Genomic DNA, 57,096 nt, shown 5'->3' on the forward strand with positions numbered 1-57,096 from the left:
CACTAACAAAACCCCAGATCCACTCAACCCCAAAGGCCCTGCCCATCTCCCTGACCCCAGTCCTACCAGTAGCAGCCTCCTCTGGGGTAAGCTGGGGCCAGGCAGTGCTGTGCTGTGGTCTGCCCCTCTGCCCTCTTCAGGGCCCATTTATCTCCCTCAGCCCCTGAGCTGAGAGGGGGGCCTGTCTCCTGGTGGAGGCAGCCCCCTCCTATGATTCATTCCCCCCGGGGACAAGAAGGGCATATCCTCAGTTCCTGCCCTGTCTACTTTCTGGGGACAAGTTGGGGACTGAGGGTCACAGGACAGGGACCAGAGCTGGACAGAGGGACTCTGTACCCACACAAGATGGTGGTGACCTTCCAGGGAAAACCCGCCCCCCCCGCCCCAACACCCCCACCTCCCCAAACAGTCACAACAGCACCCTTTAAAAACAGCAGCTTTAATACCCCCAAGAATCAGCACCATGTCATCACAGGCTTGGGTCAAGGGGCGAGTCAGACGCAGTCATATCCGCTCACTACCCAGCCACCCCCACACTGAGTCATCTGCCAGGGAGGCAGGAGCCACAATGGGGGTTTGTCCAGAGGGGGGAAGGCTAGACCCACGGAACAAGTCACTGAAATAACGGACACACTCATGCACGCTCACGGGCACACAGGCCTCTAGCACCAAGGGGAGGGACAGCAGGGCCCAGTGGAGACACCGATTCCTTCAGCACATCATCTGGCCTCAACTCCGGGCAGCACCTGGTGGGGCAGGTGGGCTTCAGCCATCTGACCTTTCCCAACACGTGGGCCACAGAGAAGCACAGGGCAAGGGGTCGCTGTGAGAGCTGGGGGCAACACAGGTGTGGGGCTCTGCCCACACAGAGGGATCCCTACGTGAGTCTTTAAGGGAGGGGGACCATACTGGGGACTCCACACAGAGCTGGGCTTCTCCATTCATCTCCTTGGTTTGGAGGACTGTCGCAGGTCCCCCAGTCTGAGGCAACTGCTGACCCAGGATTCTATCCTGTCCGTGATCTGGGTAAGCCCCTAATGGGGTGGGGGGTAGACCCATACCTGTCCCCTGGCTCTGGGCCATCCGGGGTGGGCAGCGGCGCTCACAGGCCTCACGGGTCTCAAAACGGTTGGCATTCCCTCCACAGCCACCATAGACAAAGGGATGACAGGCCACCGTGCCACCTGCCACAGCCCGATGATACCAGCGCAGGGTGTAGGCAGTACAGGAGCCCTCATCCAGTGGAAGTGAGCAGGGATCTGGGGCTAATAGGGGTCAGAGAGGTCAGCAGGGATAGGCTCTGCCTGCCCCTCCCCAAATCCCTCTTGGTCCAGCCCCCTGTCTCACCATCGCCATCCCAGGGAGCCTCAGGGTCCTGGTATTCCTCCACGGAGTACTCTGAGTATTCATACTCGTCGTCCTCGGGGGGCACCTGGCCTGCACGCACAGTGGGGTGTGTCGTGAGTGGGGCCACTGCAGGGTTGGGGTCGTGCTGCCCAACCATGGCCCTTGGGGTGGGTGGGCAGCATGGTTTCCTATGTGTGTGCACAACAGTGTCCTCTGCACGTGGACCCCACAGGCATGGCAGGGGCCCCGCACGCATGAGCAGCCCCACATATGTCTTTCCTCCCCCACATGTGCCCCATGGCTCCAGCTGCCCTCACCTTCCTCCTCTGCATGAGAGACACGCAGCACAGGCACGCGGTGGAGCTGGGGGCCAGCAGTGTCTGCAGCGTAACTCGGAAGGGGTCCTGGAGCCAGGAGCAGGGGCACAGGGCCCTGGGGTCAGCATGGTTGCCGCCCCAGCCAAGCCCCTGCTGAGAGGACCCAAGTGATGGGCACAGCAGGGCCTGGGCTGAGGAAAGTCCCAGGAGCAGAAAATATGGGAAAACTACTCACGTGATCCAGATGCAATAAACTGACCCTGGCAGGCTGGAAGGGGCAGAGGCAGCAGGGAGAGAGACAGGGACAGAAAGCAGAGGACAAAGATGGAAAGAGGCAGGGATAGAGACACGCACATGGGGCAGAGCCATAAGGAGGACAGCAGGAGAGATTGACAGACAGGGGAGAGAGGAAGGGAAGCAGAAGCAGAGAAAGAGAAAGAAAGAGAAAGAAAGGAAGGGGAGAAGCAGAGGGGAAGAGAGAGAGGGAGAGACAGGAAGTCAAGAGCGGCCGGGCAGGGAGATGAGCGAAAGCAGCCACAGACAGAGAGGGAAGGAGAAGGAACTTCACTTTGATGCCCCTCAGGGCCATCAGAGACCCCCACCCCCACCCTGGCTCCAGGTCAGGCCCTGAGAACCAGCTCTGCTCACACCTCCACCCCCTCCACACACAGCATACTGGGCACCCAGGAATATTACGTGTCCCTCCACCTCTGCGTGTGGCTCCACTTGGAGAGGTCCTGGCAGCATGTCTGCCCTGAAGCACCTGGGTCCTTTGTGTAGCCATCTGTCTCTACCCATCTCCTTGACAGCTTGCCCCCCACCCCCACCCCGGAAGTTCTGCAGATGTTGCCTGCCCCTGTCTAGGGGTGCGGGGATGGAGGAGGGATGGGACCCAAGACACTCTGAATTGGGCCCCACTCACCGCAATGCTGACTCATCTCCTGACGCACAAGTCCCCGGATGTCATCCTCCTAAGAGCCCAAGACCACAGGGGTCAGGAAGAAGCCATGGATCACAGAAGGACAAAGGGTACATGATGCAGGGTTAGTGGAGAGACAGTGCTGAGTCAGGGTCCAGGGCCCAGGGGGTCATGGTGTTGGGTACAGGAGACAGGGCCCCCACCCAATCCTCCACCCCACACTCACAGTCAGCGCAGCTTCTCCTTTCTCACCACGGGGCCCTGCAGGGCCTGGCCGCCCCTATGGGGTAAAGGATGAGGCCAGGCTGTACCTTTGATCTCAGGGAACCAGAGGTCACCCCAACCTTTGACCCCAAGCCCAGGAATCCCAACTCACCTGCTCCCCTCTTTCTCCAGGGGTTCCAGGGGCCCCAGGGGCCCCCACCACACTCTCTCCAGGGGGACCTCGCTCACCCTGTCAAACATAAGGACCACAGCAGCAAGGTCAGAGGCAGTGGGGGTCAGAAGTAGGACAAGTTGGGATCATAGGTTCAAAAGTTGGGGCAAGGAGGAGTTCCCATCGTGGCTCAGGAGCTAACGAACCCAACTAGCATCCATGAGGACATGGGTTCAATCCCTGGCCTCGCCTAGTAGGTTAAGGATCTGGCGTTGCCGTGAGCTGTGGTGTAGGTCACAGACGTGGCTTGGATCCTGTGTTGCTGTGGCTGTGGTGTAGGCTGGTAGCCACAACTCCAATTGGACCCCTAGCCTGAGAACCTCCACATGCCAGGGTGCATCCCCAAAAAGACAAAAAAAAAAAAAAAAGAAGTTGGGGCAAGGCTATTGAGGGATGGGTTGCAGAGGTGAATGAGGTTAGAAGGATTAGGGTGGTTCAGGCATCAGGATTCAACGTCAGGGCCTCTTACCTTCTGGCCCTGAAGTCCTTCAGGGCCTTTGGGACCAACACTGCCAGGTGGCCCAGGGGGCCCGCTAGAGCCATCACTGCCCCTGGGACCTGGGAAGCCCCCAGTTCCTGGGGGCCCCTGGGAAGAGATAGGACAGGGTCAGTGATCAGAGCATCCAAAGATGGACCTACTTCCAGACAGTACAATCCCCTCAGTTGATCTGGGTCTCAACTTACCCGTTCCCCCTTCTCACCCTGGTCACCCTTGGGTCCTGGCTGCCCATCAAAGCCTCGGTCACCCTGGGAACAGAAAGAAGCGTGAGAAACCCTCTAGCCTGGCCTCCTTCAGCTCAACCCCCTTGAGCCTCCAGGCCCAATGGCTATAACCTCAAGCACCTGTGACTCTACCAGCCCAGAACCCTCGATCTGCCATGATCCCTGTGACCCTGACCCCACTGTGACACCCTTACCCTGACTACCTATTTCCCCTGCACTGACACTCCAACCTCCCCAACTGAGTTCCATCCACCATAAGCGCTTAGCTCTGAGGGCTGTGCTGCTCCACCTCCCACCCCTTAATCCTAAATCCCCACTGTGTCCCCAACCCCCTGGAAACCCCAAGAGCAGGCCCACTTCACCCTTCAATGTCCCAACCTTTCACAAACTTCCCTGACCCAACCCTCCATGACTCTACTGTGCCCTTTCCTGCCCAACCCCAAACTCCCGATATCCACTGTGGGGAGACCCTATACCTTGGGGCCGATCAGGCCCTCCTTTCCAGGGGCTCCTGACGGGCCTGGAACACCTGGCTCCCCCTGGAGAAGAAAAGGCATTAGCTGGGTCCAGGATCACCCATCTGCTCCTCATTCTGGGGGTGCCCCACACTCACCAACTCTCCTTTGCGTCCTGCTAGCCCTGGGCGGCCCGGGGGACCAGCTTCTCCCTGCAGGCATCAAGTAGAGGGGTCAGCCTTAGGCTCCAGGACCCGTAGCCCCCTGCATCCCCACCCAACCCCTCATCACCCCTGTACCTTATCTCCCTTCTCTCCATCGAGGCCACAAGCTCCCTTAACCCCCCGTTCGCCCTGAGGGAAAAAATAAGTGAAAAAGTGACTTCTGGATACCTCACTCTATAACATCTTGACCCTGAAACCACTCTCCAAACTGGCCTTAGGTACTCCAGCTTCTGACACTCCAACCTTAGACCTAACACCTCAAATTCAACCTTGGCTACCCCAGTGTCTGGCCCCAGACACCTCACCCTCCAACATCAGGTCCTCCTGATTAGGGGGAAAAAAACAGGCCCTTGCCCACCTTGAGGCCCCGGGGACCCATGAAGCCAACATCTCCTTTGTCTCCTCGGACACCAGGGACTCCATCCTTTCCTGGGGATCCCTGGGGGGAGGGAAGGGGTCAATGTGAGGTTAGTGAGGGATCAAAGGAAATCACTCTGGATGTAATGGACAAGGAACACCATGGGGGTGAGAATCATCATTGGGGGTCAGAGTCACTGGAAGGACAGGGACAAGGGTCACCATGGGCAGGGTGCGCCATGTGGGTAGAACCATCATAGGGGTTAATGTGAAGGTAGGGGTCTCTGAGCAACATGAGAGCACTGGTTCACTATAAGGTCAAAGGTCACTACATTGAGATGGGGTCCCTGGGGGAGTGGGGGGTCCCTGGGGGAGTGGGGGTCCCTGTGAGAGCAGGGGCATCTTACCGGGTCACCAGGGATCCCTGCAGCACCAGGCTCGCCCTGTGGGAACACAAATGAGGGAGGGCAGCCCTTCAATGTGACTGTCCCCCAGCTGACCTGTCTGCTGCATGTGCACACACACTGGACCAACAGCAAAGGAGGTGGGAGACCCTCCAAACCTCAGAGGACACCCCTGGGACAGGTATGTGTGATGTGCCCATGCCTGGAGCCAGACTTGCCTTGGGTCCCGTAAGTCCTCGTGGTCCCAGCAACCCAGCTGAGCCCTTGTCACCAGGCTCTCCCTTGGTGCCCTGCAGGAGTAACCAAGAGAGGGATACAATCAGGACCAAACCAGGCAGGAAGCTGGGAGAATGATGGGAACCTGCCAGCTGGAGCAGAGTTGCCAGTGCTGCTTCCCACAGCACACCCAGTGGTGCTCCTTCCAGCCCATGCCCCGGCAAGGTGGAGCTGGGGACTGGGGCCCGTGGAGTGGCTCATTTCTCACTGCAGGACCCCCAGATTCCTGCCACTTCCTCTTACCACTGGGCCCCTAACCCTACCTGGAGTAGCCCTAACACTCAAGGCACCCCCTTCCCATCCCCGCAGGCTTCTCATTGAGCCACAGGCCACAGACTCCCCTTTCTGACCTCACTGCAAGCCCTGGAGGCCCCCCCAGAGGCCCCATCCTCTCAGCCACCCCGACAGAGTTGCTGCAGCCGATGGAACCCCTTCTCCTCTGAGCCACAGAAAGCCCCCCTCCCACCCGCCCTTCCTGTCCTCAGAGACCCTCTATAAAGCCCCATAGCCTGAGGGACAGCCCCTCCTGAACCTGTATAGAACACCCCACCCTCTTCCCCATACCTTCTCTCCAGGATCCCCACTGTCCCCCCGAGGTCCTTTGTCACCGTCCAAGCCCCGAGGCCCTCGTTCGCCCTGTGTCAGGGTCAGAAATACAGGGTCAGGGGCTGGAAGTCCCTTACCCTCTGAGGGCTGGAGCTCCCAGATCCCCTGGCCCAGCCCATACAGGAGCCCCTTCCACACTCAAGGGAGACACTGTCTGCACACATGGACCAGACCTACTTACCATGTCCCCCTTGGCACCCCGTGGCCCCGGAGGCCCCACAGTCACAGCTGAGTCACCCTGAGTGGACAGTGGGCGGTCAGAAGAGTCAGGAGCACCCTTAGTCCCCTGCCCTCCCCCATGCCCACACTCACCTTGTCACCTTTTAGCCCTGAGCTTCCAGCATCACCCTATCGGGTGAAAGAATGTGTCATCCACAAAGAGAAACCCCAAATCCTGAATTACAGGATCCATCCCACCAACACTCACCCCAGGGGCTGCTTCCCCACGTCCTTACCTTCTCCCCACGTTCCCCCCGGCCGCCTGGGGGGCCCTGCATGAGAGAAGAAGATGGTGAGCTAAAAGCATTTGGGGGAACTAGTGGGGTGACCGCTCAGGGGGCAGGGGAGGAGTTGGGGAGACAAAGGACCAGAGAGTAGACAAGGAGAACCAGAGGGCTGCAGAAGGCTGCAGAGGGCACAGTCTGGGGACTGTCACCACAGGGGCATTGTCCCCAGGGAGACCCACCATGAGTCCTCGGGGTCCCTCTGGGCCGGGGCGGCCATCTTCACCCTGGATGGTGACATTAGATTCAGTGACTCAGAAGTTAGAAATCAGAGGCAAGAGTTGTGATGAAGGGGGTTCTGGCGTGGCTCCTGCGATGGCCATGGCCACAGAGCAGGACATACGCACCCGGACACCTGGCTCCCCACGCTCTCCTCGGGCCCCAGGTGGCCCTGCTCCCGGGTCTCCCTGGAGATCAACAGGACAGTGGGGATTAGTGAGGGGCATTGATGGGGGACGGAGGGTCACAGTAGGTCAGGGGAGGTTGGAGGGGGTGCAGGGATCAAGGGAGGTTGGTGGGAGGAACAGAGGTCAGTGGAGGTTAGAAGGGGTGACAGGTACAGGAGAGAGTGGGCAGCACTGTCCCATCTAACCTTGTCTCCTTTGAGTCCAGGGGCCCCAGGTGCTCCCTGTGGGCAGAGTGAGGTGAGGGTGCTGTGCTCCTTAAAGGCACGCGCGTACCCAGCCCCGCAGGGTGCAGGTATGCTAGTCCCCAGCACAAGTCCTCACAGGGACAGACTTGAACACACAGAAGTCAGAGACATGCGGCATTGGGTCCTTCTACTCACCACTGACCCAGCTGGTCCAGGTGGCCCCAAGGGACCTGGGGCTCCTTCTCTCCCTGGGAGCCCTGCCAGACCCTATGGGAAAATTAAGCGAGAAGCAAAGGGTGACTTGGGAACCTTCCTCATCCACTGTTGCCCCCAAGACCAGGAGCCCCCATGACTGGCATGGGCCCTGTTCTTCTCCCGACCTGCTACCAGATCAGGAAGGAAGTCACCAAGTGCCCACATGCTGCCCCCAGCAACCTTACCCGCTCTCCACTGGGGCCTGGCTGACCCATCTCTCCTCGAAGGCCTGTCTGACCAGGGAATCCGACAATACCAGGAGCACCAGGGGGGCCAGGGGGGCCCAAGTCTCCCTGAAACAGAAAGAACAAAGGGAAGAGTGGCCTCAACAGGACCCTTTCCCAGGTCTAGCCTCAGAATACCCTCTTTCTCCCACCTCCAGGACCCCCTACCCCACCTGCTGCTGCCCCACCACTAGTGATGGGGCATTGACTTACCTTCAGACCTGGAGGACCAAGTGGTCCAGGGGGCCCCTGGGCCCCAACTCCTGGGTCACCCTTCAAGGGAAAGAGGGACCCAATGAGTATCAGGGAGTCTCAGGACCATGACCCTCAGCAGGGATGCTTTAGGGTACACATACCTTGTTACCCTTGAGTCCTGGAGCGCCTTTCTGACCCTAAAAAAAAAACAAAGTAAACAGTACTTGAGAGAGTAGGGACGGACATGAAGTCAGAGCTCAGGCATGGCCCCAGAACATTCCCTGGGAAGCTCAGAGGTGACCACAGACGCCTGAGGGCATAGTCAGAGGGAAGTTCCGAGGTGACCACAGATTTGCAGCAGTTCAGGTGCGACCATAGACACTTGGGACTGAGGATATGAGGTCCATGGGAGTGTGGACAGGAGCAGGAACACAGATACATCCCATCCTGGGGAGCTTAGATGTGACCGCAGACATGAGTTTGGATACAGGAGAACAGAGAGGGTGGACAAGGGGGCAGCATGAACACATGGCTAAGGAGAGGCCCACAAGAACTCCCATGTGGCTCAGCAGGTTAAGAACCCGGCTAGTATCCATGAGGATGCAGGTTCAATCCCTGGCCCCACTCAGTGAGTTGACGATCCAGTGTTGCCACAAGCTGCAGCATAGGTCACAGATGCGCCTCAGATCTGGTGTTGCTGTGGCTGAGGGGTGGGCCATCAGTTGAAGCTCCAATTTGACCCCTGGCCTGGGAACTTTCATATGCCTCATGTGTGGCCCTAAAACGAAAAAAAAAAAAAAAAAAAAAGGACTCCCACGGGTCCAGACACCTAGGAGATCAAACAGGAGCATGTGCCCTCAGACAGTGAGGAACAGAAGACTGAAGACAGGAACGTGGAAGCCAGGAGGCGCGACCCCCAAGTGCTCCCAGAACAGGATCCTGAACACAGGAACTCGGGTTCAGACGTGCCCAGCCCCAGGAATGGTCTCTCACATCCACAGCTGTACTCCTCAATCCAGACTCAGACTCGCCCATACCCCACACTCACATCTTCTCCAGGGTCTCCAGGCTCCCCCGCATGGCCAGCTTCGCCCTACACAGAAAGGGTGGTGAGGGTGTCTGGCCACCCAACTGGACCTGTCTGCCCAGTGCTCAAGCCCAGGGGCCAGGCCCACCTCACCTTCTCACCCCGGGGCCCTGGTAGTCCTCGGTCACCTTTGGCTCCCTGTGAAGAGAGGGGTTAGCGGCAACCTGGGTGTCAGGGTCATTGACAGCTGAGACTCACAGCAAGAGACCCGGGCCATGTGGGGTGGATTACAGAAGGTGAGGGTCACAGGGACGGGTGAACTGTGCTGTGGAGGTTCCACACTCACCGGCTCTCCCACCAGGTCTCCAGCAAGGCCTCCAGGGGTACCCTGATGAGGGGGAGGGCTCATTGAGATTCCCTGGCTCCCACCACTTAGCCCCCATCCCGAGCCTCCTACACACTCACCTTCTCTCCCTTTGCTCCAGGGGGCCCGATCACAGCCTGCAGGGTGTGAGGGGATTGGGAGAACACTGGGTGAGTTACCTGGCCTCCTGCCACCTCCCTACTCCCACATTGCCATCCTGATAGGAGGTGCAAACTAGGGTTGGGGATAGGGCAGAGAAGCTGATGCAGATGGTGGAGGTCAGGAAATCACCTGTCCAGGGGTCCCCATGGGTCCAGGCTCTCCTTTAGGTCCAACAGGGCCAGGCAGACCTGGAGACCCCTATGGCAGAACAGCGGGCAGAATTCAGTGCCTTTCCAGCCCCCAGCCCTGCTACCCAGCCCTCCTCTCCCTCCAGGGACAAGCTGGGCACAGGATCCCCATCACACGCCCACAGAGAGCTCCCCCGAGAACACACACCGGCACCCCAGGCACTCCTCTATCTCCATCTTTTCCGCTGGCACCATCACGACCTGGTGCTCCCGGCTTCCCTGTCTCCCCCTGAGAAGGAGAGAGCTCTGTCAGGGGTCTTCCCACTGACTCCTGACCCTAGAGCCCAGCCCTGACCCCCAAAACTCACCACTTGTCCAGGCAAACCTGGTGCCCCCTGAGGACCCTGAGGGAAACAAGTCAGATGTGAGAAAGACGTGGAGAGCATGGGGCCTAGGGGGCAAGGACAGGCTGCCCCTGCAGGGACCTCAGGGGCTTCACTCACCACAAGGCCTGAAGGGCCAGGGGGGCCAGGAAGTCCCACAGCTCCAGTAGGTCCAGGCAGGCCCTGGGGGATGAAAAAGGTCAGGGCACTGCCAACCCCATCCAGCTCCCTGTGACTCACCCATGGGCTGGGCCACTCACCCGTCCTGGTGGTCCTGTATCTCCAGGCTCCCCCTGCAAAAATCCAGAGACCACATGACCCCACAGATTGACGAGAGGCTCTTCAGCCCTGGTTCTCAAGCAGAGCCCACATGGACGGGGCCCCTTGGTGCTCGGCTGTGTTGCAGGGCAATGGCATCCCAGGAGGTTGGCAGATGCTATCCTGGTGCAGACAGGCTGCTCTGAGACGCCCCCTCCTTCCAGTCACACACCCACACTCGCCTATACTCACCTTCAGGCCAGAAGGTCCCTGGGGTCCCGAGGGGCCAGCAAGACCCTAGAGAAAAGTGTCAAGGGCAGGAAACAGGGGTCTGAATTATCCATCTGGACTCGTGGACTAACTCAAACAAGTTATCCACCTGATTCATCAGTGGGGACCGACACCTGTCCCACCCCCACCAGGCAATGCTTCCCCATCACTCACCGGGGCACCAGGCGGTCCAGGGTCTCCATGGCCACCCTGTTGAAGAAAGAGCCAGATGAGTGGGAACCACCCCACCAAGAAAACTGTGACATTAGTGCCCTTGTAGGGGTTGGGCACAGGATGGGAGTTCGAGGGGTAAGGGTTCTGGGGTACTCACCACTGGGCCAGGGGCCCCCCTCGGACCTTGTGGACCCTGGATAGAGAAGCGGGATGCTAAGCCTCAGTCTGGCTTACTTTAGGCCTGTTCCTGCCCTCTGGAGGCCTTGTCTGGGGGTCCCACCTCTGCACCCCTCTCACTCCCAGGCACAAATCACCCTGTATCCATGGGCTGCCCACATGGATGGTACTCATGGGCCTATGTGCACTCACACCAGGTACCCAAGCACAACATCCCTGTCACTGGTAACTGGTGACATGTGCATACAGCAGCCAGCACACAGCAGAGCGCTCCTGTTCCCCAGAACCTGGGCCGGCTGTTCTTGCTGCTACTCACCGGCTTCCCTTCAAGCCCAGCCACACCACGCTCTCCTGGTAGACCCTAGAGAGAACACGTTGAAGGCAACACTGACCTTGTTCCCCCAACCCAGCTTTCCCCTAGACAGTCCCAAGCAAAGCAGACTCCAGTCCAGACAATACAAGGGAGAGCCGTGTGCATGCACACATGTGCCTCATGGGGCAAGGACTCACCGGGCTGCCATCGTGACCCCTTTGTCCAGGCTCTCCTCGGTCACCCTTAATGCCTGGCATGCCCTGCAAGCATATTGTTGTGCCCTGAGCCCCCATCCCTGCAATGTGCCCAAGGATACACCACCCTGGCAAGCCCCCACAGAGGAGGGGAAACTCATGGTGGGGTGGGAGGCCTCACCCTGTCTCCTTTGGGGCCTCGGTCGCCGTCACTGCCTGGCTCCCCCTGTAGGGATGACATGTCAAGCCAAGCTGTGGTGCCATGGCAGGGGTGGCCTCGGGTTGATCCCATACACTGACCTTAGCGCCCTTGAGTCCAGGAGGTCCTTGGTCTCTAGAGAGCCCAGAACCTATCTCATCCACAGCCACCTACAAATATAAGGTCACAGGAGAGAGATGTGTCTGTCACAGAAGCACGGAGGGTCATCCCCAGATCACAGGGTCCTGGAGGGTTATGGGGTCAGCGTCACCACACAGAGTTTCTGGGGCCCAAGCCAATGGCAGCCTTCTGGTGACAGCAGTCATGGCCTAGGGCAGGGCTGGGGTGATCACCTTGGGGCCAGGGGGCCCAGGGGGTCCAGGGAGGCCAGGAGAGCCATCTCTGCCCTGTGGAAAAGAAGGAAATGTATGGTCGTCCCAGCACAGCCCGTAGGTAGCCTGGCCCCGTGAAGTCCCACCCAGCTCACCTGTTCTCCACGTTCTCCTTTCTCTCCACGCACTCCCTGAAATGCAAATAGCAGGGTGGGGGCTGTGCCCGTGGGGAATTTAGCTCCTCCTGACCCTTCTTCCCCAGGTATCCCTGCCCGCCACCAGGCTTACCCTCTCTCCTGGTCTTCCTGCCTCCCCCACACTCCCAGCCCGGCCTGGAAGCCCAGGGATACCAGGCTTCCCAGGCTCCCCAGCAAGGCCGGGAGGTCCAGGGGGGCCTCTCTCCCCAAGGGCCAGGCCAGGGGGCCCCTGAGGGCCGGGGTCTCCACGATCTCCCTTTGGCCCACGATCTCCTGAAAAGCCAATGGGGCCCTGAAGGAGCAGAAGAGTAAATGCTGGTGGCTGTTCAACCACACCTTCCACAGGACACCCCAACTGAGCAGCCAACATATACCTCCTTGCCTGGGGGGCCCCGCTCGCCTGGGTTGCCCTTGGGGCCACGAAGCCGTTCAGGCACAGGCAGGAAGCTGCCAGAGCTTTCATCCCAGGTCTCCACGATCTCCCGCAGGGCAGACGTCTGAGTGACAGTGAGGGGTCAGAAGAGCAGCGTCACTACTGCAGCCACCCATGCCCTGGCCCGCCCTGGGGTTCCCACCAGCCCCCACGCCCGGCCCCCAAACAACCTACCTTGAGGCCAATGTTTTCCAGCAACCGCTCCACATTCTGGGGACACAAACTGGGTAAGGGGCTGCTCTCACAGGAGAAGTCCCTACACCATCCCCCAAAACAACCTCCATGCCCTCTTCCTCAGGCCTTTTGCCCAGAGGACCCTTTAGCCCTTTGATGAGGCAGCTCGAGGCCAGTGGAAGCCCCTCCCTGGCATGACCCCATTGCCCAGGGTCCCCTCAATGCAAGGGCTATAGGAATCCAAACAGAGCAGGAGGCAGAGCACACAGGACATAACCTGTGGGGCCTCATGGCAAGTAGAGGGGACAGAGGTAGCCCCTACAGGCATGCATGTAGCAGTCAAGGACCAGGCCCCAGGCTTCACTCACCTGCACGCTCCCAGGCTCTCCTCTCAGGCCACGCTCTCCTGGGAGGCCCTACAGACACCAAGAGACAAGCTGCTGGACCCGGGATGGGGGGGGGGCGGGGGGTGTGTCAGGGGGTGCATATGTGGGTGCTATAGCTACGGGTGGCCGGTAGAAAATGTGGGGGCCTCACCTGTTCCCCTTTGGGTCCAATCTCCCCACGGTCACCCTGAGAACAGAGAATGAACAGTGGGGATATTGCTCTCACCCTGGGCAGGCCCCCATCGTACCCCTATCCCCCAGCATTTTCACACTCACCTTGGGGCCAGAACTTCCTGGCATGCCAGGAAAACCCTGAGACAGGACAGAACACAAAGAGGTAACACAGGATGGTGGCCTCCCAGGGTGGCAACATAATGGCCCCTATTGCTCCCAAGTCCTGGAACTACCCTGGACACTCACCTGGCCAGGGGGGCCGACCTGCCCCGGAAGGCCTGGGGGGCCCTGGAGTCCAGGGCTTCCAGGAGCTCCACGCTCACCCTTGGGGCCATCATGACCCTGTAGAGGATGCAGCCAGAATGAGGACCCCAAGTCTCCAGAAAGGAGTAGAGCCACATATCACAGGGTCGGGGTCAGGGGTCAGAGGTTGCAGAAGACTCCAGCACTCACTTCTCTCCCAGGGGCGCCTGAATCTCCCTTCTCTCCCTAAGGAAGACAAAGGCGCTTCAGACACGGCCCCAGCCTGAGCCCCAGCAGACTCCAGGTGAGGGGCCTCACCGTCCTCCCATCTTCTCCAGGGTCTCCAGGTTCTCCCTGCAGGCAGAGAACTCACATCAGACCAAACAGAATGAAGCATTGTGTGTGTCTTGGTATCTGTCTGCAATCCTGTGTTTACCTCACTAGGTGTGGCCATATGTATGTAAGTGGCTGTGGATGTGAGTGCATGTGTTGGTATGTCCCTCCAAGCATCACACGCTGGGGCCTTCGATATGTGTCTTTATAGAGGTCCACGTGTGGCCTGGGGCCATGTCATAGCAAGCATCTGAGTGTGGACACAGGTGTCTGTATGTCAGCATGCCTCCAATATCCCTGGGTAGGGCTTCCCACCTGGATCTGCAGCTCTTCACCTGTGCTCGAGGCTCTGGTTATGTTGGCCTGGATTGGCCCATCCAGATACAGGTCGGCATGGCCACCTAGCTCACCGCGTCCATGAGGCTGCTATGTGCACACGTGGACATGTGTTTCAGGATGTATCTGCGTGTGGGTGTGGTACACAGGTGTAGCACACATCTAGGCTGTGTCCACATGTGAGCATTTTTTGGGGGTTTCACCATGTCTACCCTAGACACTCACGTTTTTCCCATTCAGGCCAGGCCTGCCGTCCTCGCCTGGCTTTCCCTGTGGGAACAGATCATTGGTCAGAAGTCAAGGTTGGGGTAAAGGCAATAAGGAGGCAAAGGGTACCATGAAAGTGGGACTCACCAGTGCTCCAGGAGGACCAGGGGGACCAGGGGGGCCCTGTTCTCCTCGAAGGCCTGGAAGTCCCTGGGAAAAGTCTTTGCTAAGATTGAGAGGGCCACTGAGATATCCCCTGTGGGCACATCTATGGACTCAGAGGACCCCTCGAAGAAACTCTTCCAGTGCAGCGACCCCTCAGAACTGAGAAGTGCCACTGAGGTCCCATGGCTGAGACCCCATAGGGTAGGGAGATCCTGCTGAAACTCCCAAGGGAAGAACACTCAAGATTTTACTACAGCCTCCAAGGAAGAGAAGCTCAGAAAGTGGGATTCAGAGTTCCCGTCGTGGCTCAGCAGAAACAAATCTGACTAGGAAGCATGAGGTTGCAGGTTCGATCCCTGGCCTCGTTCAGTGGGTTAAGGATCTGGCATCACTGTGAGCTGTGGTGTAGGTCCCAGACGAGGCTTGGATCTGGCATTGCTGTGGCTGTGGTGTAGGCTGGCAGCTGCAGCTCCAATTGGACCCCTAGCCTGGGAACCTCCATATGCTGCAGGTGTGGCCCTAAAAAGAAAAAAAAAAAAGAAAAGAAAGAAAGAAAGAAAAAAAAAAAGAACACCTAGCAGTACCTGGCATATTAAAAGTACTGAATAAATATTAGTTTAAAAAATAAATAAATAAATAAATAAAAAGAAAGTGGTATTCTGCTGAAACTTGCCTGCCAGGGACTGGGATCCAAGGACAGGGCTTGACCAATTCCTGCTACTCCCACTGATGCTGTGACTATGATGGCTGGGCTACAGTTCATGCTTCACCCCTGAGCCACCCTCCACCCTAACATCTCCCCGTACTTACATCTCTCCCAGGGTCCCCGGCCTTGCCTGCAGTTCCCTGAGGAGAAACTCAAGTCAAGGAGTCTACAGTGGTCCTGGGGTCAGGGGCACTGCCCGCTGACAGGGCCACTAGTAACTGTAAACCTAAGGCCTGCCGGGCAGTAACATCCCCACCACCACTGCCACCCAAGGCAGGGTACTAGGAAGAGACACAGGTGCCCCATCTGGCCTCAGAGCTCACTGAGACCCAGAAGACTCAGGTGAGACTGGAGCCAGGCAAAGGGGGTAGGGAGGGGGCACGAGCCAGCAGCAACCACCTCGACTCACCTGCAGCCCAGGGGGACCGGCGGCTCCTGGTTTCCCATCCAACCCACTGCGGCCATCCAGGCCGGGGGGCCCCCGGTCACCCTGAGGGAAATAGAACAGTAAGAGTCCTCAAAGGAGGAGATGGATCTGAGCACCTGGGCTCACGGCTGGAAAACCTACAGACCCTCTCACCTTTTCTCCTGCTGGGCCTCGGACACCTGGGTCCCCCTGCAGGGAGCAAAGTCAGTGAGAGATGAGGGCAGGAGGGGGACTTAGGCTGAAGGGGCAAAGCGCATCACTCACCTGTGGACCTGGGGGCCCCCGAAGTCCACTGATGCCCTGAGCACAGGGGGAAGAAGAAATCAGAGCAGGCTTTCCCAGGCCCACACATCCCCATGGGACCAGGCACACTCACCCTCTCCCCAGAAGCTCCAGGGGGACCAGGGTCACCCTTGGGTCCTCGAGGACCCTCCTGTCCACGATCCCCAGGCTCCCCCTGCAGCAAAGACAGGCATGTTGAGGGACCAGCACTAGGGCCACCAGCATGCCTGAGGCAGAACCTGTCATGGGCATGCCGGGATGCCATCCTGTGCTCACAGCTTCTCTCCACCCACGGAACCTAATACCTTCTCTCCAGCTCCAAGTCCCGTGTCCACCTGTGGGGGGAATGGCCAGGGAGAAGAATAATTCAACTGGTGGAAGAGGGGTTGGTGAGGGGAAATGAGGCTACAGGATCAGTGAAAACCTCAGGGGGCAGTGGGGAAGTGAGAGTCAGTGGAAGGGAAGAGGGGACACTACGTCAGGGCAACAGGGGAAGGTGATGGAGATGACAGAATCAGACCCAGTTATCCCTTACCAGCCGTCCAGGGGGTCCTGGGGGACCCTGGGGAGGGAAATAATTATGGTCAGCAGAAGCCCTGAGGCCCCAGGGTATGGCTCAGGTTTGCCCCAATATTAACTCTGCCCCCAGATACCCTGCTGCACCCCAATGCCAAAACCCAGAAGGCAGGTCAGGCCTGGAGGTGGCCATCAGGGCTCCCCACCTTAACCTCCAGGCCCTTAGTGGAAGTGTTGGCAAGATTGAGCACTGGAACCCTCTATCCCTCCCGAGTCCGGAACGCTAGCACTACTCACTGGCTCCCCACGGTCACCCTTGGATCCAGATGGTCCAGGGCTTCCCTGCAGAAAGTCAGAAGGTCAGGATCAGGGAGAAAAGGCAGCCATTTAGGGGGACTTTGGAGACACCCTGAGGACTTGTGGGAATCCTGGTGGCCTTTGGGGGTTGTGATGAAGGGGTCACAGGAAATGAGGACTGTGAGGGTTTTGCACGGCAGGATTGAGCTGGCAGGGTCAGAGGCTGGGAGTTGGATGGTTGGGGAATGAAGCAGAGGTTAGAGGTCAGAGGTCAGGACTCACATTTCGTCCATCCTCTCCAGGATCTCCCTGGTCTCCCTTCTCACCCACAGGCCCCCGAGCTCCAGGTGCCCCCTGAAAAAGAGCAGCTGGTCTAAGAAGACCCTCCCAGCATTTTGCAGATGCCATGATGACCCATACTGCCCAAGGTTCTCCATCACCTCAAAAACCATGTCAGACTTTCCCATCACCTTCATGCTCACCTCCTAGAAGTTCTCCCATCACCCTCCTTACTTTTCCCTTCAAAGTCTCACCCGAAGGCCACGCTCGCCAGCTTTTCCAGGCAATCCTGGGTCACCCTGGTGGTAGAGAGAACACCGCACCAAGCAGGTGAGTTAGGCTCAAACTAAATCAGGGAGTAATGGCAGAGAAGAGCCTGGGCACCAGCTGGACAGGAGGCAGGGGGATGGACTGGATAACCTGGTGGAGTTCCCAGCCCCTTGGGATCACAATTTAAGGGTAAAGGATCAGAAACCACAGTGGGAAGGAATCTTACCGGGGGGCCCTCGTCACCTTTCTCTCCAACTTCACCCTGTAGACATGAGAGTCAGTCCTGGTCCCCAAACCGCCAGTGATACCAGAAACACTCTCCTCCCCATCCCCCTGCACCACCAGCCCAGCCCTCTTACATCTCGTCCTCGGGGGCCGACGAGTCCTGGGGTACCAGGCCGCCCAGGGTCTCCCTTCTCTCCAGGAGGCCCTGAGTCACCCTATAGAGGAGGCAACAGTGATGCAGAGGTGACCTTGGGGAGGAGGTGACCCCAGAAACACTGGTGTTCCCAAGGTCACAGGTACTCACCGGAGGTCCTGCTCTGCCAGTGAGGCCAATGGGACCCTGAGGGACATGAGGAAAGGGGAGAGGACTTAGTTGGGGCTCCCAGGCACTACCTCATCTCCTTCTGTCACACTCCCCATTCCCATATCTACTCACCCGCTCTCCAGGGTCTCCCTTGGGGCCAGGGTCTCCAGGAAGAGCCAAGCCAGGTGGGCCCTGTGGGGAATGATCAGAGGTCAGGGAACACAACCTTCACCTTCCCTACTCCCCCTAAACACTTCCACATACTCACCCGCTCCCCTTTGGTTCCTGTAGCTCCTTTAGGCCCAGTGGGCCCCATGTCTCCCTGGAGGTGACAGAAACCATCAGCGCCAACCCTGGGCTCCATGACCCTCACCCACCCAGCAATCATGCCAAAACCCTCATGACCTCCAGGGGGCCCCGGGAAGGTCCATGACCTTGATCTCAACCCCATAATAGTCTCCCTTCCCTCTCACCAGACTTACCTTCTCTCCTTTGGCTCCAGTACCTCCAGGTCCCTGAAAACAAATAGGACAGACATGGCTTGGCCTCGCCTGGGGATCAAACTACTACAGACTTGATTGGGTTTGGGGTTATACAGAACCAGAAGTCACAAGGTCACTAGTGGAAACAGGTCAGGGGTCACATAGGGCTTGTGACCTGTCCAGCGGTCAAGGGGTCACAGGCTCACAGCCAGGAGTTGGAAGGGATGTAATGGCCTAAGGAGAGTCCGAGCTCTGAGCCTGCCCAGGGTCCCAAGGTTATAGGGTCACAGCCTGGAACACTGGTTTCCAGGCATGTCACTGCTTGAGGGGCTGCGCTGTGCTTGGAGACCCACCCTCCCTTCACTCACCACTGCGGGGTCCCCGGGACGACCAGGCTCCCCCTATGGAGAAAAGACAGGGACAGGGAAGGGTCAGGGACCCACCGAGGAACCCAAGGTCCTAGTATCCCACCTTCCACAATCCCTGGTACCTGAAGGATGGACCCCAGCCCATGACCCACCTTCTCCCCTCGGCGGCCAGTGGGTCCTGGTGGCCCCTGCACGTGGAGATAGCGTGAGCCCAGGATGGGGAGGAACACATGAAAGCCCCGCTCCTGGTCCCACCACAGTCACAGACTCACTTCAGGACCCTCAGCTCCAGGACGTCCAGGAACTCCCGGCGGCCCCTGGGGAAGACGAACAGAAATGCTGACCCAGGAGGGTAGGAGCAGGGGGATTATGGCAGATAAGGGCTAGCGGTTCAGAACAAGGGTCCCAGAAGATCAGAATTTAGGTTGGCAGGGAGTTCCTGTTGTGGTGCAGCAGAAACGAATCTGACTGGCATCCATGAGGACGCAGGTTTGATCCCTGGCCTCGCTCAGTGGGTTAAGGATCCAGCGTTGCCGTGAGCTGTGGTGTAGGTCGCAGACATGGCTTGGATCTGGCGTTGCTGTGGCTGTGGTGTAGGCCAGCAGCTACAGCTCTGATTCGACCCCTATAGCCTGGGAACCTCCATATGCTGCAGGTGTGTCCCTAAGAAGCGGGGAAAAAATAAAAAAGAATTGAGGTTGGCAGGGGTCAAACTCATCAGGAGGACAGAGATAACTAGGTGAGTGGAAGTCAAGGTCAGTTCAGCAGGTCAGCAAGCTAAAAGTGGGTCCCCGGGTTGAGGGTTAGAGCCTGCTGCATAAGCACAGATCAGGAGTCATGTGAGAAGGGGTGGAGGGACAGGGGCGGTGGAGTTCAAGGGTGAGAAGTCAGACCCAGGAGAGTGCACAGGGTCCAGGCCGGCTGGTGCTGGCACTGGGGTCAGTAGGCTCACCTGCGGTCCCACTGGTCCAGGGGATCCACGTTCACCCTGATGGAAAAGAATGGGTCAGAGCTGAGCCTGGCCCCAGACCCTCCAGGGCCCTGAGAGTCCCTCAGGCTGCACTTACCTTTTCTCCAGGCTCACCCACAGCCCCTGTTAGTCCTTGGTCACCCTAAGGAGAGAGAGGTAGGGTGGGGAGTTCACCGTGAAATGCAGATAAAATGTCTCCAACTCCAATCACCTACCTCTGAAACCATAGGCCCTGACCTGGATAGAACCCTTATCTCCTGATCCTCTGGCCTCCTCTAATCCTATAGGGCTCAAGGTGTCCCATCTCATACCTCGCCCCTCCCAAAATGGCACTTACTTTGGGGCCAGTGTCTCCAGGAAATCCCCGTAGGCCCTGAAACGGGTTCAGATATTTGGGTTTAGGCATAAGGATAAAGTAGAGGGTTGGTGGCTGAGGGTCAAGGCTGGAGCTATGCCCACCACACTGAGAATGCCCAGCCCTCACACACTCACCCGCTCACCCGGGACCCCAGGTTGTCCCGGAAGGCCTGGGGATCCATCCTCAGAGTCCCCCTGAAGGAGAAACAAATGAGTAGAAGACCCTGCCCCCAGCACCCACAGGCCCCCACCTCAGAACTGGGACACTAAGAGGCCAGGTCTCCCACCTTTTCTCCTTTTTCTCCAGGGGGGCCAACTGGGCCTTGGGGTCCAGGGCTTCCAGGAAGACCCTAGGAGGAAGTGAGTAAAAATGTGAGCCACATACTGAGGTCCAGTACCCAACGAACTGCCCCAGAAGAGCCCCCAGTTCCTCTATCCGCATCCCCGAGCATGGCACCCAAGGTCCCCAGCAAAGCCTCCATGCTCCCTCACCGGCAGCCCAGGGTCTCCTGGAGCAGCAGTGCCATCACCTGGTCCAGGGGGGCCCTGGGAAAGAAGAGCAGGTCAGGGGCTGACTAGGGGGCACGGGACTCCAAGCCACGCCCAGCATACCTTGTCCCTCACTTACCCGTTCCCCACGATCGCCTTTCTCACCCTAGAAAACAGATCATGACTCATGACCCTGGACCACACCGCCACTCCCCAAGATACCAGAAAGAATGAGGGCCTTGAGATCAAATTGGATTACAAAGGTCATGGAGGAACTGAGGAATCATGGGTAAGGGTGGTCAAGAGGTCACATAGGCTCAGAGTAACCAGTAGGGGGGGTGTGGGTTTAAATGGGATCACCAGGTCACTGGATCACATGGAGGTGATGAGAACATGTGGTGATCGTGCTGTCACCTTCACAGCTGTTCCAGGAAATCCTGGGGGACCACGGGGTCCTGGGTCCCCCGATGGGCCACGAGATCCAGGGGGACCCTGTTGGAAGAGGCAAAGTATAAAGTACAAGCCCATAGGAAGTTTCCTCAATCTGTGGTGCAACAGATTGAGGATCCGGCATTGCCGCAGCTGTGGCACAGGTTGTGATTGCAGCATGGGTTTGATCCCTGGCCCAGGAACTTTCACATGTCATGGGCACAGCCAACAATAAAATAAAAAAGTGCAACCCCATAGATGCCCTACTCTTGCCACCCCCTATTGATTCCCCCATCACACATCTCTTGCCCCTCCCATACTCTAGAACTTACTGGAAGTCCCGGGTCGCCTTTCTGCCCAGGAAGCCCTGGGCCTTCGCCTCCAATGACTCGTCCAGGTTCTCCCTGCAGAACAGAGGACAGCAAGCAGGATTCAGGGTATGGGAGCCTTGAGGTGGGAGAAGCCCCTAGAGGTCCCCAGCTAGTCCTCATCATGCCTTAGGCCCTGCACAGTGTCTGGCCTAGGGCGACCCTGCTCCTCCCTGGGACATCCTGGCTTGGCTCCATCCCTCCTTCCTTCACCTACCGGCTCTCCCTTTGGGCCTCGAGGCCCTCGCTCCCCCTGAGGACAAAACAGAATAAAGGTTGATGCTTGGTCTAGTGCATTCCAGGGTAGGCCCCCCCTAGGCTGACCCCGCCCCCCCATCCCAGGTCCCCACCCTGCAGAAAGAGCTCTGAAAAGATGCCGGGAGGGAAGGCAACTTACTGGTTCTCCACGAGGGCCAGGCCACCCTGGGGAGCCCTGTAAATGGAGGCCAAGTTCAGACCCGTCAGGTCACCCCACCCACTCAAGCCAAGTGTCTCACCATGTGACCTGTGAGGGCAAGTCTTGCTCACCTTTGGGCCAGACGTTCCAGGAGTCCCAGGGCGGCCAGGGCTGCCTGGTGACCCATCTGCCCCAGGGAAGCCCTAAGGAGGCAAAGAGGTCAGGGCAGGCCCGGGCACTCCCTCAGTGCCCCTGGTCTGCTGGAGGAGCCCTGACTGACTACTCTTCACCTGGACCCTCACCCTATAGGCCCCTGAGTGTTGTTGGGGATGGAGCAATGGGGCAGAGAAGCTGCCCCTCTGAGCTGAGGAGCCTAACCCTGGGCACAAGGGCAGGGATGAGGCCAGGGCCCCTGCTTTGAGGACCTGGAGCATCATCTTCCCAGGCTCTCCAGCGGAGCTCACTGGCCCTTCTCCAACATCCCTGCTGTGGTTTAGAACATCCCACTTAGCCTTCTAGGAATTCTCTGTTGTTCTCACTCCATTTTTTCCTTCTCTTTTCTAAAAATCCTGAGGAAACTTCAAGGAGTGTCTTGGGGAACCTCAATGCTCTGCACTCACCCTCTCACCCTTTGCAATGGCACTTCCAGGAGGCCCCGGGGGGCCAGGAGCACCGATCCTGCCCTGAGAGGAGAGAGCAGGTGAGGAGCAGTGTGCTGGTCAGGGTGCAAAGGACAAATGTGGGGAGGGGCACTTACCGGGAGGCCAGGGGGGCCAGGAGGCCCAGCTTGTCCTCTCAGGCCCTAGGAAGGATGATCAGTGAGCCCTGTGCTGCCAACCTCCCTCTGCCTCACTGATCCCCAGCCCATTCTCTCCCCACCACCAGAGCCACTCACCATCTCTCCAGGTTCCCCCTTCTGGCCCTGGGGAGAGACATGTCAGACAAGGGTCAGAGTGGCAAGCCCCAAGAATGAGCCCTCAGCCACCCTCTCAACCCTGGACACTGACCTTTGGACAGTGCACCAGGCACGGCTCTGGCTGTGGCTGTGGACACAGGGTCTCCTTGAGGTCAGGCAGTTCTATCAAGAGCCCCCAGGCACCCTCTTTTCCACCACCTCATCCCCCAGAGGCCCCTTCCAAACCTGGCTGGTCAAAGCTGTCTGACACAGGGCTGTTGCCAGGCCACTGACTGCCCGGTCCAAGCTGGGACCATCATCTATAGCAAAGAAGTTCTGGACAGGGTCCATGCCTGGCACCAAGCGACGCAGCTGCTCTGGGTCAGCTCCCGCCAGGCCCAGTATCATCACTTTGAGCCCTAAGGAGAGGTTCAGCAGCCTGCATGACAACCCTGCTGGGGCCAACCCTATTCTCAGGCCCCAGGCCCACCAGCCCTGCTCCTTACCAGCTGCCTGGGCCTCACGGATAGGGCTAAAGAAGTCACCTCTCAAGGGCTCATCCACTAGCAGAACCATCACCCCCGGCACCTGCCGGCGGCGTCCAGGAGCATCCAGTGCCAAGAGGTACCTGTGAGCTGTAACCACTGCTACACCTGGGAGAAAGGGTATGTCAGAACCCCAGGGGCACCAAGATCCAGAGGGAAGCCCCAAGAGTCCATGTCCACTGTGGCCTTTACCCAGGTTGTTCCCACTCGGGTCCATGTAGGGGATGTTGCGGATATTCTGCAGGATGATGCCAGGATCATAGGAGCTGTTCAGCGACAACAGTGGGGAGGGCCGGTGACTGTAGGACAGGAGGCCAACCTGGGGCAGGGAGAACACAGGGCCTGGGGAGAATGACAGAGCAGAGATGGGAGACACAGGGCCTGGGGGGAGACACAGGGCCCAAGGTGTGTAACTAAACCCGAACTGTTAGGGGGTCAGCAGTGATGGTGGGACAGGGAGCTAACGAGCAAGTGAGGAGATCTGGGGCCTGGAGAAGGGCTGGGAGAAAGCCAGGACCAGTGATGGAGCAGAAAAATGGTAGCTGGTGTGGGGCTGGGGGAGGGCTGGGACAGGTAGGGGTCTGGCTGCCTCTGGGGCCAAACCTGGACTCCTTGTGGCCCAAGAGGCCCAACTGAAGACACCAGACGCTCCAGGGCTCGTTTCACAGCCTCTGAACGATGAGCATTGTCTCGAGTGGTATGCAGCAGGAACACCACGTCCATCAAGCCACGGGGACACACTGCAGGGAGGGGGCTGAGTTGTTGAAGCAGTTGGACCGTCTAGCTCCCCTCCTAGGCCCTTCCCACTGTGCCCACCATACCTGGGTTCTGTGTGACTGAGGCCACAGGACCCTGTACACCCTCCCGAACAGGTGTCAGGGAGAAGATGTAGGAGATGCCAGGCTCTAGCGCTGTTACCCGCTGGGAGTTTGAGGTCCCTGAAAGTGTCTGTGAGGCCCCAGGCAATTCTGCAGCAGAAAGAACTCAGTTGAACAGGAGGCCTTCTTGGAGTTCCCACCGTGGTGCAGCAGAAACCAATCCAACTAGGAACCATGAGGTTGCAGGTTCGAACCCTGGCCTCACTCAGTGGGTTAAGGATCCGGTGTTGCCATGAGCTGTGGTGTAGGAAGGATCTGGCATTGCTGTGGCTGTGGCTGGAAGCTGCAGGTCTGATTAGACCCCTAGCCTGGGAACTTCCATATGCCACAGGTGCAGCCCTAAAAGAACAAAAGACCAAAAAAAAAAAGCAAAAAAACAAAAGATAGGAGGCCTTCCATGGAGCCCCCACTGCCAGCCCACCCCAACCCTGGGCTCCTCTTCACCTTGGCCAGGGCCTCTGAGTGGCCTCCAGGATAGGATGTAGCTGGATACACCAGACACTGGGGTCCAGGCCAGAGTCACAGAGTCAAGTGAGGTATCTACTACACGCAGTTCAGTGCTTGGGAAACGAGATGACTCTGAAGGAGGAATCAAAGACCAGGGATCAGAGTCTGTGTGCCGAGAAACCCAAGGGGAGAGAGATCTAAGGAGATCCTGGGGTAGATTCATCTTGGTGAAGGAAGTGTTACTGGAGGTCATGCTCAGATCACCCCAGGTCAGGCATGGTGAGGGGTGCTATGGGAAAAATCACTTAGGGTCATGGGTGGCAGGAAATCTGGGTGGATCATCAGGAGGGGGAAGAGCACACCAGTGTACGCAGTCACTTCCGAGGGGGGCCCTTCTCCAGCTGGCCCCAGGACGCTCAGCCATATGCGGTATTGGGTCGCTGGCTCCAGCCCGTCCAGTTCGTAGCTGCTGAGCTCTGGGCCCAGGACCCGGGACTGTTCCTGGCCACCTAGGGCAGGAGTGAGGGTCGGGGCTGGAGGCACGTGGGAGGATGTGCTGCGGACTGGCGTTGACTCCCTCACCCACCTTACTCATGATCACCCCACCAGCCTCCCTGACTGACCCTGCTGGTGGGGTCCACACTCCTGACTGATCTTCCCCATCCTCATTGCTCCCACCCATATAGGTGACTGATCCCAGGGACCTTCATTGATCCCGGAGACCCCCCCCAGACAGACCCTGCCCACTTTCACTGACCTCGCCCACCTCACCCACTTTGCCCACTGACCCTGTCCCAGCCCCACCCCCACTGGTCCCTAACCCCCTACAGGAGGGCACCTCTCACCCTCAGGTCGCCAGCGCAGACGGAAGCCGCGTACCCCAGGCACCGGCTGCCAGCGCAGCCTCAGGGAGTGCTCCCCTCGCTGTACTACACGAAGTGTCTCTAGGGCTGGCGGAGCCTCAGGCGCTTGAGAGAAAGCGTGGGAATCAGGGAGCCTCTGCCCCCACAGATCTCTATGCCCATCCCAGACCAACTCTGGAATAGGCACCGCCCCCAACCAGCGCCACTGCCTATCCCAGGCTGCATCCCTCTTCCCCCTCCACCCCCAACCCCCGAACCCCACCCCGCAGATCCCACCCCAAGGTTCATTACCAATCACTGGTCCCTTTTCCATTCCAGAGCGCAAGCCCTGCCCCTAAACTCTCCAGGCCACCAGCCCAAGGCCCTCCCCAGCCCCAGCTCTGCCTACGGGTGGTGACGACAATGGAGACAGGTGCGCCCTCACGATCTCCCACGAGTGCAGTCACTCGCACTGAGTAGCTGACTCCGCCTTCAAGGCCCCGTATTTCTGCTGAGTCCGTGTTTCCTGGGAGCATCTGCTGTCTTGTGGGGCCACCTGGCAGACGAACAAAGGGCAACGGTCAGGGGTAAGGGTAGCCGACCAGAGGGAGCAATCCCAGACAGGAAGGGCAGGGACAGGGAACCATACCCTCACTCCGGCCCCAGGCCAGTCTGTAGGCTGTGGCTCCAGTGACCCCCACCCAGGTGACTCGTAGAACATCACTGGAAGCATTGAGGATCTGCAGCTTTGACACACTGCCCACAGGCTGAGGGTCTAGGGGCAGAGGCAGAGAAAGGGATCAGGGGCCACTGGCTGGTTGGCAGAGAAGAGAGTAGCAGAGCAGGCATGGTCAATGTAGGGAAGTCTATCTGAGGGTCAGTGTGAGGTTAGTGTGGACAGGTCAGCACAGGCAACTCCTGAGAGGGAGAAGTTCAGTGTCTTGGAGCGGGCAGTGTGGGAGCATCCAGGAGGTCACTGCGGATGGCCACCTTGTCAATGTGGGGTAGGTCCATGTGGGAAAACATGAGAACAGCTGCAATGGAGTGAGCAGCTGGAGAAAGTCAGGAATACACAGCAGGGCAGGGCAGCCAATGAGATGTGGTTGGCAGCTGGCCAGGGTCCACTCACCAGTCCTCACAACCACAGAGGCAGGGGGCCCATCTACGCCAGCCACGTGGGCCCACACACGCACTGTGTACTCAGTATCTGGCTCCAGACCATCCAGCTCAGCCACTGTGGTCTCCCCAGAAACCAGCTGGGATTTCTCTGGGCCTGGGAGTGAGGATGGAGGCAACTCTAGGACTAGCCAGACTTTGCCCTCCAATGCCCCCACTAGACCCTAAGAAACCCCTGCTCCCATTCCACTCAGACCTGCCCCCCCACAACCCTCCAAAACCTCTGGTCCCTTCTCAAACTCTTGGTCCCCACCATGGCCTGAATGCCAGGAGACCCTGTATCCTGTGGCACCAGGAACCCTGTTCCAGGTGATGGTGACAGATGAGCTGGTGGCTTGAGTCACACGGACTGTCCTCACTGGGTCCACTGGGTCTGAAGGGGAGAGAATGGGGGGTCTGATGGAGGAGATAGTGGAGGGTCTGATGGGTTCAGTCTTGGGGGGCCCTCTAGTAGGGGAAGGCAATGAGAGTCTAACAGGAGGCAGAGATTTGATAGGGGAGGTAATGATTGGGTCAAATGGGGAAGGAGTCGGGTTTCTGCGATAGGGAATAGTGGAAATCTGAGGTGCCAGGTGATAGGAACCTGGGAGACCAGAAGGCCTGACAGAGATGGTAACAGGGTGTTCCAATGGAGGTATTAGAAAGCAGTGAGGGAGGAGTTCCTGTTGTGGCGCAGCGGAAACGAAACTGACTAGGAAGCATGAGGTTGTGGGTTTGATCTCTGGCCTCGCTCAGTGGGTTAAGGATCTGGCATTGCTATGAGCTGTGGTGTAGGCCAGCAGCTACAACTCTGATTAGAACCCTAGCCTGGGAACATCCATATGCCATGGATGTGGCTCTTAAAACCAAAAAAAAAAAAAGAGAGAGAGAGAAAGAAAGCAAGCAGTGAGGGAGTCAGACAAAGGAGAAAGTATAAGTTTAGAAGGAGGGTTCAGGCCCAGCAGAAAAGGCAGTGGGATCTGAGAGATGAGGTGGTGGAGATAGGAGGGTAAGGAGAGAAAGGGAGAAGGATCCGAAGGAGGTGAAGGCTTAAGAGGAGGCAAGGGAGACTGAAGGAGGAAGCAGGGCCTCCAAGGGAGGTAGCAGTGTGGATCCGAAGGGAAAGACAAGTTCTGCGGAGAAGCAATGAGAGGGAAGGCATGAGGGTCTGAAGGGGCCCTGGAGATGGGGAGCCAAGGGGCATGTGGTCAGGCCCTGACCAGTTCGAGCCACGATGACCGCAGGGAGGCCCTCCTCTCTCCCTCGCAACGCAGACACTGCCACCTGGTAGGAGGTCCCAGGCCTCAGCCCCATGATGTCTGTGGCAGTAGCTTCTGGGGGCAACGTCTGAACAGATTCCAGACCTAGAGTCAGAGAGAAATGTTGGCATGGCTCATGCCTGCCTGCCCCTCAGTCCCCCATACCCTGATGGTTCCCCTTGGCAACCCTCCCACACACCCACACTGACCATTGTCTGTCCTCCAGCTAATCCGAAATCCACTGGCTCCAGGAACAGGACCCCAGGCCACCCGCACTCGCGTTGTGTCTGATGCCACAACCCGCAGCCCTGGGATGGCAAGTGGGGCTTCTGGCTCTGCGAGTTAAAGATAGAGGTCAGGAACCAAGACTAAGACCAGAATGAGTCAGGCAGCTTCCTCCACAGCCCTTCTTCAGTGCTCACCCCGACGGACAGTGAGGACACTGGCACTACCCTCTCGGGCACCCACTCGAGCTGACACCCGAACTGTGTAGCTCAGCCCAGCCCGGATGTCATCCAAGTCAAAGGCTGTCTGACTCCCGGGAAGCACCAGGGTCCGCTCCACCCCTATGGGAGAAGGCAGGGGTCAGTGATAAATAGGGATGTGGGATGAAGGGGGTGAGTGATGGACAGAGATACAAGATGCAAAGGGCCAGTGAGGGATGGGACACAGGACGCCAGGGGTGAGAGATGAGGATGGGGGATAAAAGGAGTCAGTGACGGATAGTGACATGGGATAACAGGTGCCAGTGATGAATGGGGATACATAATGATAGGGGTCAGTGGATAGGGACATAACGTGTATGATGTCAGAAGTCAGTGGACAGTGATACGAGTTAACAGATCATGGATAGACAGTGATGTGGGGTCGATATTGGAAGGGGCCATAGGATGAGAGATCGGCGTGGACAATGGTCACAGCTAAGCTTATAGAAGGGCAGGGGTAGAGCTTGTGCTTGTGGAGAAGGGTGAGAGCCATGGTCAGGGATGTGAGAAAGGGAGTGGAGACAGATCCAGGTGAAGGGACAGGCAGGTGCAGAGCGGGGGCAGACAGACTCTGTGTCAGGTCTGGGCTCAGTGCCATCTTGGGAGGTGGATGGACAAGGAGAAAGGAGGAAGCTGTAGAGACCCAGACGTGGAAAGAGACAGGGTAAGGGTGCAGTCCAACACTGAAGACTGAGTCTGGCTGTGTCCCCCTCACCCTGGGTGCTCCGCATGGTGATACGGTACTCGGTGGCACTGGGTACTGGGCTCCAAGACACTCGCACCCGCTGCCCGGGCAGCTCAGTCGCCTGTAGGTCCGTCACAGGGCCCACAGGCAGCTCTGGCCCTGGTGGAAAGCACGGCCTGAGTGAGGCAGCCTGGGGCCCCTGTCCCTTCCCCTCTCATTTGCCCAGCCCCACAGAGCCCTCACCAGTAGGGACCACAGTTGCAGGCGTGGCCACCTCACGGCCCTCCAGCAGCGTGTAGAGTGTGAGGCGATACTCTGTGCCTGGCTGCAGCCCATCCAACTGGTAGTGGGTCACATCAGAAGGCAGCACCACCTTCTGTGGTACCTCCAAGCCTGCAAAGATGACAGGGTCAGTCCAGCTGAAGAAAGGCCAGACCCAGCCTGCCCACCCCTCCCTCATGCACAGACCACTCTCACGCCGCCACTCCAGCCGGTAGCCGCGAGCCTCAGGCACCAAGTTCCAGGAAAGGAGGATGGATGTGGGGCCCAGGATGAGAGGTCGCAGGGTCTGCTCCACAGAAATGTCTGCCCAGGGCACATGGGACGTCAGTGGGCTCTATGCCTTACCCACCTGCCCACCCAGCCTGAAGAAAGCACCCAGACCTCTCACCAGTACGAGCAGTCAGGGAGGTGGCAGGCCCCAAATTCCGGCCAAATAGGGCACTCACGGTCACCTCATAGTCTGTACCAGGCTCCAGGTCATGCAGCAACACTGACCCCTGCCCAGGGCCCAGCTCCTGCTGCTGCATGGCTCCCCCTGAATGGGGGGCAAAGATGGGTCAATGGGTATGGCAGACTCAGAATCCTACCATCCTGTCCGAAGGGCAGGGACTCCCTTTGGCCCACACCTCTCACTCACCACTGAGGACCCGCCATGTCACACGGTAGCCAGTGGCACCTGGCACACTCTGCCAGGCTACCAGGAAGCTGTGGGCTGTGCTGTTCTGGATGGTCAGCTCCGGCCCCTCCAGGGCAGCTAGGGGAAGGTCCCACCAGAGATTAGTGAGTCTAGAGTGGGGAAGGGTTACTGGAATGGGAGTTAGGTGAGTGGGGTCAGAGGTTAGCTCACTGGTTCGAGCCGTCCCGCTCACAGCCTCCCCGATGCTGTTGGCATAGAGGGCAACCACTGTCACTTGGTACTCAGTCAGTGGCCGGAGACCCTGCAGCCGCACGCTGGTCTCTCCAGCTGGGACGCTTACCTGCCCAGGATCAGAGGTAGTGAGTCCCCAGCCTTCCACCTCCTCTTGCCCAGTGAGTCCCCAGCCCTCCACCTACCACTCCTGACATCCTTACCTCCCGCCGCTCGCTTGACAGTGGCTGTCCCAGCCCCGTCAGAGGTGTGTACTGGACCTTGTAGCCGGTCACAGGGCCACTGGCCGCTGTCCACTGTACTCTCAAGGATTGACTGCCTGGCTCAGACAGCACCAGGTCTCGTGGACCAGAGGTCAAGTCATCGGCTGGGAAAGGGGGCAGTCAGGCAACCAGGCAAGAGGATCAGGGGTCAGCATTTAGGGTGCAGCACTAGGGTCAAGGGTCAGGAGCACATGGAATGTTATCAGCACTCCCAGGCTGGGGTTCGGGTCAAGGCCAGGGCAGGGCACACAGGGCAGGCAGGAACTCACAGGGCAGGGTCACAGGCACACCACCCGCAGTTGTGCACACCCTCCGGGAAACGAGAGGCAGGAGTGTCCTCAAGATGCTGAAGTCATTGACAAAGAAGAAGAAATCGCTGGTCGGCTGTGAGGCGATTCGCTTCAGCTCCTCGGGGTCGGCGTTCTTGATCCCTGAGGGGATGCTCAATCAGGATCTAGCTGCCCACATGCCCTCTGACTGGTCCCTGCCCCAACTGACCTGTCACCCCATCTGGTACTCACCCACAGCAAACAGCTTGACTCCCTGCTCCTTCAGCCTCTGGGCAGCTGCATCCACCAGGTCCTGGGACTTCCCATCCGTGATGAGGATGCAGACCTGGGGCAGGTGCAGGGTCAAGTCACAACTGCCTCAGACACTTAACTTGGGGTCACTTTGGGAGGCATAATGGGGTGAAAGATCACCTTGGGGACACCAGGTCGGGCCAGCTGTGGCAGGAAAACTTGGTCAGCCACATGGAGAATCGCAGCCCCTGTGCGCGTGTTGCCCCCCTTGTAGCTGAGCTCACGGATGGCACGGATCACATCACTCCCTGAGCCAAGTGTGTCCAGGCTGAACTCTGTCCTGTAGGGAGGGTGGGTGGCACAGGCTAGGGACAAGGACCTTTTCTGGCCCTGGCCTCCAGGGTGAGAGAAGTATCAGGCCCCCTGAGGTCCTCTTGGTTGTGTGATTCCCAATTTCCACCTCCGAAGCCCCCAATTCCTTAGGTGCCCCTCTGGGTCCTGCCTGTGGCTGGGCCTGGGCAGGCCTGAAGCCCTTGGGGCCCTCAGGCTCAGGGGCCAGGATTTAGTTAAGTAATGGTAGGAGGAAAGACCAAGTTGTAGGGAGGTAGACCCCAGTCAGACAGGGAGGCCCTCTGCTGAGTAAGAGGCGGAAGGCATCAGGAGGCTAGAACATGGAGAGGCCAGCAGGCACCGGGCATCTCAAGCTCCTCCCTGGACCTCCTCCTATGCTCTCCGTCTCCAGATCAGAAAACACAGGCCCTGTCTTTGACAGGAAGCTAGTTGGGAGAAGTCCCAGGTATGAGGGTTTACCTAGAAGATCCCTGGTTCGTTCTTAAGAGAAGGATGTCCTGGAGTTCCCGTCGTGGCGCAGTGGTTAACGAAGCCGACTAGGAACCATGAGGTTGCGGGTTCGGTCCCTGCCCTTGCTCAGTGGGTTAACGATCTGGCGTTGCCATGAGCTGTGGTGTAGGTTGCAGACGCGGCTCGGATCCCGCGTTGCTGTGGCTCTGGCGTAGGCCGGTGGCTACAGCTCCGGTTCGACCCCTAGCCCGGGAACCTCCATATGCCGCGGGAGCGGCCCAAGGAAATAGCAAAAAGACAAAAAAAAAAAAAAAAGAGAAGGATGTCCTGGCTTGGGGGAGGGGATCCTCTGGGGTTCCCCCCAAGGCCTGGCCTAGGGTTTAGGGGGTTCTCTGCTTCTGTCTAGGGAAGGAGTCCTGGTGGGATCCCTGGATTCCCAGGTGTGGGGATCCACTTACCGTGGGTCGTCGCTGTACTGCACGGCAGCAAAGCGCACACCCTGTGCACTGGCTGCCCGGGAGAAGGGCAGCACCAGCCCCTCAAGGAAACCTCGAACTTCTCGGAAGTTGCTGCGGCCAATGGACGAGGAGCCATCGAGTAGGAACACGATGTCAGCAGAGTAAAGGCGTGTGCAGGTCACTGAGGCAGGGAAGAGGGCTCACCATTTCCTCCTGGGGCCCACCCGCCTGTTCCCCTCACTATGGTCCCCCGGGGCTGGGGAGGGGGGAGTAGGCCTCATCCGCTATGCAAACCGGCCCAGGCTGGCTTGGGCCTGGAGAGAGCCGAGGTGGAGCCCAGAGCTGACTCCCGCGGAGGATTGGTGGGGAGGGAGAGTAGCCAGCGCGGGTGTGGCTCTGGGACTGAGGTTGGCCTCAGGGGACCAGCGCGGAGTAACATAAGGTAGGGGACCCACCACCCCCTCCCCCCGCACAACTGGATGCAGTTTGGGAGATGTGGCGTGTGTCTCCGAGGGTTTGGGGAGTCTGGGGAAGTTAGGAGAAATGTGAGGTTAGCAGAAATGCAAGCGCGCGCGCCCGGCGCGGAGGGTAGAGGGGCGGGATCCAGGGTGAAAGCTGAGTGGAGCGCGGGTGACAAGGTGCAGTGTCCTGGATGGGGTCCTTCCCTGCCGTGCCCACCTCTCTCCCTGTGCTGGGCCCGCACTCGGGGAGCCCCTGCCAGGATCCCGGCGCAGAGCATGGCCACCAGGAGCCGCAGCCTCATCCTGGGGGAGGAAAAAGGTCAGCCAGAACCCCCGCCTTTGTCTCTCAGCTTTAGCGGGTTCGAGCCCAGCGCTCTCCCACCCCCAGTCCCGGTCTTGCCTGCCGGTCCGCTGGCTCCCGCCGCCAGCCACCCGCCCGCCGCAGACCCGCCGCCACAGCAGAGAAAAGTCCCTGATCCCAGGGGGCGGAGCAGCAGGCGGGGACCCAGGCACCCCGCCCCCACCCAGCCCATCCCAGAGGTCGCCGCCCCTACCACCCCTCCCTGGGACGGATGATCAGACTCCACTTAAGCCCCTCACCTCCTATAGCCTCTAGGATTCTCCAGAAGGGTCTCTGCAAATAGAGGTTGAAGGAGCCCTCTCCGACCCCATCTAGGGTCAGAGACCTTAGCTGCTTTAAGTCAAACACAGACTAGAAGTGACTCCTGGACACTGGACTTCCGATAGGTTCCTGGGGACCAGAGACACAGCAGGATGTCGGTGGGGGTAAACTGCAGCTGGAGATGACTCACAACCCCCCCTCCACTGGGGTGCCCAGACAAGCCCTCAGGCCACTAGTCCCGCCGGCCTCTCCTGTGATTCAGCCATCCCTCTGTCTGTCTGTCTGGTGGGTCACCCCAATCCCCTCAAGGAGCAGAGTAGCCCCTAGTAAATGAGGGGCTCTGGGCTTATCACAGGGAGAGCAAGGCATCTCTGGGCTGCATCCCAGTAATGCCCACTCCCACTTTGGAAGGGGAAGCCAGGAGAGAATCTGGGTCATGCTTATGTGTACGTGTCCATCCCAGTGTCCTGCAACCCCTACTATGCCCTGAACCAGCCCCAAGCAGATGCCATCCAGCTGTGCCTGCAGGGAGGGGTTATTCACATGTGGAGGGTGGACCACCCACAGTGACAGCTCATCTCTCAGGAATCCAGCCCCTCCTGCCTACACCCACCACTGGTGGGCCTCTCTTGCTCCAGCCAGGCCCCTCAACCTACACATCCTCATTCCAGCCCCTTAGAGTTCCCTGCTTCAACCCGCTCTTCTTGAAGACACCTTTCAACCCATCATGTCCACCAGGCCCAGAGGTCTCCATGGGCCCTCCCCTCCTTCCTCACTGCCCTCAAGCTCCGCCTGTAGCATTCACCTTCATAACTACCCTTACCCCACTCCTCTCCCCTTAACCAGGCTGACTTTCCACCCATCTCCCTCAGCTGGCTTCTATAATCATGGACCGTCCCCTCAACACACATTCAGGCCAGGAATACAATCCTGAGGCGCTTGTCTTTGTATATGTGTATATATTCTTTATAGGGGGTGATACCAAGACAGAGAGCCACACCCAAGAACAGACCCCCTGCTTTTTTTCTGCTCCTCCTAGATGAATCTGGAAAGCCTGGAGAGTACACACATCTATACTCCCCACTGCCCCTGGGCCCGTTCCAACACACCTGGCCTCACAGCCTCCCCTGGGGCTCCACAGGCTAATTGGGGAGAGATGGAGAAGGCACTTCTGTTAAATTTGTCTCCCTCGGATTCCTCCAGGGCCTGAAGTCTCTGGTATGGCCAGAATTGGGGACAGTGAGGACCATCCATGCTGCCTGTTTCCCTAGGTTCAGAAAGCCAGAGCTACAGGAACAGCCCCAAATTATCATTGTGATCCACGGGCTTTTTCCCAAGGTCAAGGTCTCCTCAGCCATGTCCCAGGAACACCCTACCCCCACCCCCACCTCTTGACTCTGTCCTACAGGTGAGGGCTGCAGAGAACCAGACATGCTCTTGTTATAAAGGCAGCTTCTGCCCCCCAAGGCCTTCACCTCCACTTTACAGCAAGGGTAGGTGAGAGCAGGGCAGAGTGGGCCCTACAGCATGAGCACACATCCATGTGGGGGTCCATGAGGTTGGAGGCCCAGCTGGGAGGGTGTTCAGGCAAACTTTGTCAGAACCATGAGGCCCCCCCAAAGAAAGGAAGGGCTGCCTGCTGTGAGGGGCTCACCTAGAGTGCTAGGAGAGGCTGCTGGAGGTAGAAGCAAGGTTGAGGATGAGTGCATGTCTGGAGCTCCCAGCAGGCTCACGAGCAGGGATCTGACCCCTGAGGCCCTGGCTCCAGCTTCCTCACAGGGACACAGCCTAAGGCCCAACCCCAGAAACCAGCTCCTTCGTATGGGGTCCCACTACCCTGGAGTCCTGTCCCTGTCCCTCCCGCATTCCCCTGGACATGTCCTTCTCTGGCTTTAAGCGGTACCATGTCTCCAACTGGGGCCACTTTGAGGGACCAGCCCTACACCCCACTGTCATGGACACCTCCAAATCTCTCAGAACTATGATCAAAGCCAGGCAGGTCATCCTCCTCCAATATACTACTCTCCTGTGTCACCCCAGCCCTCCTGGATATGCTGTCATGCTTGTGTCCCCCGAAGCCCATACCAGCTCTTCCTAGAGCTGACATCTGCTCTGCCACAGAACAGCTCACCAAGAGGTCAGACTCAATCTCAGCTGACCCCAGACTCAATCTCAGCTGACCAAGTCACTTCTCTTCCCAGTAACTCCCCACGCACCCCCACCCCCAGCATGCCCCAGAGTTAAGATCAAATTCCTTGACTAGGGATGCGAGGTCTACTAGGACCAGGTCTGCCCCAGGAGCTCAAGCACCTCATGTCCAGCACACCTGAAAGCCTTTGAGGGTCAGGCCTGGACTCAGCATAGAAATCGAGTCTCATCCTCTAGGAGCTCAAACTTGGGGTAACAAACAGGCTTGGCATTTGCTCCCCCAGCCTGAGTGTGCTGTGTCTAAGTTACCCAAGGTGGGCCTGTCAAGGTTCTGCACTGTCCAACAGCTTTTCTCCAGCCAGCCACTCACGAAGCAGGTTGGCCTGAGTACCCCAGCCCTGGGTTCTAGTTATTTCCTAATTGACAATTTGTGGCAACAAACATGGGTGAGGGAAAAGTACTGGGGTGAAGTGTGAGAGAATCGAGGGTTGTTTTGGCTACTGCAAGGCTAGGATGCTGCGGGCCTTCTGAAGAGCCATCTTCTCAACAAACCTTGTCCCAGAACCCTGTTGGCAATTGTCAGCACCTTCCTCATAGGCAAACCAGGCCCCACCTGCCCTGGGGACCAGGGACCAAAGGCAGCAGGGGGACTAGACAGAGAGCTTCACCAGGTCCTTAGGGAGATAGAGAGGAGATTGCTGGGCCAGCAGCTTAGGACTTGCCTGGGACAGACTGAGTCAAGGGAGGGGGCTCAGGCCCAACTGAGCTCAGGAATATTCTTGGAGCCTGAGTCAGCTGCAGATCGAGGCAAAGGATTCTTGCCTTGCCTGTCTAGGCAGCAGTAAGAAACCAAATGGGAACACTATGCCCCAGGCTACCTTCCTCCCCAGAATCCAGAGTAAACATATGAAGGAGGCTTCCTCAGGGGCAGTCCTTGATCTCTCCCCATCCATCTGGGGAACCAGGAACTGCCAAAGGGCAACTGCACAGGACCCACAGCAAGGGGCTTCCCCCTCAAGCCCCCTGAGTTCCCAGGCTGGGAGCAAAAGGCTGGGTCTACAGTTCCTATGGGCTCCCACACCCCACTCTTGGGACAGACCAGCCAGGAGCATCCCCCACGTAGTTAAGTGGAAACAGCTGGCCCCAGCTCCCTTCAGGCATCAAAGACTTCCGGCCTCTGTGCTGCAGCCCCCACACTTGCCCCTGGCTGAGGCCACATCAGCCTGTAGGAAGGCGGAAGGATCCAGGAGATGCAGGACAGGGGGGAGAGGTCCCTGTTCCTTCATCCAGTGACCACTGAACTCCACGCCAATGCCAAGTGAGGGACAACACAGTTCTCCAAACAAGACTTTATTGGTGGTAACGTGTAGCACAGGTTTGAAGAGCTGAGGTGGTACGTCTGTGGTGGGGGGACCACGAACCCCGGCCCCACCCTCTTGTCTGCACAGGCTTCTTGGCTAGAAGCGCAGCCAGAACATGCCGCTGCGGATCCGGTTATAATCTGGAAGCTGCTCAATGGGGCCTGTGGGGATAGGGTGGGGCGTCAGGGTGGGGTACCTGGCCTGTACAGGGACACCTGGCCCTGCGCCGCACCCCATTCAGAGTTGCCCAGAGCAGCACAAGACAGGCTTTGAGTGGAAAGAGGGAAGAGAACATTCCTCCAGGGGGTACTGAGCCTGTCCCTTCATGCTCTGGCCCTTGGAGCCCCACCCCAAACACGGAGGTGTCCGTTACCTGGTGGGTGTGGGGTATTGATGGAGGCACCTTGGCAGAGAATCAGGGAGCTGCTAGAACAGGTTTTCTGAGCAAGAACTCCCTGGCAGCCAGGTTACTGGGCAGAGCCTTTGGGGGCCTCAACTTGCTGTGCCCAGTGAAAGCTGGGGGAGGGGGAAGCAGAAGCAGAGGGGAAGCCAAGACGATGGCCTGAAGAGGACAAAGAGCAGACCTTCTAGGCTACTCACCCAGTCCAGCCACTGCTGGACACTGGTCATAGAAGTACTTGGAGCAGACCTCACGCACCACACTGGCATCCACCTCCTGCAGGACAAAGCAGAGGGCACACTGAGTGACAGGCACCTGGGGACCAACTCAGCCAGTCAGCATTACCCAGGCACCCAAGATCTTCCACATGTACCATGGAGCTGCCCCCTCACCCCAAAGGGGAAAGGCAGCAGGGCTCTCCCTACTGTAGACTTCCACAGGCCCCACCGACCCCCACAGTACCAGTGCCTCTGCCCTGCCCTCCAATTGCACCACACTGGCAGGCGACACTGCCTGGGACACCAGGGGCACCTATCAGAACAGTCTGCACGGCCTCAACTCCCCACCCTCTGGGAGTCCCATCAGGTCAAGATGCCAGAACCTCTCCCAGGGGCCCTCGTTACCGCAATCCGGCTTTCCCACTCAGCTAGGGGGATGCGGCGCCCATAGGTCAGGAGACTGCGTCCAATGTCCTCACACACAGGAGTGGTGCCTGTGAGGGTGGAGAAAGCTCACAGGTCCACACAGTCCAATCCTGGACCACAAGGACACCCAGAACCTCCAGCTTTGGGCTCACTTGGACCCTGGTCTGGCCCTAGATCAAAACCCTTGTTAAATAAGCGTTCACTGCATCGATGGGTTGATCTGGCCCACCCGCACCTGTACTTGAAGACCCAAGCCCCTGTGGGAGGAACGGTGGCGATGTATGGTATGACCTTGAATGCTTCCCTTTCCAATCTTGGTTGGCAACGGTGGCCACACTGGGATAGTCACTGCCAGTATACCCTTCATCCATTGCCACAGGGCTACAGGACTCACCATCCAGATGAGACACCAGGGCATTTCTGAGGATGTTTTTGCCCCGGACCACCTCACTCTCTGTGGCACTGGTGCACAGGCGCATCCTAAAGCAGGGGCAGGGTGGGATTCATTCTGAGGGACAGTGCATCTCTGAGTCTCCAGTCTCTAGTCTTGCTCAAAGGCCTCCCTCCCCCCACTTTCCCCCCGCCCCCATCACAGGACCACGCTGCCACTCACCACTGGCCCTGCAGGAAGAACATCATGTCATCAATGCTCATGTTGTCACAGACAAAGTGAGCGCCAAGCAAACCAGTCTCTGCGTAGCAGATGTTGAAAGTCTGGAAACTCTGGCACAGCTTTCTGGTAGCAGCAACTGAGGCCAGTGTGCTCGACATGTGCTGCCAGGGGTGAGGGTGATCAGCACCCACCCTCCTGTCTATGGCCCATGCCCAAACCCCACAGCATAAGCACCCACAGCCCAGCTCCCTCTCTTCCCTGAAGACAAGATCCGACCCCATGCCCACCCCAGCACTCACTGTGCCACCACCGTAAGTGGAGTCATAGTGGCCAATGATGGCATTGGCCACCTGGAGGGGCACATTGTCCGGGTTGGCCCAGCCGGGCCCTTCCACTGCAATGGCCACATGGGCCAAAGGGAGGGCATCGTCACGGTGGCGGATCTGAAATAATACATGGCGAGGCTAAGGGTCAGCCCGACAGCCTGAGCGACCAGCAAAGGTGCCAAGTGTGGGTGGAGAGTGCATGCAAGTGTGAACACGTGTGCCTGTGAGGCAGCAGCTGCTGGACCCCTTCCCAACTCCCAAGGCATCTCCACACTCATGAAGACAGCCATGCATACAAGGGGCCCCCAGCTGAGCACTACCCCCTGGTCACCAAGCAGCCCACCTCACTGCCGGTGAAGCGGCACGGAGTAAAAGCAGGCACAGCGTCCTCAGCGTATGTCCCAGAGAGGCTGCTGAAGTGCTTCTGGGCGAGGTCCAGCAGCTGCCGGTGCTCCACCCCTGCTGAGACAGACAGCAATTACTGGCCGGTCAGGCTCCAAGGCACAGGGTAGGGGAAATTGCACACAAGTGGAGAAACCTGTGTCCTGTTTCAGTGGGAGACACAAAAAGAGAGACGTTATATCAGGACAAAGTGAGGGAAGAGGACCTTCCACAGACACAGACACACTGTCCCTTGGGTGGGGCAGGCACCCTAGGGTGGAAGAGTTCCCATCACCTCAGCCACAAGGAAGCAGCAGCATACTGAACCTAAAAACAGGTTCCTGGAGTTCCCATCATGGCACAGTGGTTAATGAATCTGACTAAGGATTATGAGGTTGCAGGTTCAATCCCTGGCTTTGCTCAGTGGGTTAAGGATCCGGCGTTGCCGTGAGCTGTGGTGTAGGTCGTGGACATGGCTCCGATCCCACGTTGCTGTGGCTGTGGCGTAGGCCAGTGGCTACAGCTCTGGTTCGACCCCTAGCCTGGGAACCTCCATATGCTGCGGGAGCAGCCCAAGAAAAGGCAAAAAGACAAAAAAACAAAAACAAACAAAAAAAACAACAGGTTCCTTTGTGACACACTCTCACCAGCTCCAAGGACAAGCCTGGTGCTTGCTGGGCAGAAGGCCACCTGCCCTGCCTTGGCCCTCTAGCTCTTCCTCAAGCAGATCCTGGCTATTGCCCTGTAGGGGTTGGCCGGTGAGAGGGCTCAAAGAGGTGCTATGCAGGGCTGCGACTAGCTGAGGGCCCTGAGAGCTGGGGACACTTAACAGTAACATTACAAACTCATGCCTCAGGACCCCTGCTGGTCCTCTCCTCTGCAAGGAGAGGCCTCTACTGCTCCAGCACCCTTATCAGTGGGCACTGTGGTAATAAGCAGCCTTTCCTGGGTACAGCCCTCCAGTGCCTCTGCCTTTCATTCTTTCCTTCCCTGAGCTCGGATCCGAGTGGACTCAACAGTGTGATGTGTCAGTAGCTCAAATTGCTCTTGGGCCCCAGGTTCACTGGCCCCAAAGCCATCAATCATGCTCTTCCTGCCAATCTTTCTTGGCCAGCCAGGTGGGGAAGCACCCTTGACTGTGCTCCCCACCCCCCCCCGCCCCAGCTGTGTCCAGACCTCCATCAAGTTTCCATCTACAAAACCATCTTGAGCTCATCCACTTCCCTCCCTTGCTCCCGCCATCTCTCACCGGGTGCCTGCTACAACCCCTACCTGGGTCTGTCTGCTTCTGCTCCGGCCCCCACACGGCAGCAGTGCAAGCCTCACAACACACATCAGGCCATGACACTGAGCTTCCCCTCTCAGTAGGCCCCTTACTCCCCACCTAATTAAATCCCATCATTTTTTAGGCCTCTGTTCAAATGTATCACCCTAACCTCCAACTCAGTCTCCATTAAAATCCCCCTACCACTCTGTGCCTTCCTTACAAGGTACTTCCCACTGTCATCTGATGTCTGTCTGGTGTGCCCTCTGGCAAGGCCAAAAGGAACATGCCTGGGGGCTTGACTCTACCACCAGCCTACAAACCATCTCCAAGGGCCAGGTAGAGCTGAAAAAGGCCTGAAGCCTGGAAGAGCCAGCAGTTCAACTGAAGCCCGTACTAAGGAGGGGAACTGCAGCCCTGTGTGGCCAGTCCTAGTGGTGGCAGCAGAAGAGAAACCTACCCCACCTCAGAAAACATGGAAAAGAGGTCAGTCCCTCAAGGCCAGAGTGGGAACAGGACCCCTGGAGTGGAAGATCTGCTACAGTCAGAACCAGGAGACCTGGCCCTGGTACCCAAGGCTGCAGCCCATCCACTCATCACCACAGGGCTTCAAAGAGCCCTTTGCTCACCTCCAGCTGCTGCAAGCACCATTCGAGGGGCCTTGTAATGCTGGCTGACATACTCTGTCAAGTCTGCCCGAGACAGCTTCCTGCAAGACAGAGAATCTATGGGTCAACACCAACCCCAAATCAGAGTGATATGGCTCATACACCTGTGGCTCTGGGGCCCAGAGGGCAGCCCACATTGGGCCCCCTTCACATCTGACCCCAGGACAGGTTCATAGTCCCCTCCGAGGAGGGTGTGAGCTGACACAGTGGTAGCTCTTGAGAGGCAGCAGCTAGGCTCATCCCACCAGAGGAAAAGAAGCCACATGAGAGATACCCTGCTCGCATCCTCCCCATTGGGCTGGTAGGACATGTATGGAAACATACCCTAAATCCAAGTCTGAAATTCAAGTGAAGGCTACACAGGCATTAAGAAAAAACTCACAGAGACCACATGGCAACATAGAAAATGTCTCCAGTTGTGTGAATTAGGAAAACAAAGAGCACAGGCTGTCAGCCAACTATAAACACACTTGTGTAGATGTGGCCTGGCCAGGCCAGAATGAGGGGACGAATTCTACCCCAGGCCTAGCCAACTCTCACCTGACATTCTCACTGGGCCCCTCCACGGACTGAGCTAAAGGCGTGCCCTGAAACGCTGTGGCATGCAGGTAGTCAAAGACCACATCCCGCATAGACGAGTCATTCTCCTGCAGCTCCTGTAGGATCACATCACGCTCCTTCTCAATCTGGGAGTCTTCTAGGCTGCAGTTCTGCACAATGTCGGCCAGGAGTTCCACAGCTGGAGGCAAGTAGAACAGATTTGGGCCACTAGAGACCGATAACAGCACAAATCCCCCAGGCCTAAAACCGTTGGTTGCTCTGTGCATGGCCATTCTCTACAGGTAACCCCATTCTTCAGCCAGGCCAGGGGCCCCTGAGTGCCTGCCCTCTGCCCCCTCCCCACTTGAAGTCCTACCCCTATCCCTACCCCATCCTCCAAGTATACCTTTTGGCAGGTCCTTGGATAGCGCTTTGATGTAGTAAGCAGTGTGCTCCCGGGTGCTGTAGGCATTAAGATGGGCCCCCATGCTCTCCACCTCCTTCTCCAAGGCATTGCCAGGCCGATTCTTTGTTCCCTAGAACCAGACGCCAACAGGACCAATAAGGAGCCATGTGGAGAGCGGCCCAAGAAAAAAAATGGCAAAAAGAAAAAAGAAAAAAAAAAAAGGGAGCCACGTGGAGCCAGGCCCGCCACATCCTCACAGACTACAGTCCTAGCAAGACCACTGGTCCAAAGGGCCCAGAGTCCATGCTCACTAGGTGCTAAGCAGGGCTTGAGCTGATGGAGACCACAGCATCACAGGCCAACAGAACGGAGACACATCCAGGGGCCGGGAAAGAAGGGCATGGCCAAAGCAAGTGTATCTGAAATCCAGCACTCCCATAATGGCCTGACCTTCCCAGTACTCCCTCTCCTCTTACTGACAGTGTTGGTCAGGTAAGCTCACACCTGGGCTCAAGTGATGCCTCCCACTCTCCCTCACACCATTCATACAACTTGTGTGTGCTAGTGGCCTATGGGACTCAAGCCTAGTCCCATGTGTGTGTGCATATGTGGCAATAGTGCTCTGAATGACACACACAGGTATCTGCTGAAATGGACACACACATCTGTGATGCTGGAGATGGCTCTAGCTGCCCATTCCCTCTCCATACCCAGCCATCCTGTATCTTCTTCTCCATTTTTTCATTCACTTAAGAACTCAGTTTCTACTCCATGCCAACATGAGCTGGTTTAGGGGCTATTCCTATCCTCAAGAAAGCTCAGTACTCACCTCCACAAACAAGAGATGCAGAGCATTTCAAAATAACTAAGTCTGTGGATTTGTTACAATGCATATGTATATCAATAACTTACATCCATGCACACACACAACATAGGCCTGCCCTCTGGGGAAGTGTAGAAGCTCCCTAGGTTTTGGCTCTGCTGGTCTTGTGCAGGGGCTCACCAGACAGATGCTCCCTCTGGAAAGACCAAGCCTGTGTGGCTCCTTCCAAAAAAGCCAGCCAGATTTTTGCCCATGACCAAGGAGAGACTGACTTTTCAGACCTGCATTTTCAGGAGGGACAGCAGGAAGCCCCAGGCCCAGGGGAGATGGAGGACTTTGGGAGCCTCACCTTGAAAGCCAGATGCTCCACAAAGTAGCCTGCCCCATTATTCTTCTCATTCTCGTAACGGCTGCCCGCGTCAATCCACACACCCACCTGGAGAAGAAACCACAGATAAAGGCAACAAACAGACCACCTCAGCCCTCACTTATATCCCACCCTGTGTGAGTGTGACCCAGCACAAGCCCCAGTAGGGGGCTCACAGTCCCAGGCTAGGAAAGAGCTTCTGATCAGGATCCCCTGTGTCCAGAGGAAGAGGGTCCAGTTGAAGGACGAGTCACACTGGACCACTTCTCCTTCCTGCTCTATTTCCTGACTGGTTATCAAGACTCCCAGAGAGGGAGTTCCCGCTGTGTTGTGGTGGGTTAAGAATCCGACTGCAGTGTCTTAGGTCTCTGTGGAAGCATGGGTTCTATCCCTGGACCCTCTCAGTGGGTTAAAGGATCTGGTGTTGCCACAGCTGTGGCCACAGAGGAAAAGAAAAGAAAAGAAAAAAAAAAAAAAAAGACTCCTGGGGAAGCTTCTAACAGTGTCATCACCATAGGAAATTCTTAAATTCAACTGCACTTTTTCACTTGATTCTTTGTTTCCTCTAGGCAAGCAACTAGTCATTTACAAACACTTTTCTCCTTCCGAAAAGGGAACCCTCCTACACTGTTGGTGGGAATGTAAACTGGTACAGCCACTATGGAGAACAGTTTGGAGATACCTTAGAAATCTATACATAGAACTTCCATATGACCCCGCAATCCCACTCTTGGGCATCTATCTGGACAAAACTCTACTTAAAAGAGACACGTGCACCCGCATGTTCATTGCAGCACTATTCACAATAGCCAAGACATGGAAACAACCCAAATGTCCATCGACAGAGGATTGGATTCGGAAGATGTGGTATATATACACAATGGAATACTACTCAGCCATAACAAAGAGTGACATAATGCCATTTGCAGCAATATGGATGGACCTAGAGAATCTCATACTGAGTGAAATGAGCCAGAAAGACAAAGACAAATACCATATGATATCACTTATAACTGGAATCTAATATCCAGCACAAATGAACATCTCCTCAGAAAAGAAAATCATGGACTTGGAGAAGAGACTTGTGGCTGCCTGATGGGAGGGGGAGGGAGTGAGAGGGATCGGGAGCTTGGGCTTATCAGACACAACTTAGAATAGATTTACAAGGAGATCCTCCTGAATAGCATTGAGAACTTTGTCTAGATACTCATGCTGCAACAGAAGAAAGGGTGGGGGAAAAAATGTAATTGTAAAGTATACATGTAAGGATAACCTGACCCCCTTGCTGTACAGTGGGAAAAAAAAACAAACACTTTTCTCCTTCCAAAAATTATACCTTGCCTTTGTTCTGGTGATTATGTCCTTTTTTTTTTTTTGGAAGCCCTGCAGAGCTCCCAGGCCAGGGATGAGATCCTTTAATCCACTGTGCTGGGCTAGGGATTGAACTTGTGTCCTCGCATTGTAGAGACTCCTGGAAATTTTGACTTTTTGCCATTAAAGGAGACTACTGGCTTAGATGCTGAACCTTTTTTTTTTTTAATCATTTTTTGGCCACCCTGTGGCATATGGAGCTCACTCCGAGCCACAGTCATGACCTAAGCTGCAGTTGTGGCAACACTGGATCCTTAAACCACTATGCCAGGCCAGAGATCAAACCTGCAATCCAGTGCTCCCAAAATGTGACCAATCCCGCTGTGCCACAGCGGGAATGCCAAATGCTAAACATTTATCATGGTAAGGAAAGAGTTTTCATTCACCCTAAAAAAAAAAAAAAAAGCTTTTGGGAGTTCCCGTCGTGCCTCAGTGGTTAATGAATCCGACTAGGAACCATGAGGTTGCAGGTTCGATCCCTGGCCTCGCTCAGTGGGTTAAGGATCCAGCGTTGCCGTGAGCTGTGGTGTAGGTTGCAGACGTGGCTCGGATCCCGCGTTGCTGTGGCTCTGGCATAGGCCAGTGGCTACAGCTCTGACTGGACCCCTAGCCTGGGAACCTCCATATGCCGTGGGTGTGGCCCTGAAAATACAAAAAAAAAAAAAGGGGCCCAAGAAATGGCAAAAAGACCAAAAAAAAAAAAAAAAAAAAAGCTTTTGCTCAGACCCAGACACCTAACATTACCAAGTCTCTCTTTGGCACCCAATAAGAGAATCTTATAATTTTCTTTCTTTTTTGGTTGTACCCATAGCATGCGGAAGTTCCTGGGCCAGGGACTGAACTCATACCACAGCAGTGACCAGAGCCACCGCAGCAATAATGCCTGATTCTTAACCTGCTTCACCACAAGAGAATACCCACATCTAACATCTTTTAAATCAAGATGCATTATTATAATCCACAGTATCCTCTGACTATAATTTAGTATTTTTTTTCTCTGGCATTAGAGCACAGTGGTGCTCCTTACAATCTAGAGCACCTTAATGTCTATGAAACACAGCATTCTCTACCAAGTTCTTTTTTTTTAGGGCTGTATCTGTGTCATACAGAAGTTCCCAGGCTAGGGGTCAAATCAGTGCTGCAGCTGCTGGCCTACGCCACAGCCATGCAACACCAGATCCTGTGACCAGGCCACCAGTCGCATTTGTGCGCTACACTGCAGCTTGCAACAATGCCAGCTCCTTAACCCACTGAGCGAGGCCAGGAATCAAACCCACATCCTCATGAATATTAGGCAGGTTCTTCTTAATCCACTGAGCCACAATGGTAACTCTTTTTTCTTTTTTGCTGAGCCTGTAGCATGCAGAAATTCTCAGGCCAGGGATCAAACATAAGCTGCAGCAATGACAACACCAAATCCTTAACTGTTAGGCCACCAGGGAACTCCCTCTGCCAAGTTTTCTTAATAGGCTGTGGGGCGGCTTATACAGGTGCCATGTGATGAGGAAGTTGCCCATCACCTTCTGTTGTGTTTAGCAACAACTTACATCACAGGACAGCATTTGTTCCTGGAAAACTGCAAAAATTTACCAGTAAAACCATGTGGAGCCTGGGGTGAAGAGAAGGATGGCTTCCCGAGAATCTTCTCTCCTGTGTATCTAGACAAGATTTCAATTTTGAGTTGATTTTGAGGTTTTCTGTTTTCAGAAAACCTATCTATTTAACTGGAATCTTCTGCAATACAATTCTTTTTTTTTTTTTTTAGGGCTGCACCCACGGCATATAAGTTCCCAGGCTAGGGGCTGAAGTGGAGCTGCAGCTGCCAGCCTATGCCACAGGCACAGCAATGACAGATCTGAGCCCCCATCTGTGACCTACACTGCAGCTCACCGCAACACAGGATCCTTAACCCACTAAGCCAGGCCAGGGATGGAACCTCGTCCTGGTGGATAGTAGTTGGCTTCATTACCACTGAGCCACAACTCCCTGCAATACAGTTCTGGTCTAGCCAAGAGATTATGATTTGGGGCCATGAGGCTGGCGAATGTAATGTCTCTGAACTCCATCTTCCTCATTGAAGAATCATTCCTCTCATATGGGCTGCTTAAGAAAAAACTAAAAAAGAACTTGGCCTTCTGATTGGCAGGAATCCTATGCTAAATGAGTGTAGGTTATAGTGAGGATTGCCTCCCAGAAACCAAGGCGTGGCTAGGATAGAGATTGGGATAGGAGGTCAATGCAGCGATGACTGTGAGGAGTCTGACCCAAACCACAGGGCATTTGAGCCCAAGGTCACACCCAGACCTGGGAAAAGAGGCCAGGCCCAATATGGAGGCACCTTCCCGAGAGCCGACTCCACTCACCGTGCAGGTAGGCTGAGAGGACTGCTCCGAGGCCACTCTCAGCCCGTTGTCCAGCTGGCTGACCTGCGTCTCTGGCACGCTCTGGAGAGCTTGGGCATAGGTGGCGGTGCCCCGCAACGCAGGAGACCTCAGCAAGGCCGGCTGCTGGAAAGGGGAGACTGGGACTAACAAGAACTGTGCTGGGGGTACGCTTTTCAGCTCCCAAGGCCTCAGTGGGATCCCCGCCCCGGCCCCTAGGATCAGCCGTGGGGCTCACATCCCCGCCCTCGCTGTGACCTTCCCACGGCCCTGACCCCGCGACCTCCTCTTCTGCGACCCGCCGCCGCCAACAACCCGCTCCATGTCTGCGTTCCGAAGGCCCGCGACCCCACTGCTCTGCGCTCTCATTGTTATCTCACCGAGCGGCAGGTGCGCAGCAGCACTCGACTGCCGGTGCCGGCCACCCGGCAGACCGCGGAAGCCGCCATCTTCTAGCTCCAGTAGCCACTAGACCTCGCCACGCATGCGTAAAGTGAACACGGCGGCGCGCGGGGCGCAGGCGCAGTACCGCAGACTTGGCGCTCGGTCGCCCCCTGGCGACGGAGACAGGGGCGCTTCACTCGCGGCTTGCTGTCCACGGGTACCTGTGACCGTCAAACCGCTTGGCTTTCCACCGTTCGGCTCAGGTCTGTTCTCAAGATAGTCCATCTTGCCCCTTCACCCGTTGGGAGCAGAGCGCTGGATGTTCTCACAGACCGTGGGCGCCCCGGCTCCATTGAATGCTGGGAACGGTGGGGAGTAGGGGGCGCATCCGCTGCATGTTGGCGAATCGCAACCTCACGGCTAAAGCACTGGCACAGAACCTGGGACTACCAGGCTGCTACGGACAGTCATGGTTTTCTTTTTTAAAGGGATGAAGTAAAATCAACTATACGCCAGTGTAAAATAAAAATTAATAAAGGCATGAAATAAATTCAGATGGCTGACATTAAAATAATTTAACAATATTTTGCTAAGAAAGAAGGAGCAGTTTGAGAGACTAATTTGTGAAAAGGAGTCCTTGTTTGGAAAGCAAAACACACAAAAAAATGACAATGACGTGCTTTCTCTAACAGGATACGTAGAAAAAAATCTGGAGGAACTCATTCTAAACTTTCAGCCTGGTGACTTCCAGAAAATGAACTCAGGAAGGGAAAAGAGGCTACCATTTTTATATTTCTGTATTTATTTGAATACATAATTTAAAATTTTTACGAAAAGATGTTTGTTGCTTTTGAAATAAATGCATACCTCGAAGGAGTTCCGGCTGTGGCACGAGGGGATGGGCAGCCTCTTGGGAGTGCTGGGGTGCAGGTTAAATTCCCGCCTTGCCTGGCCTGGCCTGGTCTGTGGCACAGGTTGTGCAGCACTCAGATCTGATCCCTGGCAGGGAACCCCGTATAATGGCCACCAGGTGGCCAAAAAAGGAAAAAAAGAAAGAAAGAAATAATAGCATACCTCCAAACTCCTTTTATAGGTATACATGATTTTTTGTGACCTTTCAAAATATCAAAGTCAAATTTTCTATTATAAAAATCGGACAAAAGATGCTTAAATATATGTTGGAGTTCCCTGGTGGCCTAGCAGTTGACCATCTGGCATTGTCACTGATGTGGTTCCAGTTCTTGCTGGAGGGAGCTGGGAGGGGAAAGGGGGGGAGGGGAGCAGGTTTCCATCCTTGGCTGGCAACTTTTGCGTGTTGCTAGAGGTTCTCAGGCTACCAATCAGAGCTGCAGCTGCAGGCCTGCACAACAGCTCACAGGCTACAGTGGATCTTTAACCCACTGAGCAAGGCCAGGGATCGAACCTGCATCCTCATGCATGCTAGTTAGATTTGTAACCTGCTGAGCCACAAGGGGAACTCCCAGCTAAAATTATGTTATGATCTAGATATGAAAAATAAAGTGAAATAGAATCTCTAGAACAGGTTATTTAAAACTAGTTTTTAGGAGTTCCCGTCGTGGCGCAGTGGTTAATGAATCCGACTAGGAACCATGAGGTTGCGGGTTCGATCCCTGCCCTTGCTCGATGGGTTAACGATCCGGCGTTGCCGTGAGCTGTGGTGTAGGTTGCAGACGCGGCTCAGATCCCACGTTGCTGTGGCTCTGACCTAGGCTGGTGGCTACAGCTCCGATTCAACCCCTAGCCTGGGAACCTCCATATGCCGTGGGAGTGGCCCAAAGAAATAGCAAAAAAGACCAAAAAAAAAAAAAACTAATTTTTAGATCAGTTTTACATTTATGGAAAAATTGAGTAGATGGTACAAAATTTCCCATATGTACATCCAAGCATGCAGTTTCTCCTATTATTATCTTACATTATTATGATACATTTGTTACAAGTAATGAACCAATATCAACACATTATTGTTAACTAAAGTTCATAGTTTATTCAGATTCTCTTGGTTTTAGTTTTCACCTAATGTCCTTTTTTTTTTTCTTTTTCAGCCACGCCTGTGGCATATGGAAGTTCCTGGGCCAAGGATCGAATCCAAGCCACAGCTGCGACCTACACCACAGTAGTGGCAACACCAGATCCGTAACCCACTGTACCAGGCTGGGAGACTAGCAACACCACAGAGACGTCAGAACATTGACCTGCTCTGTCACAGCGGGAACTCCATCTCTTCACTTCTTGATCAAAACTTGCTCTCTGGTCATCTCATTCCATCTCTAGGCTTCAGAGCTGTTTATAGATACACTGGCTCCTATCATTTACCCACCATCTCCCCTGGAGAGGCAAAAGGCATGTCAAATTTAACAATGCTAAAGCTGAACTCTTTGCTTTTGCTCCCAAAACGGTACCTCTCATAATGACACCTCCATTTAGATCGAATCAAAAATCTAGGAGTCAAGGAGTTCACATGGTGGCTCAGTGGTTAACGAATCAGACTAGGAACCATGAGGTTTTGGGTTAGATCCCTGGCCTTGCTCAGTGGGTGAAGGATCCGGCATTGCCATGAGCTGTGGTGTAGGTTGCAGATTCGGCTCAGATCCCACGTTGCTGTGGCTCTGAGGATACGGGCCGATCCCTGGCCTCACTGAGTGGGTTAAGGATCTGGTGTGGCTGTGGCTATGGCTGTGGCATAGGATGGGAACTGCAGCTCCAATTCGACCCCTAGCCTGGGGACTTACATATGCTGCGGGAGCATCCCCAGAAAAAGGCAAAAAGACAAAAAAAAAACCTAGGAGTCATCCTTGACACCCACCCCTTCAAAATCCACACCCAATCTTTTAGCAAATCTAATAATTTCTAAATTCAGTTACCTATACCCCTCTTCCCCACCCCCACTGCTACCCTGGGGTGAGAAAGGAAGGACAGACAGTGAGACAACCAGGAAGTGTGATGCAGTAGACGCCCAGGGAAGGACATGTTTCAAGAGGTTGGTTAAAAAGGAAATGTTACTAAAAGATCAAGCGCAAGAAATAGTCATTGCTATGATTTGGCCAGAATCTTTGGTGACTCATTGATCTTCTGGAATTTACTTGGCATATGGGGTGAGGTGAGATCAAAATGTCCTTTTTCCCCCTGAATTGCAAAATGAATTTTGGTTGTTGCTTTTTTTTCTTTCTTTCTTCCTTCCTTTTTTTTTTTTTTTTTTTTTTTTAAGCTGTACCTATGCATGCAGAAGTCCCTGGGCCAGGGATCAAACCTGCATCGTCATATAGACTATGTCCTTAACCCACTAAGCCAGAACAGGAACTCCTGTAACTGCAAGTTTTTTTTGTTTTTGTTTTGTTTGTTTTTTTGGTCTTTTTAGGGCCGCATCCAAGGCACATAGAGGTTCCTAGACTAGGGGTCCAATAGGAGCTGTAGCTACCAATCTACACCATAGCCACAGCAACAGCAACATCAGATCTGAGCCACATCTGTGATCTACACCATAGCTCATGGCAACTCTGGATCCTTAACCCGCTGAGAGAGGCCAGGGATCGAACCTGTATCCTCATGGATGCTAGTCAGATTCGTTACCTCTGAGCCACGATGGGAACTCCTGTAACTGCAGTTCTTTTCTTTTTTCTTTTTTTGTCTTTTCATCTTTTTCTAGGGCCGTACCTGCAGCATATGGAGGTTCCCAGGCCAGGGGTCTAATCAGAGCTGCAGCCGCCAGCCTACGCCAGAGCCACAGAAACAGCAGATCCAAGCCGTGTCTGCGACCTAAACACAGCTCACGGCAACACCGGATCCTCGACCCACTGAGCAAGGCCAGGGATCAACCTGCAAACTCATGGTTCCTAGTCAGAAATTCCAATGGGAACTCCTATTTATTTTTATTTTTAAACTTCCCCCCCCTTTTTTTTGACTGTGCTCATGGCATGTAGAAGTTCCCAGGCCAGGGATCAATCCCAACCCAAGTTGTAGCAGTGACTTTATCCTTAACACACTGAGCCACAAGGGAACTCCTTGATTTTAATTTTTAAATTGTGCTAACATATCCATCACTTTTGGCAACTTAACTATCATTACATCTTAACTATTACACAATTTAGTGGTTTAATTACTTTGAAAATGTTGTGCAATCTTAACACTATTTACTTTCAAAATCTTTTCCTCGGAGTTCCCCCTGTGGCGCAGTGGGATCGGTGGTGTTTTTGCAGCACCAGGCACAGGATGAGGGGTTTGATCCCTGCAGCTATGATGTATGTTGAAAATGGGCTCAGATTTGATCCCTGGTCTAAGCACTCCACATGCTGTGGGGCAGCCAAAAAAAAAAAGCTTTTCCTCATCCCAAACAGAAACACCATACCCATTAAGCAATAAATCACCATTTTCCCTTTCCTCAAAACCCTGATAAACTTCATTCTACTTTCTATCTCTATGAACTTGCATTTTCTAGGTACCTCATATGACTGGAATCACACAGTATTTGCTAAAAGACATTAGGCCCAAATTAGAGTCACTTATGCTAAGCCCTGTGCCACCAAACTAAGTCGTAACAATTTTAGTTTTGGCTCCCAGAAATGGAATCTTAAACCAGTCAATCAGGAATCTCCTGATCTGCAGGAGTTGATCAGGTCATCTGCCTGATACACTCCTGCCATGCCCTAAAGGAAGGTAACTTTGCAGTAACCTCCCCCGCCCCTTTTTTTCTGCCTGGGCCAGGGAATGAACCCATGCCACAGCAGTGACAACATTGGATCCTTAACCACTGGGCCACCAGGGAATTCCACCAACCTGCTTTTTTTGCCTGGTATATCCTTGTTTCCACTCCCTTTTCCCTTTAAAAGTCTTTCATTTTTTTTACAGCTCCTCGGAGCTCTTTTCTGTTAGATTGGATGTGCTTGATTTTAATAAAATTTTGCTCAAATAACTTTACAAACTTTTAACATCACTCACCTTATCTTTCAACTTTATCCATTTGTTTGGCTTATTTCACAGAGCATGATGTTTATCTATTCATCTATTGGTAGATGTGGGCTCTTACCACTTTGTGGTTTTTATGAATAAGCTGCAATGAACACTGGCATACAAGCAGTTTTTTGAGTCCCTACTTTTATTTATTTTGGTATTTACTTAGGAGTGTGGAATTGCTGGATCATGTGGTGATTCTATTTTTACCTGTGTTCTGTAGTGACTGTACCACTTTACGTTCCTGCCAGCAATGCAAACAGTTTCTAATTTCTCTGCATTCTCACCAATATTTGTTATTTTCCATTTTTTCTCATAATAGCCATCCTAATGGGGGTGACATAGCTCATTGTGGTTTTAATTTGAACTTCCATAATGACTAGTGATGTTGAGCATCTTTTCATGTGGTTATTGAATTTTTGTATATCTACTTTTTTTTTTTCCTTTCAGGACCACACCTGTGGCATATGAAAGTTCCCAGGCTAGGAGTCAAATTGGAGCTGTAGCTGCCGGCCTACACCACAGCCCATGGCAACTCTGGATCCCCAACTCACTGGGCAGGGCCAGGGATTGAACTGGCAACCTCACGGCTCCTAGTCAGATTCGTTTCCACTGCACCACAGCGGGGACTCCTTTCATTACCTTTTCTTTTAGTGTCATACTTAAGAAATCACTGCCCACTCCAAGATTATGAAAATTTCCATCTGGGGAGTTCCCACTGTGGCTCAGTGGAAATGAACCTGACTAGTATCCATGAGGACAAAGGTTCGATCCCTGGCCTTGCTCAGTGGGTTAAGGATCTGGCTTTGCCTTTAGCCATGGTGTAGGTCACAGATATGGCTCAGATATGGCGTTGCTGTGGCTGTGACGTAGGCCATCAGCTACAGCTCCATTTTGACCCCTAGCCTGGGCACCTGCCGCGGGTGTGGCCCTAAAAAACAACAACAACAACAAAGTTTGATCCTCTTTACCTAATTTTGTGCATGATAGTTGTTTGCCATGTCCTGTGAAATATTCACATCTTGAGGGGCCATTATCCTGCCTACCAGAACCTCTCTAGGAGGTACCAACTCCTGCCCCTTCCTAGCCTGTTCCCTCCTGTGTTTCAGAGCTCCTTCTTTCCCCTGAAATCCTGATCACTCTACAGTTCCTGGAACAGGTCAAGGTCTCTTCCCCCACTAGGCTCTTGTAAGTGCTTACCCTCTGGCTGGAGCACTCTCCCCTCCTCTCATCACCACACTCATCTTTCAGGTCTCAGCAGTCAGCGCACAACTGCCCTACCCCAATTGGGACAGCACATGTCTGTGCAGAAGAATTGCTTTTTTGAGTTGGCTTCACCACCACCTCTACCCTCCCCTATTTGTGAGTGGGTGAGGGAGGAGCCAGTTCTGAGCTGCACATCAGCAGATCCTGATGCTTATGGTAGAAGGAAGAGAGCAAGGAGGTGAGGGCCCCTTTGGGAAAGCTCAGCCCTCACCTCACTTCCAGAGGCCTTAAAACAAGGGCCGCTTAGGTGCCAGAGCATGTTTGAGATGTCACAAAGATGAAGGTATCCAGGGGCCATCCTCTATCCCCAGCCCTAGCTCACACCCTGCAGCCTCAACTAGGAGCCCTAGATGACTGAGCCAGGTGGTCACTTTGGGGCTGCCCTCCCTGGACCACCCGCATCTGCCCTGATAGCCAAGTTTTCTCCTACCACACTGGGGGCCCCTGAGGAGCCCCAGAGCAGTTGTATTTGTGAGTGTGATTGTTAGAGAGGAGGCATCAGTTGGTGGGGGCAATGGAGCAGTGTGAGCCAGCCCAGGCCCCACCTGCCAAGCCATCCTGAGCCCTGAGGCCACAATGGGTCTGCTGGCTCTAAAAGTAGAAAAGGGGCACAAGGTCCAGAAAGGCATATGTTGGGTCCCCCAGTCTAGGCGGGAGTCCCCTTTATTTGGGTTCGCTGCTGGGTGGCTAGATGCTGCAGGTGGCCCTCAATGTGGACCAGAAGGGCATCCAGCATATGCAGGACCCCGAGGAGGAGGGCGCGGTCTGAGATCGGGGCCCGTCGTTTCCAGGGTGCACAGGGGTCAGCGGTCACCTGTGGATGCTGAGGACAGGACCGAGAGGCAGGAGTGAGGACAGAGGAATGGGACAGAGGTACAGTGGGAAAGGGGACTTAGGGTGATGGAGGATCACAGAGGGTCTGTTGTAGGCTGGTGTGGTCATGAGGCCCATGGAAGCTGGATGAGGAATGGTGATATTAAAGGGGGAGGTTGGGGGCAGGGTACTACCCATGGGGAAACGGTCAGGGATTGTTGAGTATGGACAGACACAGGGACCCTGTGATGTGAGCTGTGGAGGAGGGGCGGCAAGAGGCCCAGGAGGCATGAATGGGAGGGTGGGAAGAAGATAAGAGCTCACTGGGTATGAACAGAGGTAAGAGGCTGTGGGGCTCACCTCACTCTTCGTGGCCTGTGAGCGCCGCCGCTGCATCACCGCACGACTCAGCATCAGCATCATGGTCGTGGTGACCGTGACCCCAGCCACAGGGTAGATGCGATTCACCCCCAGGCCCATCCAATGGCCAGGACAGCTCAGGCTGCCCTTGCAACCCTCCAGGCTGTTTGGCTGGCATCCCCAGGGCTGTAGGTCCAGCCCGACCTGGTACCACAGGGGCCGTGACCAGGCATGGGTGCGGACAGGCATCGCTAGCAGAATCAACCATGGCAAGAAGGACTGTGCGTGAAGCATGGCTGTGGCAAGTGCCAGGGGCCGGAATCTGGGCGCCTGGCAACGGGCAAATGCCCCTCCCCCATGGGCAGGTGAGGCAGCAGGTTCCAGCTGGGCCCAGGATTTTCATGAGAGCCAGCCTAGCCAGAAAACATAGGTGGGTTTGGAGGGCTGGGTTCCAGAGCCAGAGAGGATGGCAGGCTTGAGGCCCAGGACTGAAGGAATGGCTCATTTTTTTTTTTTTTTTTGTCTTTTCAGGGCCCCATCCACAGCATATGGAAGTTCCCAGGCTTGGGGTAGAATCAGAGCTGCAGTTCCCATCCTATGCCACAGCCATAGCCACAGCCACGCTAGATCTTTAACCCACTCAGTGAGGCCAGGGATCGGCCCGTATCCTCATGGATACTAGTCAGGTTCATTACCACTGAGCCACAGCGGGAACTCCAGGAATGCCTCCTTTCCTCTCTCTCTCCTCCTCACCTAACAACCAACGCCTAAGATTCTAACACCCACAGCTCCTAATGCTGCTCTCCACCAGTGGCAGCCCCACCCCAGGGCCAGCCAAGCACCAGAGCTGTTCCCTGGTCCCCTCTGCCCAGGCTCAGCCCCATGGTTCACATCGCAGCAGAATGAGCCCTCAGAAATGTGGGCATATGTTCTCCAGAGGCTCAGCCTGGCCCGTGAGGTGCTCTGTGGTCTCTGCTCCTGCCTTGTCAGGCCTCCCTGGTATTTCCTGAACACACATGCTATTCCCTATGCCAGGAACTCTGTCTTAGAAAAAGATCTTTCAAGGCTGGATTTTAATTCAGCAGTCACCCCTCTCTCCCATGACCATCTTGGGTAACGTAATTCCTTCTTTCTCACCTGACCCTATTTTCTTCAAAGCATTTTCTTTTTTTTCTTTTTCTTTTTTCTTTTTTTAGGCCCACAACTGCACTATATGGAAGTTACTGGGCTAGGGGTCAAATCGGAGCTGCAGCTGCCACAGCCACAGCCACATGGGATCCAAGCCATGTCTACAACCTATGCCAGATCCCTAACCCACTGATTGAGGCCAGAGATTGAACTCGCATCCTCACAGATGCTGTGTTGATTTCTTAACCCACTGAGCCACAAAGAGAACTCTCTTCAAGCATTTCTAAGTACAGGTATACCTCAGAGATACTGTGGTTCAGTTCCAGACCACCACAATAAAGCAAGTCACACAAATGTTTTGGTTTCCCAGTGCATGTAAAAATTATGTTTGCACTATACTGTAGCCTATTAAATGTGTGGTAGCATCATGTCTAAAAAAACCCGTATCTTAATTAAAAAACACTTTTATTGTTAAAAAATACCATCATCTGAGCCTTTAGCGAGTCACAGTAGTAACAAAGATCACTGATCACAGATGCTCTTAACAAGTAAAATAATAATGAAAAAGTTTGAGATATTGTGAAAATTATCACAATGTGACACAGAGACACAAAGTGAACAAATGTTACTGGGAAAATGGCACCAATAGACTCGCCTGACACAGGTTTACCACAAACCTTCAATTGAAAAAAAACCCTCAATATCTGCAAAGTGAAGTAACACAAGGTCTGCGCATATCTGCAAGTTCATGTTTGAGGTTTATCTTCCACTCCAACACATAAGCTTTGCTCAGTCAGTATTTATCAAGCACCTGCACGTGCCAGGCACCAACTGTTCCTGGTACCTGGATGGGCGCGACAGAGTAGACAAAGGGCCCTGACTTCCTGGGCAAGGTTCTGGGGGTGGGGGAAGGACAGATGATTCATGAAGACAGAGCAGAGCACTGAGCTGGGCCAGGATAGAAACAGCCAGGCGAGGGGTGCCTCCATGACTTGCAGGGCAGGCAGCCTCTGTCCACTGGCCCAGCACAGAGCCCAGCCCTGTTTTGAGTTTTCTGTGGCATTTAATCATTTAATACTCATTTTGAGTACCTGTGAAGTAGGTACTATTACCATTCCTTCTTTTTTTTTCTTTTTTTTTTTTGTTTTTGTTTCTTTTTTTGGTCTTTTTACCATTTCTTGGGCCGCTCTTGCGGCATATGGAGGTTCCCAGGCTAGGGGTCGAATCGGAGCTGTAGCCTCTGGCCTACGCCAGAGCCACAGCAACACTGGATCCAAGCCGCGTCTGTGACCTACACCACAGCTCATGGCAATGCCAGATCGTTAACCCACTGAGCAAGGGCAGGGATCGAACCCGCAACCTTCTGGTTCCTAGTCGGATTCGTTAACCACT

General features: G+C 55.6%; 3 protein-coding genes across 4 annotated transcripts; all 3 read right to left on the minus strand.

The window, feature by feature from the left end:
• Nucleotides 1-423: 423 nt before the first annotated feature.
• Nucleotides 424-32,921, minus strand: COL7A1 (collagen type VII alpha 1 chain). The gene is made up of 119 exons (XM_047773631.1): nucleotides 32,874-32,921; nucleotides 32,691-32,776; nucleotides 32,013-32,193; nucleotides 30,934-31,093; nucleotides 30,754-30,847; nucleotides 30,502-30,663; nucleotides 30,173-30,336; nucleotides 29,949-30,078; nucleotides 29,739-29,855; nucleotides 29,490-29,636; nucleotides 29,288-29,404; nucleotides 29,063-29,212; nucleotides 28,850-28,978; nucleotides 28,072-28,215; nucleotides 27,859-27,984; nucleotides 27,611-27,754; nucleotides 26,665-26,784; nucleotides 26,365-26,508; nucleotides 25,885-26,010; nucleotides 25,645-25,791; nucleotides 25,239-25,361; nucleotides 24,756-24,902; nucleotides 24,391-24,525; nucleotides 23,890-24,036; nucleotides 23,672-23,808; nucleotides 23,261-23,387; nucleotides 23,030-23,176; nucleotides 22,770-22,942; nucleotides 22,636-22,671; nucleotides 22,524-22,550; nucleotides 22,386-22,430; nucleotides 22,249-22,311; nucleotides 21,760-21,831; nucleotides 21,629-21,664; nucleotides 21,449-21,484; nucleotides 21,196-21,267; nucleotides 20,849-20,926; nucleotides 20,574-20,600; nucleotides 20,438-20,491; nucleotides 20,233-20,295; nucleotides 20,081-20,140; nucleotides 19,926-19,961; nucleotides 19,686-19,730; nucleotides 19,571-19,606; nucleotides 18,891-18,935; nucleotides 18,771-18,806; nucleotides 18,619-18,651; nucleotides 18,251-18,283; nucleotides 18,037-18,090; nucleotides 17,901-17,960; nucleotides 17,769-17,804; nucleotides 17,599-17,679; nucleotides 17,466-17,501; nucleotides 17,224-17,268; nucleotides 16,973-17,044; nucleotides 16,691-16,735; nucleotides 16,413-16,439; nucleotides 16,183-16,212; nucleotides 15,972-16,052; nucleotides 15,860-15,895; nucleotides 15,749-15,784; nucleotides 15,578-15,658; nucleotides 15,273-15,308; nucleotides 14,445-14,507; nucleotides 14,316-14,360; nucleotides 13,740-13,775; nucleotides 13,632-13,667; nucleotides 13,425-13,520; nucleotides 13,281-13,316; nucleotides 13,156-13,191; nucleotides 12,987-13,034; nucleotides 12,619-12,654; nucleotides 12,386-12,508; nucleotides 12,103-12,303; nucleotides 11,970-12,005; nucleotides 11,836-11,889; nucleotides 11,584-11,652; nucleotides 11,465-11,509; nucleotides 11,287-11,349; nucleotides 11,093-11,137; nucleotides 10,757-10,792; nucleotides 10,600-10,635; nucleotides 10,408-10,452; nucleotides 10,158-10,190; nucleotides 10,018-10,080; nucleotides 9,883-9,918; nucleotides 9,723-9,803; nucleotides 9,516-9,584; nucleotides 9,326-9,361; nucleotides 9,207-9,248; nucleotides 9,014-9,058; nucleotides 8,882-8,926; nucleotides 7,995-8,030; nucleotides 7,852-7,911; nucleotides 7,600-7,707; nucleotides 7,355-7,426; nucleotides 7,160-7,195; nucleotides 6,915-6,974; nucleotides 6,750-6,794; nucleotides 6,520-6,555; nucleotides 6,377-6,412; nucleotides 6,246-6,302; nucleotides 6,023-6,094; nucleotides 5,401-5,472; nucleotides 5,186-5,221; nucleotides 4,780-4,860; nucleotides 4,497-4,550; nucleotides 4,356-4,409; nucleotides 4,219-4,281; nucleotides 3,704-3,766; nucleotides 3,489-3,605; nucleotides 2,960-3,037; nucleotides 2,810-2,863; nucleotides 2,587-2,635; nucleotides 1,900-1,932; nucleotides 1,665-1,751; nucleotides 1,348-1,437; nucleotides 1,062-1,265; nucleotides 424-746 (listed from the first exon to the last, which is right to left on the minus strand). Exons 2-119 carry the CDS (start codon nucleotides 32,773-32,775, stop codon nucleotides 730-732), a joined length of 8,817 nt encoding a protein of 2,938 aa, XP_047629587.1. The 5' UTR covers nucleotide 32,776; nucleotides 32,874-32,921; the 3' UTR covers nucleotides 424-729.
• A 3,656-nt stretch (nucleotides 32,922-36,577) lies between these two features.
• LOC125123604 (cytochrome b-c1 complex subunit 1, mitochondrial) lies at nucleotides 36,578-47,284 on the minus strand. Of its 2 annotated transcripts, none has more exons than XM_047773654.1 (13): nucleotides 47,169-47,284; nucleotides 46,771-46,911; nucleotides 43,019-43,105; nucleotides 41,847-41,976; nucleotides 41,441-41,639; nucleotides 40,862-40,941; nucleotides 38,931-39,046; nucleotides 38,561-38,704; nucleotides 38,262-38,422; nucleotides 38,043-38,128; nucleotides 37,628-37,716; nucleotides 37,205-37,280; nucleotides 36,578-36,765 (listed from the first exon to the last, which is right to left on the minus strand). In XM_047773654.1, the coding sequence occupies exons 1-13, from the start codon at nucleotides 47,235-47,237 to the stop codon at nucleotides 36,701-36,703; spliced, it is 1,443 nt and encodes a 480-aa protein (XP_047629610.1). In that variant the 5' UTR covers nucleotides 47,238-47,284; the 3' UTR covers nucleotides 36,578-36,700. The 2 variants fall into 2 exon arrangements, with proteins under 2 accessions (XP_047629610.1, XP_047629599.1); XM_047773643.1 differs by having other exon boundaries at nucleotides 46,771-46,914.
• Nucleotides 47,285-47,466: 182 nt separating this feature from the next.
• On the minus strand, nucleotides 47,467-54,892 carry TMEM89 (transmembrane protein 89). Its single transcript, XM_047751797.1, is given in 3 exon segments — nucleotides 47,467-47,531; nucleotides 54,016-54,226; nucleotides 54,577-54,892. Coding segments are annotated over 3 exon segments (570 nt in total). The 5' UTR covers nucleotides 54,871-54,892.
• Between the last annotated feature and the right edge of the window lie 2,204 nt (nucleotides 54,893-57,096).

Source organism: Phacochoerus africanus, chromosome 1 (assembly GCF_016906955.1).
Source record: "Phacochoerus africanus isolate WHEZ1 chromosome 1, ROS_Pafr_v1, whole genome shotgun sequence".
Taxonomy (NCBI): Eukaryota; Metazoa; Chordata; class Mammalia; order Artiodactyla; family Suidae; genus Phacochoerus; species Phacochoerus africanus.

Excerpts from the sequence above, each read along its gene's own strand:
- COL7A1 (XM_047773631.1), bottom strand. The coding sequence starts at position 32,775 with ATGAGGCTGCGGCTCCTGGTGGCCATGCTCTGCGCCGGGATCCTGGCA. Across the intron at positions 32,194-32,690 it reads GGCCCAGCACAGGGAGAGAG|TGACCTGCACACGCCTTTAC; the intron begins GTGGGCACGGCA and ends TCCCTGCCTCAG. Across the intron at positions 23,388-23,671 it reads TTGGGCCACAAGGAGTCCAG|GTTGGCCTCCTGTCCTACAG; the intron begins GTTTGGCCCCAG and ends TCCCTGCCCCAG.
- LOC125123604 (XM_047773643.1), bottom strand. The coding sequence starts at position 47,237 with ATGGCGGCTTCCGCGGTCTGCCGGGTGGCCGGCACCGGCAGTCGAGTG. Across the intron at positions 41,977-43,018 it reads TGGAGCATCTGGCTTTCAAG|GGAACAAAGAATCGGCCTGG; the intron begins GTGAGGCTCCCA and ends GTCTGGTTCTAG. Across the intron at positions 39,047-40,861 it reads GGTGCTTGCAGCAGCTGGAG|GGGTGGAGCACCGGCAGCTG; the intron begins GTGAGCAAAGGG and ends CTGTCTCAGCAG.